Source organism: Anolis carolinensis, chromosome 1 (genome assembly GCF_035594765.1).
Source record: "Anolis carolinensis isolate JA03-04 chromosome 1, rAnoCar3.1.pri, whole genome shotgun sequence".
NCBI classification, from domain to species: Eukaryota; Metazoa; Chordata; class Lepidosauria; order Squamata; family Dactyloidae; genus Anolis; species Anolis carolinensis.
The window spans coordinates 202300122-202372210 of NC_085841.1; the positions used below are offsets into that span (position 1 = coordinate 202300122).

A 72089-nucleotide genomic window follows, 5' to 3' on the forward strand; every position below is an offset into this window, starting at 1 on the left:
TGGCAAATCTCCTTTGAATATATTTTGCCAAAAAAACAAAAAACAAAAACATAGAAGTGGGCTGACAAGTTAATATTGACCTGAAGACACAGGACAACAACAGATTCCCTATTTTCGGGTTTTAATTTTAATACACTATTGACATGCTTTCTATTTCTCTTACAGTAAAAGACAAACTATGTTGTTTAGGTAAAGGTTTCCCCTGACGTTAAGTCCAGTCATGTCTGACTCTTGGGGTTGGTGCTCATCTCCATTTCTAAGCTGAAGAGCCGGCGTTGTCCGTAGACACCACCAAGGTCATGTGGTCGGCATGACTGCATTGAGCACCGTTACCTTCCTGCCGGAGCGGTACCTATTGATCTACTCACATTGGCATGTTTTCGAACTGCTAGGTTGGCAGGAGTTGGAGCTAACAGTGGCCGCTCACGCTGCTCTCGGGGTTTGAACCTGGGACCTTGTGGTCTCCAGCTCAGTGCTTTAACGCACTTTGCCACCGGGGTCCTTGTAGTTGTTTAAGTAACGTGTAATTCAATTGTATGAGCTAATTTCGTGGTGAGAAACAGAAAATAACAGAGACTGTGCACTGCATTACAGAGTTCATAGTGTATCTATGCCTCTCCATATAAATATTGTTTAAAAACAGGAATGTAAACTATGTATGCACAATTGTAATCACCCAGCTGCAGGAAAATTGATTTATAGTTCAAACTAAATTTGTGTGCCAATAAAGTTTAGAACAAGAGGACATGAATGACCTGAAAGACTCTTTCTTTCTTTTTTGAAATGTGTTAGTAAATAAGGCAGAAGAGGGGAGGGAAAAGGATACGTCTATTTAAATGCCATGTTGTAAATATTCAGTGATTTCTGACAAGTAAAATCTGTGAATGGTATGGTAATTGGGGTGAGGAAGGTGATGGGGTAACAATGCATTCCTTTTGGGGTTGTTTAGTAATATCGAATCCCAGTGCAACAATGCCAAAACAATGTGATTCTGAATGTTATTAGCTATGCATTTTGAATCTGATAATGAAATGCATAATATCCCCTCATTCCTTTCCCAGTATGAGTTCTTTTAGAACATAGTATATTTGACACGTATGCATTATCTTGGGTATCACTCTTACTCACTTCTTTGCCAGACTCTGCACTGCATTCTTAATTAGGTTCTCCACTTGCAACTCACACATGCCTTTTAGGTGATCCAGATGACCTTTAAGGAGCCAGCAACAGATGGCTGGAAGTCTTTCTTCTTTACAGCATTAGGCTGTTTTGTCTGTTAAACAAGTACGTAATTACTCCCAGCCTTATCTTATTTCAGCACCGTGTCACTAAATGACTTAAAACGGCTGAAAGTGAAGTAATCCTTTGCCAATCCGATAAGCTTTAGCTTAACTTTTTGGTAGTTGACTTGTACCTGATGATAATTTCCTGTTCCATTATTTTCCTTTCCCTTCCCCCACCCCTCTTTTGCAAGCAAAATAGGAAAATCCTTCAAAACTTTTCCAGAGGGCACACCCTGATTTATCTTGTCGCTTACCACTTTATTACATAACTCTGCCTCTTCGCATGTCAAATTATCTTGATTTGAAAGTGCTGTAATATGTCCTTCTTCTCCGCTCTTGAAGGACACATCTATATTGCCCCCAGTGGTGCAATGGGTTAAACCCTTGTGCTGGCAGGCCTGCTGATTTGAAGGTTGGGTTGCTGACCTAAAGGTTCTCAATTCGAATCTTAGGAGAGCACAGATGAGATCCTTCTGTAATCTCCAGCTCCCCATGCAGGGGCATGAAAGAAGCTTCCCACAAGGATGGTAAAACATCAAAAACATCCGGGCAGATGACCAATTCTCTTACACTAGAAGCGACTTGCAGTTTCTCAAGTCGCGTCTGACACAAAAAAGACCTGAACGGCATTATATGATCAGTGTAAACTCATATAATGCCACTTGAACTGCATTGAACTGGTCTATATGAGTCTACACAGCCATATAATCCAATTGGCATTATAATGACAGTGTAGATGGGGCATAAGAGGGTCTCAGTTCTGAAGGACGGTTTAGTGCAGCCTAATGCAAAAGACCAGAGTGAGAATGTAAGTAGAGGAAATTATTTACCGTATATACTCGAGTAAAAGCCGACCTGAATATAAGCCGAGACACCGAATTTTACCACAAAAAACTGGGAAAACATTGACTCTAGTATAAGCCGAGGGTGGTAAATTTCAGAAATAAAAATAGATACCAATAAAATTACATTAATTGAGGCATCAGTAGCTTAAATGTTTATATAAAGCTCAAATTTAAGATAAAACTGTCCAACTCTGATCAAATCATTATTCTCATCTTCTTCAATGTAAATGTGCTTACCTATCCTTTTAATAATAATAGAGTAAAATGATACATGTAATAATAATAATAATAATAATAATAATAATAATAATAATAATAAATGCTGGAAAATAATACATGTAATAATAAATAGAGTACAATAATAAATGCAATAATAATAATAAGATCAGAGTGAAATAATAAATGTATTAATAATAATAAAAATAGACTAAAATAAATGTAACAGTAGTAACAATAATAGAGAAAAATAATAAATGTAATAATACCAATAATAATAGAGAAAAATAATAAATGTACCATATATTCTCGAGTATAAGCTGACCCAAATATATGCCAACCAGGACCCTCACCCGAGTATAAGCTGAGGGGGGCTTTTTCAGTCTTAAAAAGAGGGCTGAAAAACTAGGCTTATACTCGAGTATATACAGTATTATATCCAAATCAGCACGTTTGATTTATTTGCTCTGGTTGCTGTGTTTGTGTCCAGAAAACAGTGAGAGATTAAGAGTCACATCTTAGCAAAAAAAGAGGACCTCTCTCTTGTGGAATGAGGAGCTTTTTTCCATGTCCTAGTTAATCTACTCATTGCTCTGCTAGCTTTGGTGCCTTTCTTTAAAAACATTGGGGGGAGCTGTTTTCCTTTTGCACAGTCTAGAATTTCTACAATCTCCACTAAAAGATGACTTTAGTGCTGGGCATCCAGTTATATGTATATGGTTAGATGTTTCTCCAACATTTCCTTTCTAATCTCCATCAGCCAGGTTTGGTTTTTTTTGGGGGGGGGGGGGTAGGAGAAGTACTGGCTAAAACGTATGTTTGGGAGAGGTATTGGATATGATGTATGATTTCATTACGCTACATCTTCCTGCTCCAAGAACTGTTGACATTAAAGCTATATGTGCCTTGCTTCATACTCAGCCTGGAAACTCTAGCATAAAGCAGCCTTCCCCTCCCTTAGCTCCTTCAAGGTCAAGCCAGTCACTACAAGGATACCATCCATTCATTTTGCCCTTGGTCGGCCTCTCTTCCTTTTCCCTTCCATTTTCCCCAGCATCATTCTCTTCTCCAAGCTTTCCTGTCTTCTTATGATGTGGACAAAGTATTTCATCTTTGCCTCTAATATCCTTCCCTCCAGTGAGCAGCCGGGCATTATTTCCTGGAGGATGGACAGGTTGGATCTTCTCACGGTCCAAGGTACTCTCAGAATTTTCCTCCAGCACCAGAGTTCAAAAGTGTCTATCTTCCTTTGCTCTGCCTTCCTTATGGTCCAACTCTCTCATCCATAGGTTACTACAGGGAATACCATTGCTTTAACTATGCAAACTTTTATTGCCAGTGTGATATCTCTACTCTTTTTGTTTTATCGAGATTGATCATTGCTCTCCTCCCAAGAAGTAAACATCTTTTGATTTCCTGGCTGCAGTCTGCATATGCAATAATCTTACCCCCTAGAAATATAAAGTCTGTCACTGCCTCCACATTTTCTCCATCTATTTGCCAGTTATCAATAAGTCTGTTTGCCATAATCTTGGTTTTTTTATGTTTAACTGAAACCCAGCTTTTGCACTCTCTTCAGAAGTTATTCTGTGCAAAATTCACATGTTATTTTGTGCAGAAAGCAATATTTTCTGCATAGGAAACAACATTTTTTATATGCAGAAAATAATATTCCAAACCAAACATATTAATTCATGCACAGAAAATATTGTTTTCTCCATAGGAAAAATATGCTGTAATTGGGTATTAGTCCTGAACAAAATTTGCCCAAGTTTCATTTGATTTTTCAAAAAAAGAAAAGTACAAAAAAGTGAATATATTTTTTCTCATTTTATACCACTTGGGTGAATGGCAAACTACCACATTAGCTGCTTTGCTGCACATATGTTTAAAAATGAAAATTATTGAATGGATTGGTGACATAATTGATACATAACTCTCTTTTTGTGATTGCTATGTGCACAACAGGAAAAGAGGCTAGTTTTATGCAGATAATTTTTTCACAAACTGCAGGAATTTTGAATTGAAGAATTCCCAATCTATCACAGGTGGTAAACATTTTTCAGTGGTTGCTGATTGCTTGAAAACGTGTCTAAAGACTCAGTGTGTCTTTTTTAAATTTTACAGACATTTTTAATTTTAAAAATAATGTTGTGGCCTTAAAACACAATTAGTCCCCTGAAAGAATATTCTTGTATGTGTGTAAACAACCAAATGGAGCATAAGCATTTACTCCACAATGAGCTCATGGCAGAGAAACAATTGGCTTAGGATGCATTTCAAATTTCCTCCAAGGTTTTACTATTCAAAATGTTTTTTTCCAGCAGAAGGAATATAGGAAGCAACATATGGTATGAATATAACACTCTGGGTGCCCTACGAACATAGGTAATCACTGCTTTATAGGTGATATAAACACAATTCCCTAGTTCATTTGCTTCATTCTTTTTGCATCTGCCAGATTTCGCTTGGACAGGTTGCTTGCCACATAATTTGATTGCAACTTGCCAGTCTCAAAGCAATATTCATAAACAGTGCTCTCGCTAGTGCCCTATGTAGGTGAACTTTTCACTGAATGAAGGAGTTGATGTGGTTTCCGAATGAGACATTCTAGCCCGTGTCCTTTGAATAACCTTCATACAATTGACCATATAAAGCAGTTTGAAGCCAACTCAAGACCACTGTGGCCACAGAACACACACTGACAATGTGTGTTGTAGTATGCATCTAAGTCCCCTTCTACACTGCCAGATAATCCAGGTTATCAAAGAAGAAAATCCATATCTGATTTGAACTGTCTTATTTTAGTCTACACGGCCATATATTCCAGTTCAAAACAGATAATGCATATGTTATAAAGCTGTGTGGAAGGGGCCTAATGGTGTATAATGCACTAAAAAAATCTTAGGCTTCATCTACACTGCCAAACAAAATCCAGATTATTTGCTTTGAACTGGATTATATGGCAGTGTAGACTCATACAATCCAGTTCAAAACAGATAATGTAGATTATCTGTTTTGATAATCTGGATTAAATGGCAGTATTGAAGGGGGCCTTCATAAAGTCTGAGTTCAGCCAGAAAATGTGATGCAGCAGATGGTAGCATATCCCAGATCCAGGGTGAAATCAGATTCACAAAACACAGAGCACATTGTAGAAACCCGACCCTGCTGAAGTACAGTAAAGAATCTTGAAAAATGTGTTGTCGAAGGCTTTCATGGCCAGGATCACAGGGTTGTTGTATGTCTTTCGGGCTGTGTGGCCATGTTCCAGAAGTATTCTCTCCTGACGTTTCACACACATTTATGGCAGGCATCCTCAGAGGTTGTCAGGTATGGAAAAACTAGGCAAGGAAAGTAAATATATATCTGTGGAGAGTCCAGGGTGTGACAAGAGTCCTTGGTCAGTTGGAAGCCAGCGCTAATGTTTCAGTTAATCACCCTACTTAGCATTGGAAAGGTTTGTCTCTTGCCTGGGGGCATCCTTTGTTCAGAGTCATTAGCCATCCTTGGGGCTCCTCTGCCCTCAGAGTGTTGCTTCCCATCTACTGTTCTGATTTTTGAGTTTTTTAATACTGGTGGCCTGATTTTGTCCATTTTCATGGTTTCCTCCTTTCTGTTGCAGTTGTCCATTGAAAGCAATTGAAATCCACAAGCATGTGGGCAACTTCAACAGAAAGTCAGCTGCATCCAAATCAAGAGGAGAACTGAGCCTCTTTCTTTGCATTGTGCAAATTAAATAACAGTAACTAGAAATTAATTCATAGTGTGCAAATCATCTATTATAACAATTTGAATTGTTATAAAATCTAATGCAATGTGATTTCTTTGCAAAGTTGCAGAAAACAATACTTTTAAAATTTTGTCAGATACAGTGGGTCCTCAGAATCCCATGGGATTTGGTTCCAGGGCCCCCATGGATACCACAATCTGTGGATTCTAGCATTTTGTTATAGGGGTTTCTCCTGATTTTTTTTAAACCTGTGGTAGGTTGAATCTATGGAGGCAGAACCCATGGATACCAAAGTCCAGCTGTATGTTAGTTTCAAAACACTACATTTGCTTTTTTCTGATGAAGAACTGAACAACTGTATAGTGTCAGAATATGTGTCAAAGTGGACAATGAATTATCATACAGGGAGATGAGTAGCATAGGTAAAGGTAAAGGTTTTCCCTGACGTTAAGTCCAGTCATGTCTGACTCTGGGGGTTGGTGCTCATCTCCATTTCTAAGCCGAAGAGCCGGCATTGTCCGTAGACACCTCCAAGGTCATGGGCCAGCATGACTGCATGGAGCGCCGTTACCTTCCTGCCGGAGCGGTATCTATTAATCTACTCACATTGGCATGTTTTTGAACTCCTAGGTTGGCAGGAGCTGGAGCTAACAGCGGGCGCTCAATCCGCTCCTGGGATTTGAACCTGGGACCTTTCAGTCTGCAAGTTCAGCAGCTCAGCGCTTTAACGCACTTCACCACCGGGGCTCCTTGAGTAGCATACATGATTGGAAAAAAAACTTTCTTGTATTTGTTTGTATAATGCTTTATTTAGGTTTGTGAAATGTTAGCATTTGGTTTTGCGAGATTGTACTATGTCTTTTTATTTTTATTTTTTTGGCTAAATGTTCAGATGAAGTTTTAAATTACTGAAATGTGAGAAATTTGATGGATGAAGAAAAACTGACAGTGGGAAATGAGGGTGCTGTCTTATTTGGAAGATAGTACGCTCATTTGTTTTTCCCTGTCTCTACACCAAAGGAGACTCTCTCTGCTTAGTTCACAAGCCACCTCTAGGCAAACATTCTTTCTTAAAATTCTTTCTTGAAATTGTGGGAACATAACCCATGGTATGCTGCTTCATCCAACACAGAGACCTGCCAGTGGCATTTATTAATGGGTTGCTTGTTGACTTGACCTAAGCTCCTCTTTCATGAACCTGATATGTCCTTCTTGAAAGATGATTTTTGCACACCTAGCAACAGAGAACGGATTCCAATGCAAAAGGCTCAAAGAAAACTCAACAGAAAAGATCATTTTCCACTGTTGAAGGGAAAAGGAGGGAAAGGAGCAGATGGCAAAGTGCTAACAGCACAGGAAGACATCAGGAACCACAGGAAAAGTATATTTCAGAAAGCTATAAGGGGGATCAAGGGACATTATAGACAGTACCAAGTGTGAGGCAATCATCTGCACAACCATAAAATAACCTTCACCTTTTTTCTGGCAGTGTCTGAAACTGCAGTAAACAAGCTCACAACGGGAAAGACACACATGGTGCAGCATTACAGATGAACTCATAAAAGAGGCTGGCAACTGTGCACTTAGTGTCTTTCATAAAATCTGTCAACAGGCAAATGGGGAACGAGGGACTGGCCAAAGTACCTGTACAAATCAATCTACATCATGCTAGAAAATGTAAAAAGCGAAGGGAGATTTTCAGATGATGGCCTACCAACCGTTGTATAATACAACTATTCACAGAACCACATGAGGTGATATCCAGAGGAGACTAAAGATGTTATGAATTAGAAATTAGCTGCAGGGTAAGACCATTGAGCATAACTTGATCTTTGTAACTCTGACATTACAACCAACAAAATCATTGCTTTATATAATGCTGGATAGCAAAAGATGTTGCCCACTAATTTTAATTTCTTAGGTGACATTTCTATCAAGTCACTGTCTCATAAAGATGCTAGGTCAACCTCCCTCTTCTACTGAGATAATGCAAACATCTTAATGAGTAACACACAATATCCAGTCAACTGTCTTAGGTTCCAGTTCACTATCATCAAATTACTTAGACTAGCTGTGCCCGGCCACGCGTTGCTGTTAGGCTTGCTCAAATAATTAGTTTTCCCCGTTTACCGTTATTGATTCGTTATTTTCGTTTGTTTTGAAGCAATATCGAACCTTGGTTGTCCACACGCCTGGATATCGCGGTTTCGAACCGCGATTGGCCGTTTTCCGTTATGGCGCCTTTTTTTTCGTTTTTTAAAAATGCTTTGGCAAATCATCCAAACTTGTTTAAGTCCACTGGGGCAATATAGCGTGTTGTTTGCACCTTGTAGCCAATCAGAGAGCACGTTTAACCAGGGGGAGGGGCTGGTAGGACGTCCTGAATGAAAACAGCGTGCACACGCCTCGTGGCTCAGTCGCACTGGGAATTTTGGAGAGGGTGGAAGGGAGATTTTGGTGCAGGCACTGGCAGGCAGGAAAGATTGCTGCGTCACAGCATGGCTGTGTGAAGACCGGGAGAAAAGGTGGGGTGGCTGGCTGAGTTTGGGTGGTGTGTGTTAGTTGGGTCTTTCTTTTTCTTTTGTTTTTGCAAAGGGCTGTCCTGTGGGTGTTTTTTTCCTGGCGCAGCAATTTTTCTGCTGCGCCATTTTTCTTCTTGCTGGCGGGGTGGGCTTTCTCCTTTCTTTTTTCCACGCAAAAGTGTTTTTGGAAACAAGGGATCCGAGCCAGGGACGCTTCCTGATAATCCTAAGCCAAGTTTGGGAAAGAGTTGCATATCCCATACTTCCCTGTACAAAATACAACTCCTTTTGGGGAAAGAAGAGGGGGTGCCTTTGTCCCTTCACTGCTCTCAAACACAAGCGGGGCTGCTTGTGTCTCAGCCAGGGACGCTTTCTGATAATCCTAAGCCAAGTTTGGGAAAGAGTTGCATATCCCATACTTCCCTGTACAAAATACAACTCCTTTTGGGGAAAGAAGGGGGTGCCTTTGTCCCTTCACCGCTCTCAAACACAAGCGGGGCTGCTTGTGTCTCAGCCGGGGACGCTTCCTGATAATCCTAAGCCAGGTTTGGGAAAGAGTTGCATATCCCATACTTCCCTGTACAAAATACAACTCCTTTTGGGGAAAGAAGGGGGGGTGCCTTTGTCCCTTCACCGCTCTCAAACACAAGCGGGGCTGCTTGTGTCTCAGCCGGGGACGCTTCCTGATAATCCTAAGCCAAGTTTGGGAAAGAGTTGCATATCCCATACTTCCCTGTACAAAATACAACTCCTTTTGGGGAAAGAAGGGGGTGCCTTTGTCCCTTCACCGCTCTCAAACACAAGCGGGGCTGCTTGTGTCTCAGCCGGGGACGCTTCCTGATAATCCTAAGCCAAGTTTGGGAAAGAGTTGCATATCCCATACTTCCCTGTACAAAATACAACTCCTTTTGGGGAAAGAAGGGGGGTGCCTTTGTCCCTTCACCGCTCTCAAACACAAGCGGGGCTGCTTGTGTCTCAGCCGGGGACGCTTCCTGATAATCCTAAGCCAAGTTTGGGAAAGAGTTGCATATCCCATACTTCCCTGTACAAAATACAACTCCTTTTGGGGAAAGAAGGGGGTGCCTTTGTCCCTTCACCGCTCTCAAACACAAGCGGGGCCTCTTGTGTCTCAGCCGGGGACGCTTCCTGATAATCCTAAGCCAGGTTTGGGAAAGAGTTGCATATCCCATACTTCCCTGTACGAAATACAAATCCTTTTGGGGAAAGAAGGGGGTGCCTTTGTCCCTTCACCGCTCTCAAACACAAGCGGGGCTGCTTGTGTCTCAGCCGGGGACGCTTCCTGATAATCCTAAGCCAAGTTTGGGAAAGAGTTGCATATCCCATACTTCCCTGTACAAAATACAACTCCTTTTGGGGAAAGAAGGGGGTGCCTTTGTCCCTTCACCCCTCTCAAACACAAGCGGGGCTGCTTGTGTCTCAGCCGGGGACGCTTCCTGATAATCCTAAGCCAGGTTTGGGAAAGAGTTGCATATCCCATACTTCCCTGTACGAAATACAACTACTTTTGGGGAAAGAAGGGGGTGCCTTTGTCCCTTCACCGCTCTCAAACACAAGCGGGGCTGCTTGTGTCTCAGCCGGGGACGCTTCCTGATAATCCTAAGCCAAGTTTGGGAAAGAGTTGCATATCCCATACTTCCCTGTAGAACTGGAAAGTACAGGTATCCCCTTGAAAACAAATAAAACTAACTAAATGTTATAGACTGCGCTTTTGCGACAGTTAATTGGCCAGAATATAACACGTTGCCAATCAAGATTCAACAAATATTTCCCACCAGTAACACAACACCTTACCATCATCCCTTCTGTTACCTGAAAACACTCCCCTTGTCATGAAGCGCTCAGCTGTACGCGGGTCTGGGGGAGCAAGTCCTGCTAGTGGTCAAGCCACAGCCAGGACACTGTGGGGGGCCAAAAAAGTTAAGGTGGGTCCCATCCGTCTGGAACGCCGAACTATGGGAGTGGGTGGACTTGATGAAGAAGCTGGCTGTTCGAATGCAGAAAGTTCACAGGCATCCACCCGGAGCCGGTTGTCGTATGGAGCTGAGACAACTGGACGATCAATGGAACATACAGGTGTTGCCGTCATGGAACTACAGGTGGTGGATGAGGATATAGATAACCCCACCCCTCCACCCGCTACTGACAGTGAGGAGGAGGTAGAGGAGGTACTACCATCAAAACGTAGACTTTCTCATGCTGCTGAAAGGGTGCCCACGACTCCCATCTCTGAGGGCGTCGCCACAGTGGCTGTGGGGAGGCCAAGGTCATTTATTTGGGACCATTTCCATGTCCACTCTCAGAGTGCTACTTTGGCAGTTTGTAGACACTGTGGGGCAAATATCAGCAGAGGCAGAGACACGAGATATCTTGCGACCTCGGGGTTGAGCTCTCACATGAAGCGACACCATCCCTCCATTTCGCTAGGAGGGGGAACTGCAAGCCCTTCCAGTGGCAGCCTTAGCACGCAAAGTTCTCCTGGTGAAGATGGTGGAAGGCGGACACAGTCCACCTTGGAGGATTGGGCCATTCCATTACCCAGAAAGAAAACGGGGGAAACATTACTCACACCCCAGCAGATAACCCAAACTGTGGGAGAGATGATTGCCCTAGATCACCATCCCTTCCGCCTGGTAGAACAAGAAGGCTTCGTACGCCTTATGAAACGACTGTGCCCCCGCTACAAAATCCCCTCCCGTCACACCTTTTCCAGAAAAGTAATCCCCGGCTTGTAAGGAACGCATTATCCAGATGTTGCGTACCGCCATGGGAGGACACATCCATTTTACCTCTGATATTTGGTCAAGCTTGGGAGGAGGCCACTCCTACCTCTCTCTCACGGCACATTGGTGGGAGAAGGAAGGCACTATGGATACATCCCATCGTTGGGCACTCCTCGCATTGGAGGTAGTTGATCGTGATCACAAGGCAGAGACCATCTGCAACTATCTGGAAAACATGATGGGGGAATGGATGCAGTGTAGGCCGGAAGAAATGAGGAGGGGCTTTATGGTGACGGACGCTGGTAAAAATATGATCAAAGCGGTTGAAAGTGCCGGGTTTCAGAATGTGTCCTGCATGGCCCACTTGCTTCACAATACCGTCAAGGAAGGTTTAAAGAGCCAGGAAGAGCAGTCGGCCAGCAACACAAACATCTCCCTGCTGATCAAGCGCTGTAGAAAGATCGCGGGCTACTTCCACCGGAGCATCAAGGCAGCCCGGCAGCTGAGAGACAGGCAGAGCCTTGAAGGCCTCCCGCAGCACAAGCTGCTCCAGGACGTCTCGACTCGGTGGAATTCAACCTTAAAAATGCTTGAACGCATGGTCGAGCAGCAGAAGGCGGTACACGGCATCTCCCTCACTTTGGTTGCGCCTGTTAGCAAGCTTGTTCCAACTAAGCAAGAGTGGGACACCATCTCCCAGCTAGTAGACGTACTAAAGCCATTCAAACATGCCACTGAGACCCTTTCGGAATCAAAAGCCCTTCTGAGCCAGGCAGTGCCCATGGTCTTGAGGCTAAGGAGGCACCTAGAAAGGCTTGGGGCCGGTCGAACACTGGACTCCCTGGCTGGACCGCTGACACCGCCAGTCCAGGAGGTGGTGAGGAGGTTGTCCTTTGCTGTACGGAAACACCTAGAGCCACTTCTTTCCAGCAAGGTCCATATGCTGGCGGCCTTGTGTGATCCACAGCTAAAGTACAACGTCTGCCCAAAAGACTTTACCGTGTGGAAGGCCCAACTTGTTGACCTTGTGAGGGAGGTCTTTGCTGCCAGGGTGGAGGAAACGGGCACAGCGGCCCCTCTTCCAGAAATGCCTGTCACCCCCAGCACTAGCGCTAGTGGCGAGACTGAAAGTCCCGGGGAGCCGGTAGGGGGTTGCCGTAGGGGTACGGATCTCCAGCCGCGAACAGGAAACGTTTTCTTTGCAGAGACGGTGGCCATACTTGCCTGCTCTGAAGAATCCTCTTTGCTGGCTTCTGCTCAAAAGGTAGACTCGGCCGAATGCTCGGTCAACAGATACTTTGAGGAGCCTCCTGAGATAATTTCTTGTGATCCATTGTCCTATTGGGCTTCACGTGAACACATGTGGCCGGATCTGTCGCACGTAGCCCGCCAGTTCCTCAGCTGTCCTCCCACCAGCGTCCAGAGCGAAAGGGTCTTCAGCCTAGCGGGAGATGTGGTCACGCCCCACCGCAGCTTGCTGGACCCTCAAACAGTTGAGAAACTTGTTTTCCTGAAGGCCAACCTTCCTGTGTTGAATTTCCCAGATTTGGATTTTGAGACCGACTGCTCCTAGAGCAACAGTTCTCCTCCTTTAAGCAACTCTGCTTCAGAGTAAGTTTGGCCAATTTTTTGGGCGGCCAGGCGGGGGGGTGGCCCCTTTGGACTCTGTCCAACAACTCTCTCCTCTATCCTACAATGCTTTCCTCTCTCTTTTCCCTTCCTTTCTCCTCTTTTTCATCACTCAACGTTGCCCACTGTCGTTTTTGGGTTCATCCATCTCAAGGGGCCGTTTCCCGAATCATTGAATCATGGAATCATAGAAAAGTAGAGTTGGAATAGAACTCATGGGCCATCGAGTTCTCCCCCAAGACAGACGCAGGAAGTTTCATTCAAAGCATCCCCGACAGATGGCCATCGAGCCTATGCTTAAAAGCTTCAAAAGAAGGGGCCTCCAACACAGTCCGGGGGAGACAGTTCCACTGCCGAACAGCCATCGTGGAGAGAAGTATCTTTCATTTGTCCCTGTTGAACTTAATATACTTTTGGCCCATCTCTGTATTCGGAAGTTACAAAACGTTTTCTCTCCTGTAATACTGACTCTGTAGAGGTAGAAGGATATTCTGTGGAAAATTAGTCCATAAAAGCCAAGGTAGGAAATGCTTCCTCTTTGTGTTCTGTTCGGATTTCATTCAATTCCCTTTTTTTGGGGGGGGGGGGGGGGCAAAAAATATTTCCATCATGAGCCATGACTGTTAGGTCTTCTCCAGATCCTCGCAGTTCCTGTACAGAAAGAGCACTGTTATATTTGATGTGGATACTTCAGATAATCATTTTAGGTGTAGGAATACGCCAGACTCTCACTTTACAGAGGTATCTGTCCATCTGAACCTTTTAGGATGTCTTTATCCGCTGGGATTACTACACCTCGACCTTGGCCAGAACTTCTCTAAATTTTCATCTTTCACTGTCCCATCGGCTTGAGCGGGTGTGGTCGCCGCAGTGGCCATGGGACGGCCGCCTTTGGGTCCCCTAGCCCTCTGCCCGCTTACGCGGAGGGTGCCTTTATAACTCGGAGGGGGGAATCATCAAAGACAGTGGGACACCTCCGCCTTTGCCAGCATTTCTCCAAATGGTTGTCTAGTGTCCCTTCTCCTTTATATGCCGTGGTCTACGCTGTGGTCGTTAAACGGCCGCTTTTGGGTCCCCTCCCCCTTTGACCTGGCACGCAGAGGGTGCCGTTCCCCCTTCAGGACGTGTGCCTTGCGGCTGCTTTCGATGTGTGGGCGCAGGTTACGCCGAGTGGGAATTGCCTTTTGCTGGCTTGTTGGTAAAACGATAGAAGAGGTACACGCCCTTCCCCTTGGGTGGTGGGGTGTTGGTGTGGGTAGAGGCTAAAGTCGCAAAAACAAAAAACTTTGTGGGAGGGCCGGGCCGAACTCTCAGGGATGCATGCCGGCCAACTGTGGCCGGCTCAGGGTGGGGTCTTTGCTGCCCTTTGTTTTTTTTTCTTACTTTTCTTTTCTTTTTGCTGCCTCTCGGACTACGTGACGCCAGACTCTAATTGTACAGAGGTATATGCCGTTCCCCCTTCAGGGCGTGTGCCTTTGCGGCTGCTTTCGATGTGTGGGCGCAGGTTACGCCGAGTGGGAACTGTCTTTTGCTGGCCTGTTGGTAAAACGATAGAAGAGGGTGGAACGATCAAAGACAGTGGGACAGTCTCCCATCACCCTGAAAGGCTGTGATTGACGCTGTTGCTGCGGAACGGCCGCCTTTGGTTCCCCTTGCCCACTGGCCACGCACGCGGACGGTGCCGATTGCCCGTCAGGGCGTGTGCCTTTGCGGCTGCTTTCGAGGTGTTGGCGGAACGTTTCGCCGAGTGGGAACTGTTTTTTGCTGGCCTGTTGGTAAAACAATAGAAGAGGGTGGAACGATCAAAGACAGTGGGACAGTCTCCCATCACCCTGAAAGGCTGTGATTGACGCTGTTGCTGCGGAACGGCCGCCTTTGGTTCCCCTTGCCCTCTGGCCGCGCACGCGCACGGTGCCGTTTGCCCATCAGGGCGTGTGCCTTTGCGGCTGCTTTCGAGGAGTGGGTGCAAGTTCCGTCTCGTGGGAACTGTTTCTTGCTGGTCTGTTGGTAATAACGAGGGTGGAGTGATCACAGACTGTGGGACAGTGTCCCATTCACCTTGAAAGGCAGTGTACTCAACGTTGTGGCGGCAGAACGGCCGCCTTTGGTTCCCTTCGCCCTCTGGCCGCGCACGCGGACGGTGACGTTTGCCCGTCAGGGCGTGTGCCTTTGCGGCTGCTTTCGAGGAGTGGGCGCAAGTTCTGTCTCGTGGGAACTGTTTCTTGCTGGTCTGTTGGTAATAACGAGGGTGGAGTGATCACAGACTGTGGGACAGTGTCCCATTCACCTTGAAAGGCAGTGTACTCAACGTTGTGGCCGCAGAACGGCCGCCTTTGGTTCCCCTTGCCCTCTGGCCGCGCACGCGGAATCACTGAAAGAAGTGGGACACCTTGGCCTTTACCACTTCTCAAAATTGTCTTCTTTTACTGTACCATTGCCTTGAGCGGGTGTAGTCGACAGCATGTGATGATAATCTTACGCAGAGTAAGAAGTAGAGAATCAATCCACTCAGAAACTCTTTTGCTATTAAAAACAATTACTTAATTATGTCTTCATGTTTCCTTTGGAATCAACATTTGTGCTTTGTTTCTACTTTGAATTCATTTCTACTCCATTACACACAATATCTTTCATAATTGTGCTTCCTCAAGTTTACTTTAACTGTATACCAACAGAAGTCCCTCTATCCAGCTCATCTGCAGGAGAACTTTAATAACCCCTGAAAAACACACTAGTCTTCCCTGAAGTGCAACTCCATGGAAACATGAACCTAACATCACAGCCTTAAAACCTTCCTCTTCCAAAAAGCCTTAGAGGTCTGTGTGGTCGTTTGTAGCCTATTTAAGAATTGGTTGCCAGGCCAATAGTATTTCGCACTGTATTGTTTTTTAACTGTCAAACTACCTCCTCTTCAGTCCTCGGACTAGAGCCGTGTTTTTACACCACTGTTTTTTAAGCTGGTAATGCTGTTTGCTGACTGTGACTTCAGTTTTATCTTATGTCTTATTGACCCAACATGAACACAGAAGAGTCTCACTGATCAAAGCTGAACGGGCCTACCTGAGCTGAAATAAGCAAATTTCTTGGATTGGACTTGTTGAAGAAAAGCATATAACACATCATATGAGGTTATGATTTTCCTAATAAAGCACCATAAATTCATGTTATACAACCAAGGAGACATAAGAAGTCGTTCTATATGCTGAAATGATATGTTGCTATTGCTTACTTTATGAATTTGGCTGCAAAATATCACAATATAATGGAATCATTGACTACAGAAATGGCTAGATTTTTCCAGAGGCTTGACGGTTTGTTGTTATGGAGTGTATCTTTGTGTCATGGGTTGTGGGGGGTGGGCGTGGGGCCGGCCAACAGTGGCTGGCCGCCCTGGTCTAAGGGGAGTGGTCCCACATTTCAAAAGCAGACGTTAAGAAAGCATGCCCTTCCCCCTGTGGGTTCAGCGGTGTGGGCGTGGGGCCGGCCAACGGTGGCCGGCCCCCCGGGTCTGAGGGGCTTGGGCCCACATTTCGAAAGCAGACGTTAAGAAAGCATGCCCTTCCCCCTGTGGGTTCAGCAGTGTGGGCGTGGGGCCGGCCAACGGTGGCCGGCCCCCCGGGTCTGAGGGGCTTGGGCCCACATTTCGAAAGCAGACGTTAAGAAAGCATGCCCTTCCCCCTGTGGGTTCAGCGGTGTGGGCGTGGGGCCGGCCAACGGTGGCCGGCCCCCCGGGTCTGAGGGGCTTGGGCCCACATTTCGAAAGCAGACGTTAAGAAAGCATGCCCTTCCCCGTGGGTTGTGATGTGTGGGCGTGGGGCCGGCCAACGGTGGCCGGCCCCCCTGGTCTGAGGGGCTTGGGCCCACATTTCGAAAGCAGACGTTAAGAAAGCATGCCCTTCCCCGTGGGTTGTGATGTGTGGGCGTGGGGCCGGCCAACGGTGGCCGGCCCCCCTGGTCTGAGGGGCTTGGGCCCACATTTCGAAAGCAGACGTTAAGAAAGCATGCCCTTCCCCCTGTGGGTTCAGCGGTGTGGGCGTGGGGCCGGCCAACGGTGGCCGGCCCCCCGGGTCTGAGGGGCTTGGGCCCACATTTCGAAAGCAGACGTTAAGAAAGCATGCCCTTCCCCCTGTGGGTTCAGCGGTGTGGGCGTGGGGCCGGCCAACGGTGGCCGGCCCCCCGGGTCTGAGGGGCTTGGGCCCACATTTCGAAAGCAGACGTTAAGAAAGCATGCCCTTCCCCGTGGGTTGTGGTGTGTGGGCGTGGGGCCGGCCAACGGTGGCCGGCCCCCCTGGTCTGAGGGGCTTGGGCCCACATTTCGAAAGCAGACGTTAAGAAAGCATGCCCTTCCCCCTGTGGGTTCAGCGGTGTGGGCGTGGGGCCGGCCAACGGTGGCCGGCCCCCCGGGTCTGAGGGGCTTGGGCCCACATTTCGAAAGCAGACGTTAAGAAAGCATGCCCTTCCCCCTGTGGGTTCAGCGGTGTGGGCGTGGGGCCGGCCAACGGTGGCCGGCCCCCCGGGTCTGAGGGGCTTGGGCCCACATTTCCTGGTTTTTTTCTTCTCTCTCTGTCTCTGGGAAGCGTGCCGGCCAACGGTGGCCGGCCTAGTATTTTAAAGTGTGGGCCTTTTTGGCCGTGGCTTCTTCTGTCTTTTCTTTGGTCTTTGCTGCCTCTCGGCCTACGTGGCCGAGTTTCCCCCGATGCACCGCCTCTCTCTTCTCTCGCCGGCTGTCGTTCTTTAGCCCTTTATGCGATTTTGCACAGAAGCCTCCTTTGGGGCGGTGTCCTCTGGTTTTTTTTCTCTCTCTCTCTCTCAGGGATGCGTGCCGGCAAACAGTGGCCGGCCCGGCTTAATGTATGGGCCTTGTCGCCTGTGGCTTTTTTCTTTCTTTTCTTTTCTTTTCTTTTCTTTTCTTTTTGCTGCCTCTCGGCCTACGTGGTCGAGTTTCCCACGATGCACCGCCTCTCTCTTCTCTCGCGGCTGTCGTTCTTTACCCCTTTGTGCAATCTTGCACAGAAGCCTTCTTTGGGGCGGCGGCCCCTCTTTCTTCCTGTCTGGGAAGCGTGCCGGCCAACGGTGGCCGGCCTAGTATTTTAAAGTGTGGGCCTTTTTGGCCGTGGCTTCTTCTGTCTTTTCTTTGGTCTTTGCTGCCTCTCGGCCTACGTGGCCGAGTTTCCCCCGATGCACCGCCTCTCTCTTCTCTCGCGGCTGTCGTTCTTTACCCCTTTATGCGAGTTTGCACCGAAGCCTCCTTTGGGGCGGCGGCCCCTCTTTCTTCCTGTCTGGGAAGCGTGCCGGCCAACGGTGGCCGGCCTAGTATTTTAAAGTGTGGGCCTTTTTGGCCGTGGCTTCTTCTGTCTTTTCTTTGGTCTTTGCTGCCTCTCGGCCTACGTGGCCGAGTTTCCCCCGATGCACCGCATCTCTCTTCTCTCGCCGGCTGTCGTTCTTTACCCCTTTATGCGAGTTTGCACCGAAGCCTCCTTTGGGGCGGCGGCCCCTCTTTCTTCCTCACAGGGAAGCGTGCCGGCCAACGGTGGCCGGCCTAGTATTTTAAAGTGTGGGCCTTTTCGGCCGTGGCTTCTTCTGTCTTTTCTTTGGTCTTTGCTGCCTCTCGGCCTACGTGGCCGAGTTTCCCCCGATGCACCGCCTCTCTCTTCTCTCGCGGCTGTCGTTCTTTACCCCTTTATGCGAGTTTGCACCGAAGCCTCCTTTGGGGCGGCGGCCCCTCTTTCTTCCTGTCTGGGAAGCGTGCCGGCCAACGGTGGCCGGCCTAGTAATTTGAAGTGTGGGCCTTTTCGGCCGTGGCTTCTTCTGTCTTTTCTTTGGTCTTTGCTGCCTCTCGGCCTACGTGGCCGAGTTTCCCCCGATGCACCGCATCTCTCTTCTCTCGCCGGCTGTCGTTCTTTACCCCTTTATGCGAGTTTGCACCGAAGCCTCCTTTGGGGCGGCGGCCCCTCTTTCTTCCTGTCTGGGAAGCGTGCCGGCCAACGGTGGCCGGCCTAGTATTTTAAAGTGTGGGCCTTTTCGGCCGTGGCTTCTTCTGTCTTTTCTTTGGTCTTTGCTGCCTCTCGGCCTACGTGGCCGAGTTTCCCCCGATGCACCGCCTCTCTCTTCTCTCGCCGGCTGTCGTTCTTTACCCCTTTATGCGAGTTTGCACCGAAGCCTCCTTTGGGGCGGTGTCCTCTGTTTTTTTCTCTCTCCCGGGGATGCGTGCCGGCAAACTGTGGCCGGCCCGGCTTAAAGTATGGGCCTTGTCGCCTGTGGCTTTTTATTTCTTTTCTTTTGTTTTTGCTGCCTCTCGGCCTACGTGGTCGACGTGTTTCCCACTACTCACCGCTTCCCTTTCCTCTTCTCTCGCGGCTGTCGTTCTTTAGCCCTTTGAGCGAGTTTGCACCGAAGCCTCCTTTGGGGCGGCGGCCCCTCTTACTTCCTGTCTGGGAAGCGTGCCGGCCAACAGTGGCCGGCCTAGTATTTAAAAGTATGGGCTTTGTCGGCCTACGTGGTCGACGTGTTTCCCCCGATGCACCGCATCTCTCTTCTCTCGCGGCTGTCGTTCTTTAGCCCTTTATGCGATTTTGCACAGAAGCCTCCTTTGGGGCGGTGTCCTCTGGTTTTTTCTCTCTCTCTCTCTCTCAGGGATGCGTGCCGGCAAACAGTGGCCGGCCCGGCTTAATGTATGGGCCTTGTCGCCTGTGGCTTTTTTCTTTCTTTTCTTTTCTTTTCTTTTCTTTTTGCTGCCTCTCGGCCTACGTGGTCGAGTTTCCCACGATGCACCGCATCTCTCTTCTCTCGCCGGCTGTCGTTCTTTACCCCTTTGTGCAATTTTGCACAGAAGCCTCCTTTGGGGCGGCGGCCCCTCTTTCTTCCTCACAGGGAAGCGTGCCGGCCAACGGTGGCAGTATTTTAAAGTGTGGGCCTTTTTGGCCTACGTGGTGGACATGTTTCCCACTATGCACCGCTTCCCTTTCCTCTTCTTTCACGGCTGTCGTTCTTTACCCCTTTATGCGATTTTGCACAGAAGCCTCCTTTGGGGCGGCGGCCCCTCTTTCTTCCTCACAGGGAAGCGTGCCGGCCAACGGTGGCAGTATTTTAAAGTGTGGGCCTTTTTGGCCTACGTGGTGGACATGTTTCCCACTATGCACCGCTTCCCTTTCCTCTTCTTTCACGGCTGTCGTTCTTTACCCCTTTATGCGATTTTGCACAGAAGCCTCCTTTGGGGCGGCGGCCCCTCTTTCTTCCTCACAGGGAAGCGTGCCGGCCAACGGTGGCCGGCCTAGTATTTCAGTGTGTGGGCCTTGCCGGATGTGGCTTTTTCTTTCTTTTCTTTTCTTTTCATGAAATCAGCGGGGAGGATGGGCGTGTTGTGTTTCCACAGAACACCACTCAAAGAAACAGTTACAGGTATCCAATACTGTTCTAAATTGCTCGACAACAAAATGATAGAATCATAGAAACATGGCACCAAACATCATAGAATCATAAAGCTAGAAGAGACCATCCAGTCCAACGCCATTCTGCCATGCAAAAACAATATACAGTAGAGTCTCACTTATCCAACACTCGCTTATCCAATGTTCTGGATTATCCAACGCATTTTTGTAGTCAATGTTTTCAATACATCATGATATTTGGGGGTTAATTTGTAAATACAGTAACACACACACATATGCAGGGACTACACCAATTTAACAAAGTTTCAGCCACAAAAACAAAGTTTCTGAAGTAGAACAATGACTTTCACAGTAAAGACAACCCAATTTAACAGGAAATAAGACTTTCAAACCAGGAACAGATTTCTGCAATTATTAAAAAATGGTTTATTATAAAAGCTATGAAAATTTGCCAAAAATCAGAGGATAAGGGAAACGTTCCACATTTTGGTGAGCTATCAGTGTTAAATGTGTTCTACCACTGTACCAAGTTTGAAGATCACTCAAAAAATGAGGGCGTGAGAGCCCCCTAAGTCCCCCCCCCTTCGGGCTGTTTTTGGGCCACCGCGCATGCGCGTCCGCCATTAACGAATTAATTTCGAAAATAACGAATGTTCATTAATTTCGAAAAATTTTGGGGGCCAAATTCGTTATTAGCAACAAAAACGAAAAACTGCCCCCTCTAGTTTTGAAACGAGTTTAGAATCAAATTTTTCATGGATCGATCAAGCCTAGTTGCTGTGGCAAAGTATGGTGGCATGGGAAATAAAGTATTGAGGAATTGGTGATAGTTAAGGTAAAGGGTAAAGGTTTTCTCCTGACATTAAGTCCAGTTGTGTCCGACTGCACACTGAAGTGGATTATATGGCAGTGTGGAGTCAAGATAATCCAGTTCAAAGCAGATAATCTAAGATTATAAATGGGTTCTATAGCTGTGTGGAAGGGCCTTGAGTCTACACTGCCATATAATCCAGTTCAAATCTGATAATCTGTATTTTATAGGCAGTGTGGAAGAGGCCTAAGTGAGGCTTAACTCTGCCTGTCCCCTGGGCTGAGTGGGTTGCTAGGAGGCCAAGTGAGCAGAGCTTAGCCTTTTAACTGGCAGCAATTGGATAAAAACAATTATTCCTCTCCCTCTAATTAGGACTTTATTTTTCTTTTCTTTTTGTTGTATGAACGTAGAGGCATGGATGAGGGGTTGTGCTGCCAAGTTTAGTGTTTCTGGGATGTGTAGATTTGTTGTTTTGTCCTAGGCCGAAATTTCATTACCCTTTTATATATATAGACTAGCTGTGCCCGGCCACGCCTTGCTGTGGCTTAGTCTGGTGATGTTGGTCAGTCTACATTAGGTTGTATTTATGCTGTGACCTCCACCCTTCTTTATACTCACATTAGTAGTAGTATTTGAAGTCTGTTACCTTCTTCAATTTTTGTGTTGATTGATAATTGCTTGAGATCCCTGTTGTCTTTGGTTTGTTGTTAATCGTGATGTCTGATTCTGCTGAGTGCGGTTTACATCTTATTGTGGTACAATAGTCTTTTTTTGTTTTGACTGTGTAGGTGTTTATTATTGTTGTTGTTGTAGTGGTCATGAAGGCTGGATAAGTTAGATGCTACTGTATTGTATTTTGGAGGCCCAGTGTAGCACTGAGTGGCCTCTCAGCCTCAGTGCCTGGCTGCTTCTTGCCTGTGATGGTGTAGATTCTTATTGTTGTTGTTGTCATTGTTATTATTGTAATTGTTTTTTTGGAGGCCAAGTGTGAATGTAGGGATTGGGGAGGTGGATGAGCACTGAATGGCCTTGTAGACTCAGTGCATGGCTGATTCTTGCCTGTGTAGGTGTTTATTATTAATGGGTGAGTGGATGGATAGATGAGTGGATGGATAGATAGAGTGGGTGCTCTCCTTGTTTCCTTTATTCCTATGCTGTTCCCTTTCTCTGCTCCGATCCTGAGCTCACTGATAAGAACACACTGGTCAGAAAGGAGGGTAAATATAACCGGATCAATGGTCTTTCTCTCCCTTTTGCTCTTGGCCTTCCGGGCAGAGAGGGAGGGCTCTTGTACTTGGCGTTTCTTCGCTTCCCTTCCCTCCCTCCCTCCCTCCTTCCTTCGTTCTATCCGTCCCAGCCTTTCCTGCCTGTGGAGCCATGGAACTGGGTCAATGGGTTGGATGGCGGGGAAAGGGAGAAGGAAGAGGCCTCTAATTGAAATGCATGGACTCCATGCCATGGGGTACTGGAATTTGTAGTTTGCATCCAGTCCAACCCCTTTCTTTCTTTTTGTCATGGAGGAAGAACCCACTCAAACCTCTCAGACAGATGGCCATCCGGTTTAGTTGTGTTGTTATAGTCACAATGCGTTGTTGTGAGTTTTTTGGGTCCAGATTGTGGTTTTGTGGTGTGGTTGTGTTGTTACAACCGAGAGGCAAGGCTTTTGCGTTGTTTTGTCAAATTTTGTATTTCTGGGGCGTTTAGTTGTGTTGTTATAGTCACGATGCGTTGTGAGTTTTGTGGGTCCAGATTGTGGTTTTGTGATTTGGTTGTGTTGTTACAACCGGGAGGCAAGGCTTTTGCATTGTGTTGTCAAGTTTTGTATTTCTGGGGCGTTTAGTTGTGGTGTTATAGTCACAATGCATTGTTGTGAGTTTTGTGGGTCTGGATTGTGTTTTGTGGTGTGATTGTGTTGTTACAACCGGGAGGCAAGGTTTTTGCGTTGTTTTGCCAAGTTTCGTATTTCTGGGGCGTTTAATTGTGTTGTTATAGTCACGATGCGTTGTGAGTTTTGTGGATCCGGATTGTGGTTTTGTGGTGTGGTTGTGTTGTTACACCCGGGAGGCAAGGCTTTTGCATTGTGTTGTCAAGTTTTGTATTTCTGGGGCATTTAGTTGTGTGCCAAGTTTCGTATATCTGGGGCGTTTAGTTGTGTTGTTATAGTCACAATGCTTTATTGTGAGTTTTGTGCATCCGGATTGTGGTTTTGTGGTGTGGTTGTGTTGTTACAACCAGGAGGCAAGGCTTTTGCGTTGTGTTGTCAAGTTTTGTATTTCTGGGGCATTTAGTTGTGTGCCAAGTTTCGTATTTCTGGGGCGTTTAGTTGTGTTGTTATAGTCACGATGCATTGTTGTGAGTTTTATGGGTCCGTATTGTGGTTTTGTGGTGTGGTTGTGTTGTTACAACCGGGAGGCAAGGCTTTTGCATTGTGTTGTCAAGTTTTGTATTTCTGGGGCGTTTAGTTGTGTGCCAAGTTTCGTATTTCTGGGGCGTTTAGTTGTGGTGTTATAGTCACAATGCATTGTTGTGAGTTTTGTGGGTCTGGATTGTGTTTTGTGGTGTGATTGTGTTGTTACAACCGGGAGGCAAGGTTTTTGCGTTGTTTTGCCAAGTTTCGTATTTCTGGGGCGTTTAATTGTGTTGTTATAGTCACGATGCGTTGTTGTGAGTTTTGTGGATCCGGATTGTGGTTTTGTGGTGTGGTTGTGTTGTTACACCCGGGAGGCAAGGCTTTTGCATTGTGTTGTCAAGTTTTGTATTTCTGGGGCATTTAGTTGTGTGCCAAGTTTTGTATTTCTGGGGCGTTTAGTTGTGTTGTTATAGTCACAATGCTTTATTGTGAGTTTTGTGCATCCGGATTGTGGTTTTGTGGTGTGGTTGTGTTGTTGCAACCAGGAGGCAAGGCTTTTGCGTTGTGTTGTCAAGTTTTGTATTTCTGGGGCATTTAGTTGTGTGCCAAGTTTCGTATTTCTGGGGCGTTTAGTTGTGTTGTTATAGTCACGATGCATTGTTGTGAGTTTTATGGGTCCGTATTGTGGTTTTGTGGTGTGGTTGTGTTGTTACAATGGGGAGGGAAGGCTTTTGCATTGTGTCGCCAAGTTTCGTATTTCTGGGGTGTTTAGTTGTGTTGTTATCGCATGATGCGTTGTTGTGAGTTTTGTGGGTCTGGATTGTGGTTTTGTGGTGTGATTGTGTTGTTACACCCGGGAGGCAAGGCTTTTGCGTTGTGTTGCCAAGTTTTGTATTTCTAGGGCGTTTAGTTGTGTTGTTATAGTCATGATGTGTTGTTGTGAGTTTTGTGGGTCCGGATTGTGGTTTTGTGGTGTGGTTGTGTTGTTGTAACCGGGAGGCAAGGCTTTTGCATTGTGTTGCCAAGTTTCATATTTCTGGGGTGTTTAGTTTTGTTGTTATAGTCATTGCGCCCGCAACTTTATCCTTTTATATATATAGATGTGTGTTGATGTTGCAAAGAGGAGGAAGAGAAAGGAGAAGAAGAGGAAAAGGAAAAAGTAGTTGAAGTTGTTATTATTTGCCTTTGCCTTTGCCTTCCTCTGAGGCTGAGAGAGTGTGATTTGTCTAATGTCACATAGTGGGTTTATATATACACTAGCTGTGCCCGGCCACGTGTTGCTGTGGCTTAGTCTGGTGGTGTTGGTCCATCTACATTAGGTTGTATTTATGCTGTGACCTCCACCCTTCTTTATACTCACATTAGTAGTAGTATTTGAAGTCTGTTACCTTCTTCAATTTTTGTGTTGATTGATAATTGCTTGAGATCCCTGTTGTCTTTGGTTTGTTGTTAGTTGTAATGTCTGATTCTGCTGAGTGCGGTTTATATTTTTATTGTGGTACAATAGTCTTTTTTTGTTTTGCCTGTGTAGGTGTTTATTATTATTGTTGTTGTAGTGGTCATGAAGGTTGGATAAGTTAGATGCTACTGTATTGTTTTTTGGAGGCCCAGTGTAGCACTGACTGGCCTCTCAGCCTCAGTGCCTGGCTGTTTCTTGCCTGTGATGGTGTTGATTCTTATTGTTGTTGTTGTTGTCATTGTTATTATTGTTATTGTTTTTTTGGAGGCCAAGTGTGAATGTAGGGATTGAGGAGGTGGATGAGCTGTCAGATTTTGTATTTGTTATAGTCACAATGCGTTGTTGTGAGTTTTGTGGGTCCGGATTGTGGTTTTGTGGTGTGGTTGTGTTGTTACAACTGAGAGGCAAGGCTTTTGTGTTGTGTTGCCAAGTTTTGTATTTCTGGGGCGTTTAGTTGTGTACCAAGTTTTGTATTTCTGGGGCGCTTAGTTGTGTTGTTATAGTCACGATGCACTGTTGTGAGTTTTGTGGGTCCGGATTGTGGTTTTGTGGTGTGGTTTTTTGTTACAATCAGGAGAGAATGCTTTTGTGTTGTGTTGCCAAGTTTTGTATTTCTGGGGCGTTTAGTTGTGTTGTTATAGTCATGATGCGTTGTTGTGAGTTTTGTGGGTCTGGATTGCGGTTTTGTGGTGTGGTTGTGTTGTTACAATTAGGAGAGAATGCTTTTGTGTTGTGTTGCCAAGTTTTGTATTTCTGGGGCGTTTAGTTGTGTTGTTATAGTCATGATGCGTTGTTGTGAGTTTTGTGGGTCCAGTGTGGTTTTGTGGTGTGGTTGTGTTGTTACAACCGGGAGAAAAGGCTTTTGTGTTGTGTTGTCAAGTTTTGTATTTCTGGGGCGTTTAGTTGTGTTGTTATAGTCACGTTGCATTGTTGTGAGTTTTGTGGGTCCGGATTGTGGTTTTGTGGTGTGGTTGTGTTGTTACACCCGGGAGGCAAGGCTTTTGCATTGTGTTGTCAAGTTTTATATTTCTGGGGCGTTTAGTTGTGTGCCAAGTTTCGTATTTCTGGGGCGTTTAGTTGTGTTGTTATAGTCACGATGCGTTGTTGTGAGTTTTATGGGTCCGGATTGTGGTTTTGTGGTGTGGTTGTGTTGTTACAACCAGGAGGAAAGGCTTTTGCATTGTGTTGCCAAGTTTCGTATTTCTGGGGCGTTTAGTTGTGTTGTTATAGTCACGATGCGTTGTTGTGAGTTTTGTGGGTCCTGTGTGGTTTTGTGGTGTGGTTGTGTTGTTCCAACTGGGAGGCAAGGCTTTTGCATTGTATTGCCAAGTTTTGTATTTCTGGGGCGTTTAGTTGTGTTGTTATCGCATGATGCGTTGTTGTGTGTTTTGTGGGTCTGGATTGTGGTTTTGTGGTGTGGTTGTGTTGTTGTAACCTGGAGGCAAGCCTTTTGCATTGTGTTGCTAAATTTCGTATTTCTGGTATGTTTAGTTTTGTTGTTATAGTCACTGCGCAAACAACTTTATCATTTTATATATATAGACTAGCTGTGCCCGGCCACGCGTTGCTGTGGCTTAGTCTGGTGGTGTTGGTCAGTCTACATTAGGTTGTATTGATGCTGTGACCTCCACCCTTCTTTATACTCACATTAGTAGTAGTATTTGAAGTCTGTTACCTTCTTCAATTTTTGTGTTGATTGATAATTGCTTGAGATCCCTGTTGTCTTTGGTTTGTTGTTAATTGTAATGTCTGATTCTGCTGAGTGCGGTTTATATTTTTATTGTGGTACAATAGTCCTTTTTTTGTTTTGCCTGTGTAGGTGTTTATTATTATTGTTGTTGTAGTGATTATGAAGGCTGGATAAGTTAGATGCTACTGAATTGTTTTTTGGAGGCCCAGTTTAGCACTGACTGGCCTCTCAGCCTCAGTGCCTGGCTGTTTCTTGCCTGTGATGGTGTTGATTCTTGTTGTTGTTGTTGTTGTTGTTGTCATTGTTATTATTGTAATTGTTTTTTTGGAGGCTAAGTGTGAATGTAGGGATTGGGGAGGTGGATGAGTTGTGTTGTCAAATGTTGTATTTGTTATAGTCACAATGCGTTGTTGTGAGTTTTGTGGGTCTGGATTGTGGTTTTGTGGTGTGGTTGTGTTGTTACAACTGAGAGGCAAGGCTTTTGTGTTGTGTTGCGAAGTTTTGTATTTCTGGGTCGTTTAGTTGTGTTGTTATAGTCACGATGCATTGTTGTGAGTTTTGTGGGTCTGGATTGTGGTTTTGTGGTGTGGTTGTGTTGTTACAACTGAGAGGCAAGGCTTTTGTGTTGTGTTGCGAAGTTTTGTATTTACGGGGCGTTTAGTTGTGTTGTTATAGTCACGATGCATTGTTGTGAGTTTTGTGGGTCCGGATTGTGGTTTTGTGGTATGGTTGTGTTGTTACAACCGGGAGGCAAGGTTTTTGCGTTGTGTTGCCAAGTTTTGTATTTCTGGGGCGTTTAGTTGTGTTGTTATAGTCATGATGCATTGTTGTGAGTTTTATGGGTCTGGATTGTGGTTTTGTGGTGTGGTTGTGTTGTTACAACTGAGAGGCAAGGCTTTTGTGTTGTGTTGCGAAGTTTTATATTTCTGGGGCGTTTAGTTGTGTGCCAAGTTTCGTATTTCTGGGGCGTTTAGTTGTGTTGTTATAGTCACGATGCGTTGTTGTGAGTTTTATGGGTCTGGATTGTGGTTTTGTGGTGTGGTTGTGTTGTTACAACCTGGAGGGAAGGCTTTTGCGTTGTGTTGCCAAGTTTTGTATTTACGGGGCGTTTAGTTGTGTTGTTATAGTCACGATGTGTTGTTGTGAGTTTTGTGGGTCCTGTGTGGTTTTGTGGTGTGGTTGTGTTGTTACAACTGGGAAGCAAGGCTTTTGCATTGTGTTGCCAAGTTTTGTATTTCTGGGGCGTTTAGTTGTGTTGTTATTGCATGATGCGTTGTTGTGAGTTTTGTGGGTCCGGATTGTGGTTTTGTGGTGTGGTTGTGTTGTTGTAACCTGGAGGCAAGCCTTTTGCATTGTGTTGCCAAATTTTGTATTTCTGGGATGTTTAGTTTTGTTGTTATAGTCACTGCGCAAACAACTTTATCATTTTATATATATAGATGGCAAATGTGAATATGAAGTTTCTTCCCCTCCCCAGACAGCTAGAACTTGTTCTGTCCCTGAGAGAAGCCTTTTTCAAGGGAAGGTGAGAGCCAGCCTCCTCCTCCACTCCCAGATCCAAGAATGGTCAGGAACCAGCTGCTCTGGTTGACCAGAACCTTCAGAGGTATAGGAAGCTGCACACCAAAGTGCTACAGGGAATAATTCTTTGAAAAAAATGAACCCTATCAAAAACTCTAATTTTCATACCAATAGCTAAGTTTCCAGAATCACACATTGGGTCGAGGATGTTGGTGTAAAATTTTTATTTTGTACCCAAAATGTGTACATCATATACATGGATATTTTTCTGCTAATGCCCCTCCTTCCCAAAACACCCTGTTTATTATTATTATTATTATTATTATTATTATTATTATTATTATTATTGACATGACATTGTATGACACGAAATCCAGCATATCTATCTTGTTTGCTGTGTCATACAATTTCATTGTGTCTATTATTATTATTATTATTATTATTATTATTATTATTATTATTTTATGACACAGCAAACAAGATAGATATGCTGGATTTCGTATCACAAAATCACAAGTCGAACACTCCCCAAGTGTCTAGGACTGTGTGATGTATTTTCGGATGATGCGTGCAGATCCCAGTAGGGTGGCCTTTTGCAGTTGGCAGATCGTGATTTTGTCAATGTCTATTGTTTCCAAATGCCGGCTGAGATCTTTTGGCACGGCACCCAATGCGCCGATCACCACCGGGACCACCTGCACTGGTTTCTGCCATAGTCTTTGAAGTTCAATCTTGAGGTCCTGATATTTTCCTGTTGTTTTTCGTCAATGCGACTGTCACCTGGGATGGCAGCATCAATTATCCAAACCTTTTTCCTTTCCACAACTGTGAGGTCTGGTGTATTGTCTTCCAAAACTTTGTCAGTCTGGATTCAGAAGTCCCACAGTATCTTTGCGTGCTCATTTTCCAATACTTTTGCAGGTTTGTGATCCCACCAGTTCTTTGCTGCTGGAAGGTGGTACTTGAGGCATAAGTTCCAATGAATCATTTGGGCCAAATAGTTGTGCCTCTGTTTGTAGTCTGTTTGTGCAATTTTCTTACAACAGCTGATGATCAATGGTTTCGTCGGTTTCCTTGCAGAATCTGCATTTTGGATCATCAGCTGATTTTTCGATCTTGGCCTTAATTGCATTTGTTCTAATGGCTTGCTCCTGGGCTGCAAAGATCAGGCCTCCTGTCTCCTTCTTCAGGGTCCCATTTGTGAGCCATAGACAGGTCTTCTTATAATAATAATAATAATAATAATTATTATTATTATTATTATTATTATTATTATTATTATTATTATTATTATTTTATTTCATGACACAGCAAACAAGATAGATATGCAGGATTTCGATTATTATTATTATTATTATTATTATTATTATTATTGTATATAATAAGTTCCTCTCCTCCAATACTCTGGGGTGTGTAAACACCAGCTAAATATTCATTTTATCCCACAGTGAGGAGATAATTATGAATATTATTTGTACTCATAAATGAGGATGCAATAGGCAAAGATTTCATCTCCACTCAGGACTGAGTCCCACTGAAAAGAACTGCAGATGACTTAACATGAGTAATTTAAATATGATTGATTTAAGTGAGATTTAGTTGCAACTAACATCTGCTCGATGGTTTCTATAAAGTGTGGGTGTCTTCTACTTGTCTTGAAAAATAACTAGAAACACTGGCCCATCACTCAATCAGATGACATGTTGAGAGGAACAGAACTAACATTGTGAGCACACTTCCAAGATATATACTGCTATTGGTACCTGTTTCAGTTGCCAAGAAAGAACTTACGATTTTATCTGTAAGGCAATTGTTGGCAAAGCAGCCCCTTGGGGATATTTGGGGAATGAAGCATACTTTTCAGAAAACATACATTTGGAGATGAAAAACAAGTTTCAAATCAAGTTTGTTGCCTCAGTTGCTCTCAACTTGAAACTTACCAAGTTGATCACTTTTTGTCAAGGTAAGTAAGATATGAAGACAATGGCACTTCTCCATTAGAGGCTGAGAGCGCGTCCAGATAGCCCTAAAACATGCACCGAAATGGGTTAAAGTAACCTGCTTCAGTACAGATTCCAGTCCACCCCCACCCCCCCACACAAACCCGGGGTTTTCTGGTGGAGGGAGGAGTGGCTATATGCTACCCCGGGTCAAATCAGAATGGCATGAAGCTATCCTGAAGCCCCTCATTTACTTCCTAAAACTTATTTTTAAAAGGTTCCTTGGCAGTCATAAAGCCTTTCCTTGAATTCTCTTGGTGCAAGAAAATGATGCTTGAGGAGATGGGAGTGGTGAGGAGGAAAATCCTTTCTCTCCCCCCTCCCCATCTCCTCACACATCATTTTCTCACACCAGGAGAATGCAAGGAGAAATTTCATGGCTGCTAGGGACCTTTTTTGTAAAATTTAGGGGGTAAATCAGGGGCTGGGGCGCACCCTCCTACACCTTTGGGCTCCAGGAAACTGACCCTGGAAGTCAGTTCCCACAGGGAGGCTCAGATCTAATGAGGTATTTAATTAATTTGGAATAAACCAAGGAAACCTGAATTAATTTGTTTTTTACCAGAGGAGACATTTGAATACCTCTGGTAAAAGCCAAGACAGGTCCCGCATTTTGGGCCTTTCTGGATGGACCCTGAGAGTGTTTCTTGGTGATTGCAAAAGGGATTGTGGTTAAGCATATTAAGTTGGGGATCAATGATAAAAATCTAATGAGTCTGAAAACAGATTGGTGTGGAAATGATATGGTTAATAAGAAAAATAATTTTGACTCCAACAGTAATGTTTATTTATTTATTTATTTACAGAATTTATATTCCGCCCTTCTCACCCCGAAGGGGACTCAGGGCGGATCACAATACACATATAGGCAAACATTCAATGCCTTTTAAACATAGAACAAAGACAAGACAAACATAGGTTCCGAGCGGGCCTCGAACTCATGACCTCCTAGTCAGAGTGATTCATTGCAGTGATTCATTGCAGCTGCTCTCCAGCCTGCGCCACAGCCCGAGCCTGAAAATGTTCAGAAAATAAATTGCTGCTGAAGAAAAATAAATAAATTACAGTAAGCTGGTTGCTTATTGCTCAGACTGTTTGCACTCATTTTAGGGATGTACGTCTTTATGTTATCTCATTCTTATGCATGGCAATGAAAAACTTGACTAGTCTAGATTACTAGAGTTTTTTACATTGAGCAGAAATTTTGTTGCACCAAAAACAATATCTTTTAGGTAAATACATCATTTTTTGCAGAAACATATTTGAGTTCCAAAGCATTTTTTGTGTGCAAATGAATGAAAAAAAAATCATAAAAAAGCCAAACTCTCAGAGATTTTGGGGCATGCCAACACACCTTTTCTTGTAAACCATGAGAAAAAATGAACGTTTTAACAATGCTGGGTGGGATGGATTGGTCATATTTTTCCAACAGAACTGTTTCTCTCAATGAATTTGGGAGAATGAAATTTCAGTTCTTTCAAACCCTATTGCTGTCACGCCCTGGCAGCGGAGCACTAAGAACCAACACAGGCCAATAACAATCTAATATCTTTATTAAGGAAATATTGTAGTAGGATAAAAACAAGTAGAAAGTGTAGTCCAGCAATAGACCTTTCAGGGAAGGTCAAATATAGCCCAGAAATATATTGTTCAGTATATAATATTAGAGTTCAAAGTTGTAATCCCAGAACCGAAACACACTCCACTTCAAAGCAGTTAGAGTGGGGAAAGCATCCAGAAGTTTTACTGAAGTTTAACGTAAGTCCAAGGCAGGGAGCTGGAGACAAGACTGGATACTTGACACAAGATGCAAGGCTGGGAAACACGATGAGACAGGTCATGAAACACAGCAAGGCAAGACACCAAGAAACTGGAGATTGCAGACTCAAACGCAGTCCACACTTGGCTGGAACCGAAGTTAATCCTTAAGCTGATCTGTTGACTCCACAACAGATTCACCAGTGCGGTGAACTTTTAAAGAACTTTAATCTTCCTGCAGAGCAGGTGTCCAGAGCTTCCTTTCCCAAGGGAAAAAGAAGCGAAACATCTTCATCCAGATGCGTTCCTCCCTGAAAGTTCCCAGGAGAAACTAGCTAATTAACACTCTGTCTGGCTGCTAATCTCGCGCTTCTCCTCGTTTGTTCTCTTTGGAAGCGGCTCGCCTGGTAAAACTCCCTTCTTGCAAAGGGGGAGAAGCGCTGGGAAGAACTTGTTCAAGGTCTGTTTTAATGAGTTCTTGGCAAGAATTGTCCACAACAGGCATCTGGAATGGCTCCGTCTCTTCCTGAGACGGCAAAAAACCCATGTTTTCATCATCATGATCCATGATGGCACTGGGGTCAGAACTTCGAGGCCCATGGGGCATCACAATTGCAGCCTTTCTATCTGTGGATTAAGAAATCCACAGATAGAGTACAGGGACTGCTGGCCCTTGAGGCAGTCTAGTATTTCCCTTGTCTGTGATCCTCAATTTATCCATAGATCATAAAAAGTCCATAATTTTGACTCCCAAACTTACTCTCAACTTATGCATGCAGATAACCTATACATTATGTATATATAATAATTCTTCTTCACTGGTTTCAGTTACCAAGATCACTCTCTCTTTATTACCAAAGATACATTCACCCTAAAAAAACTCTCTATGTTTCCCCTAAAAATTCCCCTAATATCTCCCCGAAAAAGAAAAACTCACAGCCATTTTGAAGCACCATGTAGAACATCTTAAATACACAACTTTTATTCTCTGTCATTTTTTTTTTTTTGCTATGAGGAACTATAGTGATCTAGGCAAAACACAATGCAATGCCTGCTGTTGACTATTTCTGGGGGGAATATCCATCATGCCATCTGGCTAATGTGCTTCTCTGTTGCCTGCCATTTAGTGAGTAAGGAAGGTTATCAAGTCCTCATTGACTCTTATTTTCCTTTGTCTATAAGGAGTCCCTGGGCCTGCACAAATATAAATGTAATTTGCTTCTGACACACCAATTCAAGCAGTGGAAGAGAGAAAATAAAAATATATGAAATGAGTTGAAGACTTTCCAAATTTCTTTTATCTTTTTAATATAATAATAATAATAATAATAATAATAATAATAATAATAATAATAATAAACTTTATTTGTATCCCACCCTATCTCCCCATGGGTACTCAATTCCTTAAATCTCATGGGGAAGGATGTTAATAGCTGTGTGTGTGTGTGTGTGTGTGTGTGTGTGTGTGTGTGTGTGTTTGATCATTTTCTCTTATAGGAAATAATAGGGTGTTGGGTTTTAAAATAATGTACTCCTTTATTAGATATGATTATGATGGTGTTGTTTATTTTTATTGCATGTGATGTTTTACTACTTTTTACATGTTGTTCGCCGCTTTGAGTCTCGACTCGGGAGAAAAGTGGGATAGAAAATAGTAATCATCATCATCATCATTATCATCATCATCATCATCATCATCATCATCATCATCTCATGTAGTCGCCATTCAAATCTATGCACTTACCATAGCGATGAAGGAGCTTTGCAACTCCTTTCCCACTGAATTCTGCCACTTGCTTCCTCAACCGCTTGTTTCCAACAATGGGGGCGTGGCTGGCAACACAGCGTTTTGGCGTTCGCTGTGGGAAGGGGTGACCGGCTGGTTGAGGACAAGCAGCAGAATTTAGTGGGGAAGGAGTTGCAAAGCTCCTTCATCACTATGGTAAGTGCCTAGATTTGAATGGCAACTACGTGAGATGTGGTATTTGGGTGTGGCTTTCAATTGCATATGGTAAATGTTTTCTCCTATACTTTGTTCATTTTTAATTCCAAAACGTAATGTACTTTCTGGATAGTCCTCGTACATTAGGGGTGTGCACTGTGCCATTTTTCAAAGTGGGAATTGGGAAATCCGGCAGATCCGGCAACAGGACCTCTGGAAACAGGACCTTTGGAAATGGAAAAGGTGATGAGGCTTGAATTGACTTGGCCAAAATGGACCATGTGGCAGCTGAAATCGGCTGCATTCAGGAGAGCCGTGACAACAGCCATGTGCGGGGGTGGTTTTCCTTCTTAGCCTTGCCTGAGCCAATCAGAGCAAGAAAGCAGATCACGTGTCTTTTCTCCAAGCTGGTCTATATATACCAGGGTGAGCTCCTTCATTTTCCTGTGGCATCTGGCATTTGAGGGAGAGAGATCTTGAGCTGGCTAGTTTCATGTTCTACCTCAGTGCCATTGCTGCTTAGGATTGCTTTTGGACTATTCCAATCTGTTAGTGCTTTTTTTTACAATTTCACTCTGGATGCGAGAGTAGATGTGTGTTTTGGGGACTGTGAAAGGGCATTTTGGGGGTATTTGTTCAAATCTTTTTTTACCTTTGGGGGATTAGGGAAGGGAAGGGATATTCTGACTCCCTTGAGTCCACACAGGGAGAATTCAATCCCTCCCCAGCCCTATCTTCTTGCTTCTGTACTCTGTCCTGCACCTCCCCCCCCAAAAAAAATATTTTTAAAATATTTTATTTCTAGAAACTTTAAGAATTTCCTTAAAAAATCAGTGGATGACCCAAATGTTATGAAACTTGGAGGAGTGATAAATGGGTCCTCCAAGTGTGGCCATCTTGTTCTGATATCCCTAAAAATTGAGGTTCCCCCATTGGCATCAATGAGCTAGATCTTCCCGGAGTGAAATCAGAACATCCGGCAGCCTGATCGAGAAACAATATTTCCTGAATTTGAGAAGTTCCTGAAAAACTGAATGGGGGTAGCCAAAAATTGGGCACTGAAAATGGCACGGGGTTTTCCCCGAATTGCACACCCCTAGTGTACATGCACCCTAACATGCTACTTCTACTACAGAAATCATCCCAACCTGTCAAGAACCAGTTTGAGAATGTGATGTAGCGCATTCAGAATAAACAATCTATGTTGCAAAGATGATTAAGACCAGAAAGAATGTTCCCTACCTTCACTATCAATGAGCATGTATATACAGGGTGTTTGAAAAAAAAAAACTCCCTAGTTTTAATGGGTTTTATCTTAAAACTAGGGAGTTCTTTTACAAACACCCTGTATTTTATAGATTGCCACTCAAATAAAAAAGATAAAGTTTTTCCCCAGCAGGTGAAAGGCTTCACAAAAAACTGTCTTTACTATACATTTTTTGCAGTTTGCATTTAAATATGATTTTTTACTTTGCTCGTGGGGTGTTGTTTTGCCTTTCTGCTTTTCGCTTGATGGACTCCTTATTTTCTCCCAGTGATTATTATTTAATTCTTTCATTCATGTTAAATGTTCAATAGGGAGGAGTGAAAGTTGTCTGTGAGAGAGAATTTGTATGGCAAAAGAGACAAGAGGTGTATCTCTTTCTTTTTCTCCACATCAAGCTGCAGCATCCTGGAGACAAATAATCTTTTTGCTTACCAAATACACTTGCATAATTACAAAACAGCTCTGCAGCCACTTGTGCATCTATTCTGTTCTTCTGAGGGAACAGTGTCTTTGTGAATTATCTTCCTTTCTTTTATATGTGTGCTCTTACGCTTTATTACTACTCCTCATATGGCTTCATTATAAAGCAGAGTCTCAAAGCCCATCATAGTAAGCCTCTTTAACAATGCAGTCCTACTCAGCAGTCAGTCCCATTAGTTTTCGTGAGAATTACTCCTTCCTAGTAAGTATACTTGAGACTGCTGCCTTTGTTTCTTCTTTGTTCTTTTCTGAATATGATCTAGCAGAGTATAAGGTGGGAGGGTTTGAATGCACTCCCTGCCTATACTCCCAAACCATCAATGAATGAGAGTTCGGCTTTGTTTAAAACAGTTTGGAGGACCTGCGTCTATTCAGATATTATAGTCAAGTTTCTGTCAAGATTGGCTAATAATTCCTAGGTTATTAAAATATATTTCAACAAAATCAAAAGATTTCCCCCAAAACTCTGATTTTAAAGTTTCTGCATGCAATATTTTGCATGAATATTACCATGCTGAGCTGCTGAACTTGCTAACTGAAAAGTCAGCAGCTCAAATCTGGGGAGCGGGGTGAGCTCCCACCCCAGCTTCTGCCAACCTAGCAGTCTGCGTAAGATCTACCCTAATTTTGAAAGGTTAAAATCCCCGATGGTGCAGTGGGTTAAATCGCTGAGCTGCTGAACTTGCTGACTGAAAAGTCAGCTGTTTGAATCTGGGTAGCGGGTGAGCTCCTGCTGTTAGCCCCAACTTCTGCCAACCTAGCAGTTCAACAACATGCAAATGTGAGTAGATCAATAGGTACCACTCCGGTGGGAAGGTAATGGCGCTCCATGCAGTCATGCCGGCCACATGGACAACACCGGCTCTTCGGGTTAGAAATGGGGATGAGCACCAACCCCCAGAGTCGGTTATGACTGGACTTAACATCAGGGGAAATCTTTACCTTTACCTATAGAATGATTTAGATGATCATATGTTTTAGATGATCATGAGGAGAGGTAGGTAAGAAATACTAATAATAATAATAATAATAATAATAATAATAATAATAATAATAATTAATTCTAAGCAAGAAAGTGACTGACAACAAAAGGGTATATCTCCAAGACTTCAGAGATTTTTACAATAAAGTTGCAAAAAATCTATGTCTCAATTAGCCACAAGTTAAAAACAAGGCATAAACCTAACACAGTCCATTTGAAAACATTGTCTATGCTTCTGAAAGGCTAGAGGGGGCTTTTTGGCTGGATGTTCTTGGGTGGTAGAGCCTGGGTGGGTGCTTTGATCTAGTATGCTACCAGCATTCCCTGTTTCTCCAGGCTGGTCTATACTGTCCAAGACCCCATGCTGATTGCAAATGGACCATAGCTGGCCCTATGATGTGCAACCGCTTCTAGTGAGTATTGCAAGTTTTTTTCTGGTTTTAACTGATTTTGCCTCACTTTTGCCAAAGTCAGGTGATGCTTTGGAGTTTGCTGGGAATTTTGGATTATCCCACAGCTTCGAAGCGGTGTTGGCTGGAATCATTTAGGGCTTTATAAGCTAAAGCTAGCACTTTGAATTGTGCTCAGTAGCAAACTGGCAGCCAGTGGAGCTGACGTAACAGGGGAGTTGAATGTTCCCTGTACCCTGCTCCAGTGAGAAATCTGGCTTCCGGCTCATTGGACTACTTGAAGCTTCTGAACAGTCTTCAAAGGCAACCCCTCAGCACTTATGGTAGATTACCATAATACTTGATACTAATACACACCCCAATTTTGTGTTTTAGCCAAAAAGATGTGTACTAGACTCAAGAAAATATGGTATTACATAAGAGCAGATTTACACTAAGCTAAATTGCCTGATGGCACAGTATGTTAAAGCGCTGAGCTGCTGAACTTGCAGACCAAAAGGTGCCAGGTTCAATTCCCGGGAGTGGAATGAGCGCCTGCTGTTAGCCCCAGCTCCTGCCAACCTAGCAGTTCAAAAACATGCAAATGTGAGTAGAACAATAGGTGGGAAGGTATCAGCACTCCATGCAGTCATGCCGGCCACATGACCTTGGAGGTGTCTACGGACAACATCGGCTCTTCGGCTTAGAAATGGAGATGAGCACCAACCCCCAGAGTCGGTCACGACTGGACTTAACATCAGGGGAAAAACTTTACCTAAATTGCTTGATGTAAATGAGCCCTCTTTGCTCTCCTTTATTCTCTCTCTGGGCCCTTCCAGACAAGTCCTATATGCCATGAACTGATCCCAGGTTTTTTTGCTTTAAACTGAATTATATGAGTGCACTGCCAGATAATTTGGGTTAAACAGAAAACCGAGGATCAGATCCTGCGATATAGGGCCTGTCTGGAAGGACCCTCTGTCTCTTGGCACACCTGGGGTCCTTATAACTGACCCCCTCCAAAGCATCTTGAAACTTCCTCCAGCTGGTCATTGGTCAATAATTTCTGACTCCCTTATAATGCTGACCCCCCCCCCCCCCAAATGAAATTTTGACTCAATACCATAACTTTTTGTTTACTAGAGGGGAGTATATACTGTAAAGCTGTGCTGGCTCAATAATGGTAGGACCTTCCTTATCACACCTTTTTATACAGCAAATGTTTGAAAGACAGAGAACTTTTCTGAAGGACAATTAATGCAGTCTGAAACTTCAGCACAGTATATGTTGTGATTTAACATAAGTACTAATTAGGAGTAATCGTCTGATCATCAGGCACCGTGGTGATAAAAAGAGGCAGCACACTGCTTGCAACTATTTGCATGAGATGATGAGGTTCCCCCACCCGCAAGATCTTTTCCCCCTTCTCTTTTAGTTTCATCAAGGCTGCATATTCAAAGAACTCTGACATAAACATTAGATGAAACAAAAATTATATTTGTATCTGAAAGGCTGTTTAGCTGTGCATACTGTCAAGGGGGAGAAAAATCAAAGTTTCTCCCAATGTGGTAGGTTTACAACACATAAAAGTTCCAAAAAATGTTACACGAGACTTTTCTCCCCTCATTCAAAAAAAAGAGGAGAAATAATTTGAACTGAGTTACATTTTTGGGGAGAAATGACAAACCTCTTTATCTCTTGCAGTGAAAATAGTTAAAAATATTTAAACATTGGTTGTATTTTTTGCATAAACTTTCTTGAGGCCCTTCCACACAGCCCTATATCCCAGAATATCAAGGCAGAAAATCCCACATTATTTGGGTGTAGACTCAGACAATGAAACGTAAAAAGGATAGTATGGTATGTAATGTGTGAGTACTATGTTAGTAATATAATATTTCTTCTATATAAACAACCATTAAGAAAGCAGTAGATTCTGCTTTTTTTCATTTATTTGATTGGATAAGATTGTAACCAATCTAGAGACTACAACAGTTTTATGTTAACACTTATGTGAAGGGTTGTCTTGTTGTACATATATATGTTAAGTTAACTGTACATATACAGTTGTTTATTTACCTCGATTCAACGCTGCGACAACTATTTTGATTGTTATTAAGTCAACAATAAGACTTTGTCTGGTTTTGATTTTTATTTGACAGAACTGACACTGAAACTATAAAGAGGAATAGTTTTTCCAGAATACCTGTGTAAGTGTTGCTGAGTGTATTCCATTTATGTTAAGAATCATACTAATGTAGTCAAAGTAAATACAGGTAGTGGATACTTAAAGTAAAATATTCATTGTAATATATACTATCAGTAAATGTAAGAGATTCTAGAGGGCTATGATCTACCACTGTTTCTAATCAAATCTATAGACATCTGCGTTTTTGAGCAGACTCAGACAACCAGTTCAAAGCAGATATTGTGGTATTTTCTGCCTTAATATTCTGGAATACAGGACTTTGTGGAAGGACCCTTGAATTTCAGTCAAGTTCCTAAAATGCATAAAATACTTCATTAGGACTCTTTCACACTACACAGTTGTGATTCCATTTTAACTACCATGGGAATATTCAACTACCATTCTGCTGGCAATTGAGTGGGAGAGAGGCATCCAGTAAGACACAGCACCTTCATGTCTTATGTAATACTGTATTTTCTCAAGTCTAATGCACATCTTTTTTTGGCTAAAACACATGGCCAAAATTGAGGTGCACATTAGTATCAAGGCAGAAGTTGTTGCCCAATGGAGTAATTTTCTTCCAACTCCTACATCTGAAATATAATACATGTACTATGGAGGCTACCCATTTCAAACATTGACTAGCACTGTCTTTGCTTAGATTCCAAGATCAAATAAGACTTTCCTGTCCTTCTTTAAAACCTGCAAAGTTCTAGGGCTTGTAGTTCAGTGAGCTCAGGACTTCTCTTGCTGAGAATGGGAAACTCCCTCCCTAAACTAAAAGCCCTAGAATCCTGCAGGCACAAACTCTGAATCAGTGGTTCTCAACCTGTGGGTCCCCAGATGTTTTGGCCTTCAACTCCCAGCTGGTAAAGTGGCTGAGATTCTGGTAGTTGTAAGCCAAAACACCTGGGGACCCACAGGTTGAGAACCACTGCTCTAAATACTTTTGGGGGGGGGGGATTGCCTTTGGAGTATTTCATTCCCATAATTCTTTCCACTATGTCAGGGGAGTTTTCCATGAGATTTGCTTGTGGTTCCCTTTTTCAGCTCTAAGGAAATTTGGGGGCTTAAATCTGGTTTTCATTTTAATTTTTGGAAGATTCAGTGTGCTAACACTTTGGTTTTTAAAAAAGCAGCTCTAAGTAGGCAGCAACTGTAATGCACATATTTTTTGGCCAAATTTCTAAGAGTGTACTTTTTGCAGCTGCACATTACATTTGCCAACATATGCGTTTGTTTTTTTTTTGGTTTCAGGGTTTTTAAAATTGAGGTGAGCATTACATTTTATGATGGTGCACTCGATTTGAGTAAATATGGGTACAGTAGAGTCTCACTTATCCAAGCCTCGCTTATTCAAGCTTCTGGATAGTCCAAGCCATTTTTGTAGTCAATGTTTGAAATATATCGTGATATTTTGGTGCTAAATTCGTAAATACAGTAATTACACCATAACATTACTGCGTATTGAACTACTTTTTCTGTCAAATTTGTTGTATAACATGATGTTTTGGCACTTAATTTGTAAAATCATAACCTAATTTGATATTTAATAGACTTTTCCTTAATCTCTCCTTATTATCCAACCTATTTGCTTATCCAAGGTTCTGCTGGCCCGTTTAGCTTGGATAAGTGAGACTCTACTGTATTTATATAATAATTATTTATTCAAATCTAGTGCACTATCATCAAATGCAACGTGCACCTCAATTTTCAAAATTGAGTACATATGGGTATTTATATTATAATTGGAGCCCATGATGGCGCATTAAACCGCTGGTTAAACCGCTGGGCTGCTGAACTTGCTGATCAAAAGGTTGGTGGTTTGAATTTGGGGAGCAGAGTGAGCTCCCACTGTTAGCTCCAGCTTCTGCCAACCTAGCAGTCTGAAAATACGCAAATGTGAGTAGATCAATAGATACCGCTCCAGTGGGAAGGTAACGGCACTCCATGCAGTCATGCTGGCCATATGACCTTGGAGGTGTCTATGGGCAATGCTGGCTCCTCGGCTTAGAAATGGAGATTAGCACCACCCCCCAGAGTCGGACACGACTAGACTTAATGTCAGGGGAAAACCTTTATCTTTTCCTATATAATAATTATTGAAAAAATTAAAAAGTTGCAAGTCACTCTGATTGCCTTTTTAACTGAGGAGTGGGGTAGAAATTTAAATATATATATTCTACAGAATCCTGGGAATGCCAATTGAGGGAGGGGCCTTTAGAATCCTCAGCTATAGAATTCTCCTCTGGTGCCTCTGAATAAACTACAAACCTTAGAATTCCATAGGAAACAGTCATAGCAACAAGAGTGAGATCATAATGCTTAATTGTTCTGTGTGAAATAGCCTTTGTTTGGCATGCCATTGAACAGTGCAACCCTCTTATCCACAAATATGATATTCATGGTTTCACGTATCCACACTACTATCTAGGTCCTGCAGTGTGATTCTATTGTATGCTTCCAAACCAAGTATAGTTAAAAGTTAGGTTTCACTATTATCCATAGTTTCAGGTATCCACAGGAAAGGGTGATTTGGAATGAATCCCATAAACATAAGGGAGTTGTACTGTGCTTATGCTTGGGTGGTTAAGTAGCCGAGCACTGAAATCTCTGAGCTGAGAGGGAAATAAAATCTGAAAAGGGAAATACGTGACCATTGCCTTACCAGTAGTTGAAAGATAACCTGGGAATTGTTGTATTAACGGGACAATCAACAACAATACAGCTGAGTTGTTTGATCAAAAACATTGGGCCCAACTCAGACTTCAGTAATAGAGCCAAACCTCTTGATGACATTGTGTTCTACTGTTTTGCCTGGGAAGCTGTCTTTGAAGTTATTTTGTTCAGGCACTGCTAGGCCAAAGGCTTAAAAAGAGCCAACATAACATTAACAGAAGAAAAATGTATGCCCTTGCCTTTGAGATCTCATTGACACAAATATGGATTTCTTTCCATTCCAAGTGAAAAACATTGTACATGGCTTTAATCAGATTAACATTTACAGCTGTTTCACTTTTAAAAAAAATAATTTTTCCGTATTTATGGTTTGGACATTTGTGGATCTTTGTGGATTTGATTCAAATATTTTGACTCGTCGTCGTCTCACTCGTTCAGTCGTTTTTGACTCTTCGTGACCTCATGGACCAGTTCACGCCAGAGCTCCCTGTCGGCCGTCACCGTCCCCAATTCCTTCAAGATCAACCCAGTCACTTCAAGGATACCGTCCATCCATCTTGCCCTTGGTCGGCCTCTCTTCCTTTTTCCTTCCATTTTCCCCAGTATTGTGATCTTTTCCAAGCTTTCCTGTCTCCTCATGATGTGGCCAAAATACTTCAGCTTTGCCTCTAATATCCTTCCCTCCAGTGAGCATCCGGGCATTATTTCCTGGAAGATGGACTGGTTGGATCTTCTTGCGGTCCAAGGCACTCTCAGGACTTTCCTCCAGCACCAGAGTTCAAAAGAGTCTATCTTCCTTCGCTCAGCCTTCCTTATAGTCCAGCTCTCACATCCATAGGTTACTATGGGGAATACCATTGCTTTGACTATGCGGACCTTCATTGCCAGTATGATGTCTCTGCTCTTCACTATTTTGTCAAGGTTGGCCATTGCTCTCCTCCTTAGAAGTAAACGTCTTCTGATTTCCTGGCTACAGTCTGCATCTGCAGTGAACTTCGCCCCTAGAAAAATAAAGTCTGTCACTGCCTCCACGTTTTCTCCCTCTATTTGCCAGTTGTCAATCGGTTTGGTTGCTATGATCTTGGTTTTCTTGATGTTTAACTGCAACCCGGCTTTTGCACTTTCTTCTTTCACCTTGGTGATAAGGCTCCTCAGCTCTTCCTTACTTTCAGCCATCAGAGTGGTATCATCTGCATACCTAAGGTTGTTAATGTTTCTTCCAGAAATTTTAACTCCAGCCTTGGATTCGTCAAGCCCTGCACGTTGCATGATGTGTTCTGCGTACAGGTTGAATAGGTAGTGTCAAGAGTCAGACGCCAATTAGCGAACAAAAATAGAGTTTATTCAGCAGATAAGCCAAAAAATAATGTTAACACAGAAAAAACCTTGAAACACTTCACTATCAGTGCTTCAAGAGCAGTTCAAACAAAAATATAATTCAGCAACACAAGCAGGTAAAAACAAAGCTAAACAAACTTAGTGCAAACTGCACTTTCTGAGTCCAAGCCCTGCCAGCCGGCTCTGTAGTTTTCAAAGGAACAGTTCCCAAAAGAAAACACCAAATTGGTCAGGAAACAAACAAACTAACTAAGAATGCAGTAGACTGCTTCCACAATGTGGATAAAGCCGAAGGCTCCAAAAGGATGGTGAAAAGACGTCGTCCGGGATTCCAAGGTCAGGTCAGGAGATAACAGCGGTGTCCAAAGAGCAAGCCAGGAGTCAAAAGCCGATAGTAGTCATCAATCACAGGGCGAAGGCAGTAGCAAGGTCAAATTCCGATCCAAGGTCTGAAGAGGGTGCAGTCATCCAAAACAGGTCCACGATAAGACACACCGAGAGCCAAGCTAGGTGATAACAGCAGATTCAAATCATAGTCCAAGTCCAGTCTTCATGGAAACACAGAGATCCCAATGGCGCCTCAGCAACACCTTGCCACACGCAAAGTGCAGTGGCCAAACATTCCCATTTTATTCCCCTTCCTCCTGGGTGACCAAACACTCACACCCAAACACCAGGTGTCCCAAATCTACTCAGAGTCTGAGCTCCACACAGCTAGAGCTCGTGGATCTGGAATACCTAGCAATTCGTCGGAGTCCCAATCATCCTGCCCACACTTAGCCCCGTGAACACTTAAAGAACCATCCTCCCTTCTCCAAGCATCCCAATTGGGATCAGCTCCTGCAGAAACCCCAGGTTCAGAAGTATCCATAGACCCCAAATCCCCAGACATCTCCGGTGGCTGTGCCCATTCAGTGCCCGCTTCCCCAGCCACCACCTGTTCCTCAGCATCCATCTCCCCATCTGAATCTTCCTCAGAAGATCCCCCATATAGCTCTCTAAGTCGCTTCCTGCGCAACTCCTCCAGTGAACCCTCATCACGAGGGTTTTTTCTTCCTCTTCGAATTCCATCCCCATCAACCATAATCCCCGAAGGCGCAGTCACAACAGGTAGGGCGATAGTATACAGCCCTGCCGTACTCCTTTCCCAATCTTGAACCAGTCTGTTATTCCGTGATCTGTTCTTACTGTGGCTACTTGGTCATTATACAGATTTCTCAGGAGACAGACAAGGTGACTTGATATTTTGACTAGGAATCCTTATGTCTTCCAGTATGACTCTATGGTCAGTTATGCTGAAGGAGATAGAGGTTTCTATTGGGCATGCATACCCAATATGCCCAAATTTGAATATTGGAGGGGTTTAGAGGCTATTGACCTTGACATTTTAGAGTTGTAGGTACTGGGATTTATAGTTCACCTGCAATCAAAGAGGATTTTCAACCCCACCAATGATGGACCTGGCCCTAACTTGGCACACAGAACCCCATGACCAACAAAAATACTGGAGGGCTTTGGGGGGAATTTACCTTGTTTTGGAGGAGTTGTAGTTCACCTACATTCAGAGAGCACTGTGAACTCGAACAATGATGGATCTGAACCAAACTTGGCACACATACCTCATACACCCAAATTTGAATACTGAAGGGGTTTGGAAGGGATTTACCTGATTTTTGGGAATTGTAGTTAATCTACATCAAGAGAAACTGTGACCTCCACTGACGATAGACCTGGATCAAACTGAGAACTGGGAAGCCCTGGCCCTTGAGCAATCTAATTGAGGTCAGCTGTGACCAGCAGTGCTGCAGTGTTCAAAGAGGCACGAATGGAGGGCTTAAGGGAGAAATGTGCCAAGAGGAAGGAGCGTCAAGCCAACCCTGACCGGGACCGCCTTCCACCTGGAAACCGATGTCCTCACTGCGGGAGAACATGCAGATCAAGAATAGGTCTCTTCAGCCATCTACGGACACCCCCCCAAGACCCTATAACTGGAGGACCATCATCCTCGGCCTACGAGGGATCGCCTAAGTAAGTAAGTAAGTAAGTAAGGATCTAACTTGGCACACAGAACCCCCATGACTAACTGAACCTACTGGAGGGGTTTGAGGGGACTGACTCACCATGGTGCAGTTGCCACTAGTTCCCAACATGACTGATTTTAAGTACTGATGGCATTTGAGGGGCTTAACCTAGCATGATGTGAGTTGTAGTTCACCCACAACCTTATGCATTTTCTTAATGGGTTCATTCCTAAAATTTAAAAAATGACTTTTTCAAATAACCCAGGTATTGCCGGGTACGCAAACTAGTATATTATAAAAGACAGGAAGCATGTAAGTTGGCTCCTAACATGCTGGATCTTAACAGAAACAATTATTATAAGATTTGGAAAGGCAGATATGATTTGTATACTGTAATGGGCCATCCATTTCCCACTCTGCTTCACTCTATCTCCCTACTGGTTACCTCAAAGCCCCCCTAAGCATACTAATGAGTCTCTCAGCCTAAGGGTAAATTCCATTCGGTGCCAACATTCACATTGCTTCATGATTCCAGCCCAGAAATGTTGTCATTTTTCATCTTTATGTAGCATATCTGACACTTAGAGCAATGTCCTCCTCTCAAATACAATACAGTTGCCTTTGACCATTAGACAGCATCCAGGATAATATAACTCTGCAACATAATAGCAGTTCTACTGTACCATAGCCCAGGAGTTCTGAATAACCTTGAACTAATCTTGAATTCTTCATTGGGAAAGGGAAAGGCAAAAAGTTTTTAAAATACTTGAATGTTTTTAATTTTTGTACAGAGCTCATTCTGCTACCCGGTCATAGAATCATAGAATCGTAGAGTTGGAAGAAACCTCACAGGCCATCCAGTCCAACCCACTGCAAGAAGCAGGAAATCACATTCAAAGCACCCCCGACAGATGGCCATCCAGCCTCTGCTTAAAAGCGTCCAAAGAAGGGGCCTCCACCACAGTCCGAAGCCTATCATGTCTCCTCTCAGCCTTCTCTTCTGCAGGCTAAACATACCCAGCTCTTTAAGCCGCTCCTCATAGGGCTTGTTCTCCAGACCCTTGATCAATTTAGTCGCCCTCCTCTGGATGTTTTCCCGCTTGTCCAACATCTCCCTTCAACTGTGGTGCCCAGAATTGGACACAGTATTCCAGGTGTGGTCTGACCAAGGCAGAATAGAGGGGTAGCATCAGAGCCGGCCCTAGGTATTTTTCAAGTGTAGGCAAACAGAATTTTGCCCCCCCCCCCCCCGCCAAACCAATCACTGAAAAATAAAAGCGTCGGATAAGCGAAAATGTTTGATAATAAGGAGGGATTAAGGAAAAGCCTATTAAACATCAAATTACATTAAGATTTTACAAATTAAGCACGAAAACATCATGTTTTACAACAAATCAACAGAAAAAGCAATTCATTACCTTGCGGAGGCAGGCCGCAGGAGACAGGAGTTGCCTCGATGGCGCCCCCAACAAGATGGTGCCACAGGCAACTGCCTAGTTAGCCTGGTGGTTGAATCGCCTCTGGGTAGCATAACTTCCCTGGATCTAGACACTATACCCCTATTTATGCAGGCCAAAATCCCATTGGCTTTTTTTGCTGCCACATCACATTGTAGGCTCATATTTAACTTGTAGTCCACAAGGACTCCAAGGTCTTTTTCACACATACTGCTGTCGTCCCCCATTCTGTATCTTTGCATTCCATTTTTTCTGCCAAAGTGAAGTAGCAGTTTCAGTCCAGGTTTTCTTCTTGTGACATGTGGCACTGTAGGAAAACTTTTTGGACCTTTGAGATTTATAAGGCAGTAGCAGAATCATAGAGTTGAAAGAAATTGCAAGGGCCATCCAATCTAGCTCCCTGGCATACAAGGATACATAGAACACACAATATAAGCAATAAGGGACTTTAAAGTGGATGAGAGTGAGGACGATGAATATGTTAATTTATTGTTGACAGCATTTATAGGTGGGCTTTCAGAGTGATATCTGAAAGGGACTCAAAAAGATCTCGTCGTGGGTGTCTACCACAGACCTCCGAACCAGGATGAAGAACTTGATGAAGCCTTTTGTCAGCAGCTGACCAAACAGGCACAAAGAAGAGATATAGTAGTCATGGGCGACTTCAACTATCCTGATATCTGCTGGAAAACAAACTCGGCCAAGAGCACAAAGTCCAACAAATTCCTCACTTGCCTTGCAGACAATTTTATGGTCCAGAAGATAGAAGAGGCAACAAAGGGATCAGCAACTCTTGATCTAATCTTAACAAATGTGGAAGACCTGATCAATACAGTAGAAGTCATCGGATCCTTAGGGGCAAGTGACCATGTGCTCCTGCAGTTTGCCATACAAAGAAACAAATGCGATCATTGCTAATAGTCAACACGGATTTACCAAAAACAAGTCATGCCAGACTAATCTGATCTCTTTTTTTGATAGAGTTACGAGTTGGGTCGATACAGGGAATGCCGTGGATGTAGCTTACCTAGATTTCAGTAAGGCCTTCGATAAAGTCCCTCACGACCTTCTGGCAAACAAACTAGTAAAATATGGGCTAGACAAAACTACGGTTAGATGGATCTGTAATTGGCTAAGCGAACGAACCCAGTGCTCACCAATGCGTCGTCTTCATCTTGGAAAGAAGTCACGAGTGGAGTGCCGCAGGGTTCCATCCTGGGCCCGGTTCTGTTTAACATCTTTATTAACGACTTAGACGAAGGGTTAGAAGGCACGATCATCATGTTTGCAGATGACACCAAACTGGGGGGGGGGGGGGGATAGCCAACATTCCAGAAGACAGGAGTAGAATTCAAAACTATCTTGACAGACTAGAGAGATGGGCTGAAACTAACAAAATGAGGCTGGATGGCCATCTGTCGGGGGTGCTTTGAATGCGATTTCCTGCTTCTTGGCAGGGGGTTGGACTGGATGGCCCATGAGGTCTCTTCCAACTCTACTATTCTATGATTCTATGATTCTAGGATAGTGGGACTTGTTAGTCATATCTAACTTAAATCTCATTGATTCCAATGTGATTTCACTCTTCATACAAGGACAAAGAGTGAAAAAGAGGGAATGAAGAGCAAAAATGATATAATACATTCATTTTCATAGGGTTTTTTTATGAATTGCAGAATACAGCTATAGACTATCAATTCAGACTAACACAAGGGACACTCCAGTTACTGCAACCATCGGCATAATCAATCCTTTCTCTGTGTATCATGGGATCAAGCAGAATATGATTATATTACATCAACTTCTTCATCCCCAAAATGCTTAAATTGAGGCTTTTGGTGAGGGACTGATTGGACCTAGTTTGTGAAAAGTAAGAGGAAAGAGTTTAAGTCCTGAGTAAAATCAACCCTGGAGCCAATCCAGAGTCCAGTGTGCCTGAACTACTATAAAACCATTGAGTGTTCACTTGAGGGTTTGAAAGAGAACCCAAGAAAAACAGGTTGTAGGCTCAGTATCCCTTATCTGAAATTCTTAGAACCCAAAGTGATTTGGATATTGGATTTATTGTAGAATATTTGCATTGGCATATAATAAGATATCTTGAAAATGGGACCCAAGCATAAGCATGAAATTCATGTATGTTTCTTATATGTCTTATACACACAGTTTGAAAGAACTTTTATGCAAAATATGTGTATACTAGCTGTACTCGGCCATGTGTTGCTGTGACCCAGTCTGGTACAATGAAAAAACTCAGGAAAGAATCATAGAATCATAGAATCATAGAATAGTAAAGTTGGAAGAGACCTCATGGGCCATCCAGTTCAACTCCCTGCCAAGTAGCAGGAAATTTCATTCAAAGCACTCCCGACAGATGGCCATCCAGCCTCCAAAGAAGGAGCCTCCACCACAGTCCGGGGCAGAGAGTTCCACTGCCGAACAGCCCTCACAGTGAGGAAGTTCTTCCTGATGTTCAGGTGGAATCTCCTTTCCTGTAGTTTGAAGCCATTGTTCTGCGTCCTAGTCTCCAGGGCAGCAGAAAACAAGCTTGCTCCCTCCTCCCTATGACTTCCCTTCACATATTTGTACATGGCTATCATGTCTCCTATCATGTCCAGGGTGGGAGTTCTTTCTCCCACCCTGGACCTTCCACAGATAAAAAAAGAGAAGCCTCCCACAGGATGGTAAAACATGCAGGTGTCCAGTTCATGTCAGTTCTCTCACACTGGAAGCAGCAAGGCTATTCAATGCTGATCAAGTTGGCCAACTGCTATATTTCTTGCAGTAAATAAAGAACACCACTCAGAGAACATTGTAAATTAGTTAAACTTGCCTCCCCACTTTTTATAAGTGGTACCTTATTTCCTACTTGATAGATGCAACTATCTTTCGGGTTGCTAGGTCAGCAACAAGCAGGGGCTATATATTTTTTTATTTTTAATTGACGGGTTCTCACCCCGCCACGGGCTGGCCTCGAACTCATGACCTCATGGTCAGAGTGATTTATTGCAGCAGCTGTTTACCAGCCTGAGCCACAGCCCATTCAGCTCTGGAAAACCTAATGATCTTGTTCTGTAAACTGTGAAGAGGAATTTCTTCATCTGTCATCTGTCAGCTGACAGGTTCGAATCCCACCCAGGGAGAGGGCGGATGAGCTCCCTCTATCAGCTCCAGCTCCATGCGGGGACATGAGAGAAGCCTCCCACAAGGATGGTAAAACATCAAAACATCTGGGCGTCCCCTGGGCCACGTCCTTGCAGACAGCCAATTCTCTCACTCCAGAAGCAACTCCGATTGCTCCTGACACGAAAAAAATAAATCTGTAAGATACACACAGTAGGTGGCTGAAAGACTCCCTCCACACTTCATAAAGGAGCTCAGCATGTAGATGGAAAGAGGCCAACCTTTCCAAACCTCTTCTTAATCCTATAAACAGGCTTTATGATAATTTTTAATAAAATCCTGAATACTATCTTGAATAACAACTCTATTATTAACTATGTTTGTTTGCCAGGGAAGTCAGTGTAAGAAATAGCCCAAAACCCTGAGATACAGCTAACTGAATTCTTAGGTGCTCATTGTTTTGCTTATTTATGTAAAACCGTCTTTCATAAATAAGGCCCTTAATTCTGGAAAATCAGGAAGTACAAGATATAAAATGTATCCCCTTAAGGTGCCAACAAGTCAACTACATTAGCTCCTAAAAATGGCTGTCTCAAAAAAAAACTGGAGGGGGAGAATGTTATTAGAAAGAGTCAAATTTATGAATCCAATTTATTCAAATGTGCAACATGAAAAAACCTATACATGACATTTATTGCTCAGGTAATTATTCATTTTTATTGAACGGCAATGTAATTATTTGAACAAAGTTGTATGTTTAGTAATGTATGCACCAAATGTTACAGTTGCCCCTGGCTACAGTAACTTCTGCAACCTCATCATTTTTCTGCTCCTCACAGATCTATGTATACTCTGCCCTCATTAAATTTTTTCTTTTAAAATGAGTATTGGTGCCAAATGGCAGTTTGACTTCTCAACAGCTGTACTTTGAACATCTTCATGCCCCACAAATCCAACCGCAATTATTTCCAACACACATTGTATTAGGTTGTGTATCCTGGCAGCTTTCACCAGGGAATCTGAAGGCTTGGAGGAAGAATCCAAATTACACTGCATACCACTGTATCACATCTAGCTGTGTTTAGTGTTCTAGGAAAAATTTACCATGAATTTGCAATCCAAAATAATTTTGATATTTATATTAAAATGAAAGAATTTCCTCATTTTAAAACCAAAAGGAATGTGTATTAATTCACTATCATGATGTATTCCAAAATATTCTCAAATGGAGATAAAATATTGTAGTATTTTCTCACCTTTTTCCCTAATTGGTTTTATCATGTAAGTTGATTGTAGTAATTCAGGCTGTTTTTATGTGTATTGTCCCAATGATTTTTAAAACTTACTTTGAATATACAGTAGAGTCTCACTTATCCAAGTTAAACGGGCCGTCAGAAGCTTGGATAAGCGAATATATTGGATAATAAAGAGGGATTAAGGAAAAGCCTATTAAACATCAAATTAGGTTATGATTTTACATATTAAGCACCAAAACATCATGTTTACAACAAATTTGACAGAAAAAGCAGTAATATGTTGTAATTACTGTATTTATGAATTTAGCACCAAAATATCACGATATATGGAAAACATTGATTATCCAATGGCTTGGATAATCCAGAGGCTTGGATAAGCAAGGCTTGGATAAGTGAGAGTCTACTTTATTTTAGAGATGTCTTTTCAAATTGGTATTTAAATATATAAAAGAATTATAGCATCAGAATGTATAATGCATAACTTGAATGCAAGTCCTATTGAATCCAGTGGGACACAATGCCAAGTATTTGTACACAGGATTGCCCCCACAGATATTATCTGAAACGGGGACCCCAAAAAAGTTGAGTTTTATGCAAAAGACCTCTAGTTACCTTGCTCAGCTAGAAGAAGGAAAACATTTACTGTCGGGTGGCATTGCCAACTTCTCCTTCACTCCCAAGTTACCAGAATTTCCACTTCAGCCTCACCGCTGGACTTAGAACTGAGATCAGATTATTTTTAATCAAGGAGTCTACCCATTTCCAGCCCTGTTTTTTCCCTGAAAAAATCACTTCCTATGTTAATGAGTTCCCACGGGTAGAAACGAATGATGCGGATACAGAAGGCAGACTCAATAATATGTCCAATAAGGGGCTTTATTAGGCTTCCCACCACACATTATATACCAATAAGACTGTGGATCTAATTTGTACCTATCAGAACTGTGTCTATTATTTCCAGACATCCATAAAATGTCAATGTCTGCAAACTTGAGTAATGCCTGATTTGGGGAAAATTTCCCTGCCATCATTCCTTGATCTTTGATCAAGGGCTGTGGCACAGGCTGGAAAGCAAACCAGCTGCAACAAATCAACAAATCACTCTGACCAAGAGGTCATGAGTTCGAGGCCAGCCCGGTGCCTGCCTCTTGTCTCTGTCTCTGTTCTGTGTCATGGCATTGAATGTTTGCCTTTATGTGTGCAATGTGATCCACCCTGAGTCCCCTTTGGGGTGAGAAGGGCGGAATATAAATGCTGTAAATAAATAAATTAAATAAAATTGATCTTGGTCCTTGATCTTTGACTCTGCCCTCCACCCTTTGTGTCTTCATGGGAATCAATCAGAACTTGCCACGCTGGGTTGAACCCAGAGATTTTGAACAACATAGATTGACTATCCAGGTAATTGTTCATTTCTTATACGCTTCTCAACATTTGGGTTGCTGTGAGTTTTCTGGGCTGTATGGCCATGTTCCAGAAGCATTCTCTCCTGACGTTTCACCTACATCTATGGCAGGCATCCTCAGAGGTTGTGAGGTCTGCAACAAAACATTTTCCCAACATTTTGTTACTTGAGAATTTGTTTTGAAGACAAAGCAAAATACTAGGAGTATGATTTGGATTCAAAGCAGCCTTTAGTATCTGAACCAACTAGGCACCTCTGAATAATTTTTACCACTTTACTTCACTTTAGATCTTCAAATTCTATACTAACAAACACCTGGAGGCAACAGAGACCTGACAATTCCTCTAACTGAACGTTGAATATTAGTGCAATAATTTTAGTTTGGCCTTGTTGGTTTCTTCCAAATTCAGGTTGAACTTTGCATGGACTGAAATATATTGAGACTTCTAATTTAGGTGGTACAAGAAATAACTAGTGCCTGGGCTCCATTCTCTCTATCAATGAGGGGAAAGAGTATGGAGCAGTGGTACTCAACCCGGGGTCCCCAGATGTTTTTGGCCTGCAACTCCCAGAGATCCCAGCCAGTTTACCAGCTGTTACAATTTCTGGGAGTTGAAGACCAAAAACATCTGGGGACTCCAGGTTGAGAACTGGTATGGAGAGTCTATCTTTTTTTACAAAGCTACTATTCCAGTCTTGAGATGCAGTCTATAGGCCACAGGTCACTTTCTTTTATTTTTATTCCTTCTCAAAGTCTGCTAAGGGTTCTTTACCACAGTCACTAGAGAAAAAGTGGCATTTTTCCTTTAACAGCAGATCCTATAAAAGACAAAATGCCTGTAAAACAAGACATATACTCCCATTTCCAAATTAGACATGTCATAAGTGTGTACGTATTGTATGTTTTACATGTTTTGATATGGTCAAAAGTGACTAATCAATAAAGAATTGTTGTTGTTGTTGATAGGATGCAAATTAGGCATGTGAAAAAATGCCTTTCTTGTTTCCGAGGATGCTTGAGTTGGATAATTTTACTATCCTCCTCATTAATGCCAGGCAAGGCAAGATTTTGTTGTGAATCTCAACTTATGCAAAACATGTCTCATGTTTTGTTGGAAATCCCATAGGAAACTCCTACAGCCAACACTAGGACCTTCCTCTGCAGGTGATTGCTAACTGTATGTTGAAAGGGGAAGGATATGATTGTTGGAATAAAGATATTGTATTAAATTGGAAACTTTCCAGCTCAAGTATTGTGAAAGGGTTGTTTGCTGAGACCTCATTACCATCAGGTTAATTCCCAGCTTTTTGTGAATACAGCCAGCTGGCCCTAATGGGGAAAATCACAGGAGAACAGTACTTTCCAAGATGGGAAAGTATGACTCGGAATAAAATGAAGAACTGAATCCCTGATGATATGACTTACCGTACAATTAAATAATGGATGTTCAATTGTTCCACATTTGCAAAAAGCATTATCACATCCCCTCTGGAAAATAACTCATCACATTACATTAGCATTTTATCCCGTGGATTGTTTTATTTAAACTGGTGACACAAAAGAACACATTATTGCTAGCACTTTATTGTTTTCCACCTATGACTTTATTCATGAGTGATTTATGTGCCATGTATATTTCCAGGACAATTTAAATTACATGAACAGCAATGTTTTTAAAAAGAAAAGCCTCTTTAGTGTAAATTATAGTTAATTGCTATTCAGATGTTTAGCCCACAATGGGAAATTGACTGCAATTCAGCAAAAAGCAAGATGCAAACTGAAATGGAAAAGGTGGGGGATTATGAATTCTTGCCACTATATCCAAAAAGAGGAGGAGGAAGCAGAATGAAATTAAGATCACAAAGAAATTTTGGAGAGCTCAAGAGCATGAGACAGATGTGAGCAACAAGTGTGCACTCACAAGTCATGGAACAACCTTATTGTATAGGTAAAGGTAAAGGTTTGCCCTGACGTTAAGTCCAGTCATGTCTGACTCTGGGGGTTGGTGCTCATCTCTATTTCTAAGCTGCCGTTGTCCGTAGACACCTCCAAGGTCATGTGGCCGGCATGACTGCATGGAGCGCAGTTACCTTCCCACCAGAGCAGTACCTATTGATCTACTCACATTGGCATGTTTTCGAACTGCTAGGTTGGCAGGAGCTGGAGCTAACAGCGGCCGCAGTCAATGAAAAAAGCAAATTTTACATTATGTGGTGGTGCTTTAATATGTGGTATCCAAACATCACACTTGAATAAAGTTAACATTTGGATTTAATTTTACATTGGGATTGCTTTCCTCGATTTGTGATGTAAACTAAGGTCCCTTCCCCATCCATATAATCCAGATCAAGGCAGAAAATCCCACGATATCTGCTTTGAACTGGGTTATCCGATTCCACACTGTCATATATTCCAGTTCAAAGCAGAAAATGTGGGGTTTTATTCAGCTGTATGGAAGGGGCCTAAGACAGATGTAAATCGGAAAAGCCAGTTCTGTAGAAAATCAGTGGAGACCAGGGCAATGTGCTCTGACAGAGCTGAAATAGCCTCAAAGATCAGACTTTCCAGATGGAGACAGGTATCAGGAGAGAGAGGAAGAGGTAGTGCATCTCCTGTTGTATCTTCTGCCAAAGATGCAGAGGGTACACTGGGAGGAAGGCAAGACATCTCTTGTATGGATGCACTAAAACACAACAACATTCAAGCTTGTTTTCTATTACCCCAGAGACCAAGAGTTCATCTACACATACACTGAGATCAAAGATGGATCCAGAGCATTTCTGTTTTGTACCAGGTCTGGATTCCAGGAAGCTGTTCAGACACTTTGCCTCCTCCATTTTCCTGGTCACACAGGCATCTCTGCTGATGTCAGCAAAAGTGCCCAAGGATCATCAGGAGCTCTCCAGATAAGTGCCACAGTTAAAGGAATACTATGATCCCAATCCATCCTCTTTACTACTACTGAGTGCAAGGGATAGCAGTGCTGGGCTATGTGGACAGTGGTCAACTTCAAAATAGAGCCAGTGCAGCTGTCCACACTAAATGCAGCAAAACTCTGAATCATTCCTTAATTTCTCTTAACATGGAGTCAGAGGCGGTCCAACAATGAGGTGAATTAGGCAGTCGCCTGTGGCGCAAAACATACGGGGGGCGCAGTTGAGATTGCTTTTTCTGTTGATTTGTTGTAAAACATGATGTTTTTGGTGCTTAGTTTGTAAAATCTTAATGTAATTTGATGTTTAATAGGCTTTCCCTTAATCCCTCCTTATTATCCAACATTTTCGCTTATCCAACGCTTTTATTTTTCAGTGATTGGTTTGGGGGGGGGGGCACCAAAATTCACCTATACCTGAAAAATACCTAGGGCCGGCTCTGCGTGGAGTAAAACTGGGCTAACTGGTTTAATTCCACACTACTGCTTGGGAGTTTATGTACATTTTCAGGATGTCCACAAACAAGTTCTGGTCAACACAAGGGTGTAAAATGGGTGTAGACAAGTACTAGAAATGAAGCAATGACTTCAGATTACAGGAGAACAGATTCCATCTGAACATTAGGAAGAATTTCCTGATGGCAAGAACTGTTTGACAGAGAAATATGCTGCCTGGGAAAGTAGAAAAGTCTCCTTTGGAAGTTGTTAAACAAAGTCCATCTGTTGGGAATACTTTGTGTGTTCTTGTATGGTAGAATGGTATTGAACAGGATGGCCTTTGTGGTTTTTTTCAACTCTGTGAACCTGTGATTCCTTATATTAGTGGTTCTTAACCTGTGAGTCCCCAGATGTTTTGGCCTTCAACTCCAAAAAATCCTAACAGCTGGTAAACAGGCTGGGATTTCTGGGAGTTGTAGACCAAAACACCTGGGGACCCACAGGTTGAGAACCACTGCCTTACATAAAACAAGCACTGATTTCTCTGTCCGCACTCAGTTTTCAATGGTGCCACATGGCTTTTTGGTATTTTTACTGCAGTCTGTTTTGGCATTGTAACTGTTGCTGACTTTCTGTCTCTAACAAGGATGCCTGCTACCAGCCACACCAAAACTTTAAGATTCTAGTTTTTATACACATTCTTCTGGGCATGAAAACAAGATGTTTCCTAGCAGCAAGACTAAGATTGAGTTGTCTCTCTTTCCCCACACTCCCAATGTCAAAGAGGTTCAGTCCAGTCAACCTCATCTAACATCACCTTCCTCACTCTCTTGCTTCTCCCGCCCTCTTAATTACACAGGTTCACTGGAAGGGCTGCCAGGTTCGAATCCCTCCCGGGGAGAGCGCGGATGAGCTCCTTCTTTCAGCTCCAGCTCCATGCGGGGACATGAGAGAAGCCTCCCACAAGGATGGTAAAACATCAAAACATCCGGGCATCCCCTGGGCAACGTCCTTGCAGACGGCCAATTCTCTCACTTCAGAAGCAACTCCGGTTGCTCCAGACACAAAAAAACAAAACAAAAAAAAACTGGAAGGGCTATGTATTGTGTATGAGACCTTTGAGGAAAGACTATACTTTTAAAATTATGTATATAGGGGCAATGTAAATTGAGACTTTTTTGTAGCATCTTGCTTTTCATACACAACTCGGATTTGAGCGGCAAAAAGCTGATTTGTGAACTTAGGATGATATTGCTGATTTGCAAAATGCTGATTTGAAATTTCCATAACAGATGCTCAAAAACAGCAAGAAACTTCATAGTTTAGTATCAGAACATACACCCTGCATACCAAAGAATCTTGGTTCAAATTTTGTCATTCCAATTTAAAAGGGCAAGATAGCAGATGCCGTGAAAGACCCTTTAGCTTAAGAACCTGAAAGTAAAGAATGAAGAATAAATTTGCATTAATTTTATTCATTTTTTAAAACAAACAATAACTGATTCATGATCTGGGAAATTATTAGCAATAGTGCATGTGAGATGAGTTCCAGTCATTGGGAGGAAACAGAAAGAAACACATTCCCTACTATGAGTCCACACTGCCGTATATTCCAGATCAAAACAGAGAATGTGGGATTTTATTCAGCTGTGTGGAAGAGGGCTAAGAGAAAATTATGCTAATTTTCTTAAAACATGGTAAGAACCACATAAGATCGAGTCAGGGGTGCAGTGGTTTTAGTTTTAAATATGTTTTTAATCCATTCATTTTTAATTAATACTATTGATATTTAATTGTATTTTAATATTTGCATGTTTTTGGATTTTAAACTGTTTTTGAATACCTTTAGTGTAAGCTGCTTTGAGTCTCCTTTACTGAGAGAAAAAATGTGGTATAAATAAATGTAACAACAACAACAACAATTCCCAGCACCCCTATTGCTCATTGTTTAAACATAATAAAAACAGGTCTGTGGTACTGTGGGCTGAATTAAGCTTTGAAGGGATCTAAAAGAACACCATAGATAGAGAAAGCTTTGGAAAGATATTTCTTCTGGAGGAATAAAATTGATTTCCACCCTGTTTGAAAAGATAGCTGCAGGTTAAGCATTCAGCTGTAAAGTACTGTGTTTTGGTAAGCTCAATGTTATCAGCTTCATCATTTAAAACATTTGCTTTCCTTTTGATACATGTAGAAGATACGCAACAGAAAGTGATCATTTTGACAAAGAAGCATTTATGACAAAAGCTCTGCTCTTACCTGCTGTGAAAGTGTGGAGATAAATCATCAGCATGCCCTTTCTTGTGTTGCTGACAGCACACTGAATTAAAAAGTGTGTCTGCAGAAAGAAGTATTTTTATGCTGCAGAGCTGCATAACAAACACCTGGCTGATTCCATCTGGGTGACTAGGAAACTGAACTACATTTTAAAAAAAAACAAATCCCTACATTTTAAAAAAGAAAGAAATTGAACTGGTACTGTATACCTTGTGTCACTAGTTTTTGCCTGCAGATTCTGAGTCAAGCACAAAAGTTAGGCAATATCACTTTTCAAGGGCAGATTCATTCACCTGGGTGCTTTTGGAAATAATCTTCAGTTCTATTACATATTTGCATATCCCATTCCACTGATATGGGTTCTGCTCTCAAGACCAGCTCAGTGTGAACGTTAGTCTTCTGGAACATTTTCAGGGCTCTTAATCCACTTGGTTGATGCAGCATAAAGAATCAGGAAACTGAACCATATGTACATAAATTTAATGTGAACCCAAATATGTGAGTAGCTGTTTCAACCGAAGTGTGAACCAGTGTTGTAAGTCTTCATGAAGCAATGATGAAATGCAAGACTATGGAGTAATGAACTCAATGGAGAAGCTTTCTTTATCCACCTTAGTGACTGGAAAATCTTCATTTCCCAAGCTTACAATACTAGGATATCAGCCACCCATTGATCTTCATAAATAATAAACTTTAATAAACTTTATTTTTATATCCCGCCCCATCTCCCCGAAGGGACTCGGGGCGGCTCACAACAGGGACAAGCCCAAAACAACAACACAACATATTTGACAAAAACTTAAAACATTCCAACAATACACAAAATAAAATAATGGACAATACATTAAAATCCAAGCAGATAAAATCAGAGTAATTAAAAGCAAACCAGTGGGGACAGGTTTCATAAAGTGCTGTATAATGGAAATAAGTAACAGTGATAAAGTGCCATATGCTTTTAAAATAGAAAGAAGCATTCTAATGACAGCTCTATTGGGCCTGTTCATTTAAACGCACTCTGGAAGACATGTTTTCAATTCATGCACAAGATGGTCATCCAAAAACTTCAATTGTATGTATGGATCTTTCATGTCTAAGTGAAGTTGCACATGAACCTAAAAACTCAAAAGTGACTCGTCATTTCTAAGTCATTGCATTTTAGAGTACAAGCTTGCAAGGCCATTAATGCTAATCAAGGTGATTAATTACAACATTCACACTGGCATCCAACAGACAAGAGTTCTTTCTCCCACCTGGGACCTTCCATAGATATATAAACCTCCCTTGCTTAGTTTTCCAATTTTTTTTTTTTATGTCAGGAGCAACCGGAGTTGCTTCTGGAGTGAGAGAATTGGCCATCTGCAAGGACGTTGCCCAGGGCATGCCCGGATGTTTTGATGTTTTACCATCCTTGTGGGAGGCTTCTCTTATGTCCCCGCATGGAGCTGGAGCTGATAGAGGGAGCTCATCCGCGCTCTCCCCAGGAGGCATTCGAACCTGGCAGCCTTCAGGTCAGCAACCCAACCTTCAAGTCGCAAGGCTTTTATCCCCTAGGCCACCGGAGGCTCCAATATACCTCATAACCTCTGAGGATGCCTGCCATAGATGTGGGTGAAATGTCTGGAGAGAATGCTTCTGGAACATAGCCATACAGCCTAGAAAATGCACAACAACCCAACACCAGAACAGTTAACAAAGTGCCATCCAGTAGTATAGTTGATGCATTTACAAGAAATATCTCTGGGACTGGATCTACACTACCATGTAATGCTATTTGAAACTGCATTATATAGTCAGTATAGACCAGGCATGGACAAACTTCAACCCTACAAGTGTTTTGGACTTCAATTCCCACAATTCCTAATAGCCAGTAATGTGGCTGAGATTTCTGGCAGTTGATCAAAAACATCTGGAGGGACAAAGTTTGTCGACACGTGGTATAGAGTCATATAATGCAGTTTAATTGCATTGGACTGCTTTTATGGGTCTATACTTACTATATAAGACTGTTTGAAACCACATTCTGTGGCATTAATGATCAATCCTATGTCTAGATCTATACTGTCATATGGTCATTATGTGATCAAAGCAGTTCAGAGGAGTGAGCCCCCTCCCCTCAGTCCAAATTGCATTGTTCACATAATGACGACAAAACAGGAAGGGTTTTTTTTTTGTGTGTCAGGAGCAACCGGAGTTGCTTCTGGAGTGAGAGAATTGGCCGTCTGCAAGGACGTTGCCCAGGGGATGCCCAGATGTTTTGATGTTTTACAATCCTTGTGGGAAGCTTCTCTCATGTCCCCGCATGGAGCTGGAGCTGATAGAAGGAGCTCATCCATGCTTTCCCTGGGATTCGAACCTGGCAGCTTTCAGGTCAGCAACCCAACCTTCAAGTCATGAGGCTTTGATCCCCTAGACCATAGGAGGCTCCAAAAAAAAAAAAAAAAAAAAACAGGAGGTAAAGAGAATGTAACTCTGCTAAGTGGAGATTATATTTGTTTTTGAAGGGAATTGGAGTGTTGAGAGGTAGGAAGAGACTGCTATCCCACCTCTCTGGGCTGCCTCAGATCGGGGAGCATGTGATGGCTGTGAGGACACAATCCTGGATCCCACAATAACATCCAGAATGGCTGTCAGCATGCCCTGAAACGAGACAAGATCCAAATCCTGGAGCAGGATTAGGAGCTTCCCTGGTGTAGCCACATTAAATAGCTTATCTCACGTAAAATCACATTAACTTGTATGTGTTGTGCAAATGCACGCAGACTAATATGACTGACTCTACACTGCATTATTTGGCAGTGTAGATGCAGCCTAAATTCCAAACTAATGAGCAAATATCCCATGCGAGCAGATATGGTTTGTAGAATTGTTTGGAAGAAAAATACATAAATGAATGATATTGACAATGCTATGTGAGCAATGAATCAGATGCAATTATGAATGATTTTTCTTACAGCAAAAGTTTCTGTTGCCTTTGTTCATTGAATTCCACCAGTTATGAGACCTAATGATGAGCAAAAGTAAGCAGAAAGCACACAGGCACAAAGACAAGAAAGGCACATCATTCAATAATAGTCTACCATGTTGTCCTTCATCTTTCTGCCTTTGGGGTTTCCTTTTATTTTTAAGGTTTTTTAGTATGGCATGCTATTGCTTTTGGAAATTATATACTAGCCATAATTGTACTTTTAATAAATTCATTTATATAGGGTTTTTTTTGGACATTTTGGCATTTTTAGTAGAGGAGTGGAATATAAAGAAATATATTTTTCCTTGTTCTCCTTTCTAAATAAAGACACTAGTAATGTAAATCCTGACAATAATACTGTGTATATCTCATCTCTGACAAAGTTCTGGAACACAACACACCAGACATCACAGTTGTGGAAAAGAAAAAGGTTTGGATCATTGATGTCGCCATCCCAGGTGACAGTCGCATTGATGAAAAACAACAGGACAAACTCAGCCTCTATCAGGATCTCAAGATTGAACTTCAAAGACTCTGGCAGAAAGCAGTGCAAGTGGTGATGGGCACACTGGGTGCCATGCCAAAAGATCTCAGCCAGCATTTGGAAACAATAGACATTGACAAAATTATGATCTGCCAGCTGCAAAAGGACACCCTACTGGGATCTGCGCGCATCATCCGAAAATACATCAAACAGTCCTAGACACTTGGGAAGTGTTCAACTTGTGATTTTGTGATATGAAATCCAGCATGTCTATCTTGTTTGCTGTGTCATACAATAAAATAATAACAACAATAATAATTTTATTCATATACCCCCCCCCCCTCCATCTCCCCGCGGGGACTCGGGGCGGCTTACAAATCAAAACGAACATACAATAACCTCAAATATTTGATATTTGATTGTGTTCATCACCCCTACTATAAAATATGTCAAATATGGAAGAAGGACTACGTGAAAAGTTCAATAAAACACACCTTGAATAGGAGAAAAAAACCTAGGAAAACAAGTGCTTGAAAAACCATTGATCTTTGCGAGTTATGACATAAGCTCAACCATGTGAGCTGAAACATAGTTATCCATTAGAATTCACATTTCCTGGATTTTCTGAAGACTAAAAGTATCAAATGACATTTTAAAAATCATATTTTAGAAAAAAATGTAATAATAATAGCAGAATATATTGACACTAGGGTAAAGGTCCTACATGCTACATCTAAGGAATTGACTCTCAGAATCCACCTTGAGAGACATGCTCTGGTGTATAACTCTGGGAGGGAAGAGATATACGAACACCACTATTTCACAGTTCTATTTTAAGATGTACAGAAAGATGTGAGTAGTGGGGATGGGGTTCCAGGGTATTTTTGATCATGGTAATAGTGTCATGATTGTGAATATGGAGCATGAATGAATACAGAACAATTACAGATCAGTAACACTAGGTTACTGGGCCCCTTGGTGGCGCAGTGGGTTAAACCTCTAAACTACAGAACTTGCTGATCAAATGGTTAGAGGTTCAAATCTGGGGAGTGGGGTGACCTCCCACTGTTAGCCCCAGCTTCTGCCAACTTAGCAGTTTGAAAACATCCAGATGTGAGTAGATCAATAGGTACTGTTCCGGAGGGAAGGTAATGGCACTCCATGCAGTTATGTTGGCCACATGATCTTGGCAGTCTTTGGACAATGCCAGCTCTTCGACTTAGAAATGGAGATGAGCACCAACTCCCAGAGTCGGACACAACTAGATTTAACATCAGTAGAAACTTTTACCTTTACCTAACATTAGGTTATGGATTTACAATAGCAATGCTAGATGCCAGGCTGAGTGCTTAACTAAGTATTTCAATACAATTTTTCACTGTTATACATTGTGTAATACATTGGAAAACTGATACAAAAATAGGACAAAAGACCATGCTTATACATTAACACACAATACGCAAGTGACACAATTCTCCTGGGAAAGAAAACCAAGAAGGATGTTTGTCAGAACCCTGCTACTAGAGCCTGGATGTGGCTCTGAGTTTCAGGGTCACTGACATTGATAAGACACCTGCGGCTCAGGACTCGGAGAAGAAGCGGCTGCTGGACTTGGCGGGGAATTTGCGCGGGGTTTTGCTGAGCGGGAAGAGACTTTTCAAATGAGGGGGAGGGTATATAAAGGATGGTTGGCCGGAGCCTCCCATTCTTGGCTTTTTTGATGTTCATGTTTCCTACAGTAAAAGTTTCTGGTGATATCACAGAGAGTCTCGTGTGTTCATTCAGGAGCGGCTGTGGTGAGCTGACACTAAGCCAAGAATACGGACACCATCCCGCTGTAGCGGTGAGGTGTAACATGCAAGTGGAGGATGAAGAGCTCTTGGGCGCAGGAGGAGGAAGGTCGGAAAGGGCCACTCCCGAGCCGGACGCTGAGTTCCACCAGCTGGCGGCCCTGGCGTCATCCACCGCTTATGCCCAGCCAAATGGGGTAACCCAGAGGCGTGGAGTGGTGCGGGGAGACAGCACCGGAGGAGAGGAAGGTTCACCTTCCCCAGGCCCACAAAGGATGGTGTTTCTGGAGGAGAGGATGTCGGCGATGGAGACCACCCTGGCAGTGATGTCGAGGGCGATGGAGCGCCTGGCGTTTTTGGCGGAGCCAGAGAGAGGAAGGGAACTTCGGGCTGGCTCAATGTGGGACGTGAGCGTGGGAAGCAGCCAGGGCTTTGCAGACCTCCCAGCACCGAAGGGAAGGGAAATGCGAAAGGAGCCTGGCGCCCGGCCCAAGACCCAAACAAGCCTGACGCGGGTGGAGGAGAGTGACGACGAAGGGGAAAAACCTCCGAGAATCCCAGCTACGCTCCCAGCTGAGACCCTGGTGCCCCTGGCGAATGCCGGGCGTGGCACAGGGCCAAGAGAAGCAGCAGCGGGGCCCACTGGTCCGCAAGGGGGCTTGCAACGGGCGGAGAATTGGGGATTGCCACCACAGGGACCCCTACCGAGACGAGAGGAACTAAGGATCGAGTTTGGGGGAGAGTCCTCTGAACTGGATTTTTTCCTGACCACGGTGAGGGGCTATATGGAGGACAATGCTCACACTTTTAGAACGGAATCCAGCCGGATACGGGCCATTGGTGCAGTGTTGAAGAGGGGAGCGGCCAGCTGGTATGTTCAGCTGCACGCGCGGCGCGACCCATGTCTGGGGTCACTCCGACGCTTTATGGGGGCCCTGGAGACCCGTTTCCGAGATCCACTGGAGCAGATCCGGGCGAGGGAGAAGTTGAAGACCGTCTCCCAGGGGCAGAGGTCGGTATCTGAGTATGCGGAGGAGTTCCAATGCCTCGCCGAAAAGGTGCCGGAATGGTCTGCAGTAACAAAGATAGAACTCTTCAAAGAGGGTCTCAGGCGGGAGATCCTCTCCTGGGCGGTGCATCGTGATGAGCCTGACACACTGCGCGGATGGATTCAGCTGGCGGGGCGCGTCGAGACATCGCTGGCCCAGGCGAGGAGGCACCGAGGAGGGCTACAGCAGCGGCCGCAGATGAAAGAGGGGAGCCGGAAGGAGGGATCAACCCCAGCCGGGAGGAGAACGGAGCCGACAGGGAACGTGAGCGCCAGCAGGAGTGGCTGCTTCGTGTGCGGCCGGTTGGGCCACAGGGCTGCCGAGTGCTGGCAGAGAAAAGGGGAAGGCGGAGGCCCGCCCAAACCAAGAGCCGTGGCAGGAAAACGCGCCGAGGAAGAACCACCTATGAGGCACCACTCGGGGGGGTTGGTAAGTCAGGACAAAGCTATGATAGTGGTCCCCATTCAGCTTGAAAATGGCAGCAAACAAGCAACCTGCAAAGCATTTGTGGATTGTGGATGTTCCAGGAACATCATCTCCCCTGAATTAGCCGAGGGATTGGGATGCGAAAGAACGAACCTAGAATCCCCAATAGCTTTTTCGCAGTTGGACGGATCCACAGCATCGGGATCGTTAGCTAAGTACAGTGCCGAAGATGTAAAGTGTAAGATAGGGAGTTGGGAAGGAAAGGTGTCATTTGTGATATCACAAATAGCCAGCTATAATGTTATACTAGGCATGCCGTGGCTGGGGCAGGCCAACCCGCAAATCAACTGGGAGGATAAGAGCATGATCTTCAGGATGAATTTGGAAGAAGGGAGCCAGGAAGTTGAGAGGGAGCCAGGGAAAAGGGGGGAGGAAGACTCTATCAGAATAGCAGAACTGGCAGATAAATTACCCCCAGAGTATCGGGATTTTGTGGACGTGTTTGATGAGAAGGAAGCAGACAATTTCCCACCGAAGCGGAGAGTTGAAGTGAAAATAGAGCTAGTCCCAGGAGCAGAGCTTCCCAAGGCAAAAATATACCCGATGTCAGCTAGGGAAAAGGAGGAACTGAGAAAATACATTGATAAAAACCTAGCGAGGGGTTTCATAGAGCCTTCAAATTCCCCTCTAGGGGCGCCTGTGTTGTTCAGGCGGAAAAAGGACCAAACGCTGAGGCTCTGCATTGACTACAGGGGCCTAAATGCAATCAGTACTGTAAATAAATACCCCCTACCCTTAGTGAAGGACTTGATCGCCCAGTTATCGGAAGGACAGATATTCACTAAATTGGACTTAATTGAGGCCTACCATAAATTGCAGATCAAACCAGAGGACAGGTGGAAGACGGCCTTCTCCTGCGCATTCGGATTATTCAATTATCGTGTGCTCCCCTTCGGTTTGTGCGGGGGAGGGGCCGCGTTCATGCAATTAATCAATGAAGTATTGCATCCATTGTTGTACAAGGGAGTCTTTATTTTTTTAGATGACATATTGATAATGTCTCGAACTAAGGAGCAACACGTAGAACTAGTCAGGGAAGTCCTACAAAAGTTGAGGGAAGCGAAACTGTATGCGAAGCTTGCCAAGTGCGAGTTCAATAAAGACCAGATAGACTTTCTGGGGTATAGGATTTCCTCCCAGGGAGTGGCGATGGACCCTGCGAAGGTGGAAGACGTGAGGGGGTGGGAAGCCCCCAAAACACGGAAGCAGCTGCAATCCTTCCTAGGGTTCGCAAACTTCTATAGAACATTTATCAAGGACTTTGCGCGCCTCACTTTGCCATTAACGGATTTGTTAAAAACTAAAGGCAGGGGAGAAACAGCCAAAGTGAAGGCCCCAGGGGCCAAACTGACATGGACAATAGAATGCCAGGAAGCTTTCGAAGCCCTTAAAAAGCGTTTTACTGAGGAACCTGTCCTACAGCACCCTGATATGTCTAAGGCCTTTGTACTACATTGCGATGCGTCAGACCGGGCATATGGGGCAGTTCTGCTGCAGAAAGACGAGGGGGGGAACCTGAAGCCATGTGGCTATCTGTCAAAAAAGTTTAGCGATACAGAAAAAAACTGGCCGATTTGGGAGAGAGAAGCCTTAGCGATTCTAAAAGCACTAGAGTGCTGGAGACACTTTCTGGAAGGAAGTGGAACACCGTTTGAGGTGTGGACTGATCATAGAAATTTACAGTATCTAAGATCCCCTCGTAAACTATCAGCGAAGCAAATTAGATGGGCCCAATATTTCAGCCGTTTTGATTTCAGACTCAGATTCTTCCAGGGGAAACATAACATACTCGCTGACGCTCTCTCTCGGATGCCTCAGCACGGGGGAGGAATCCAGGAATCTGAAGGGAGCCTGTTCCTAGATAAGCAGTGGGGCCTGGCAGTACTAACTCGAGCACAAGCGGCCAAAGAAAACAAACGTACTGCCATTTCCACGGGGGGAGGAGAAATATGGGAGGAAGAGTTGAAGCGAGCGTATGGAATGGACAAATGGTTACAAACTAACAAAGAAAAGGGAGAATTGTGTGGGGATTTGGTGTTTGTAAATAAGAAATTGTATATTCCTGAATGTTTAAGACGAGAAATGTTAAGGAAGTGCCACGATAACAAGGGTGCGGGTCATCTAGGCCCCACCAGGACTATTAAACTGTTGGCCAAACAATGCTGGTGGCCCGGAATGAGGAAAGACGCCAGGGGGTACGTCACGCAGTGTGAATTATGTGCAGAGGGAAAAACACCACCGGGGAAGCCCCAGGGGCTATTGCAGAAGGTGGTGGAGCCCATGAGGCCATGGGAATGCGTGGCCATGGATTTTGTAGGCGAACTACCCCCCAGCAGAGGCCACAGATACATTTGGACAATATTGGACCTATTCTCAAAACAGGCACACTTTGTGGCCCTGCCAAAACTCCCCTCAGCTGAAAAACTTGCTGATTTGTATGTGAAGCATGTATATCGCCTACATGGGTGTCCCGACAAAATAATTAGCGACCGGGGAGTCCAATTTACTGCAAAATTTTGGGGAAAATTCTTACAGCTGTTAGGAGCAGAAAGGAACCTGAGCTCGGCTTTTCATCCCGCAACCAACGGGGGAGTCGAACGCACCCAACAAACACTGTGCCAATTCTTGAGGATGTACACCAATTATAGACAGGATGATTGGGCGGACCTTCTACCGTTTGCTGAGATGGCGTTTAACGGGGCCGTACATTCGGCCACAGGTCGTGCCCCATTCGAAATAGTATACGGACAGGAGGTGGCACCTTTCCCCAGGCTACCCGAGTGGAAGGAAGGAGAGGGCCAGACCGACAAGGAATGGCCGGCCAAAATTAAGCAAGGGTGGCAGACCGTGGTGGAGGCATTGCGGGAAACACAAAAGAAGTACAAGCTCTTTGCAGATCGTAGGCGCCGAGAGGGGGACAAATTGGGCGAAGGGGATCTGGTTTGGCTGAGCACAAAAAACCTGAAATTGGGGTTCCCATCTAAAAAATTGGCTCCACGCTATATAGGGCCGTTCAGGGTAGCAAAAAGAATAAACGAAGTGACCTATGAGCTGAGGCTACCCAAGGACCTAGGAAAGGTACACCCGGTATTCCATTGCAGCCTGTTAAAAAAGTATAAAGGGACTCTGGACAGCGGAGAACAATAGTTGTGTTTAATCTTTTCCTTCCAGGACGAAGGGGAGGAGGACGCCATGTCAGAACCCTGCTACTAGAGCCTGGATGTGGCTCTGAGTTTCAGGGTCACTGACATTGATAAGACACCTGCGGCTCAGGACTCGGAGAAGAAGCGGCTGCTGGACTTGGCGGGGAATTTGCGCGGGGTTTTGCTGAGCGGGAAGAGACTTTTCAAATGAGGGGGAGGGTATATAAAGGATGGTTGGCCGGAGCCTCCCATTCTTGGCTTTTTTGATGTTCATGTTTCCTACAGTAAAAGTTTCTGGTGATATCACAGAGAGTCTCGTGTGTTCATTCAGGAGCGGCTGTGGTGAGCTGACACTCTCTTATCACAACTCAGCAATAATCCATCTTGACTTCATAGCCATGACTCTGTTCTCCTCTCACTTGTCTATTATAAAATGTTAATTTTTATAAACCCTGGAGAATCTCCAAATCCAGGTTTGTTCGTCTGATTAATTATTTCACACCAGACATTCAGAGCATGCATCTTCTCTAAACTACCCACTTAACAAGACTACAAATTCACTAATTTAGCTCCCCTCCTGCTCTTTTGTATGGACTCTCATTTCTCAAGGGTGGCAATATATCATGGGAATGAACCTACAGAAGACTCAAAGCAGTTTGATCACTCAAAGGCACTGCAAGCGTTTTTCTTTCAAAAATGACTCTTTTAAAAAATGTGCATAAGTCTCCATAAATAAATTAAAAGTTTCTAATATGCTTTCATTCCTCGCAGCACTTAATATTTAAATGTTTTGGCTTAACTTACAGTGCACAAGGAGCACTTGATATTGTCAAACAGACCTTTTGCAAGCTGCTAAAACTGTATTTACATTTCAGATTCTCATGAATTTCTATGTTGCCTAGGAGCTTAGTTGGGTGAAACATGCCTTTGCAAGTGGGATTGATGTGACCAATTCAAAAGCAGCTAAGGATCACGAGCCGTCTGTCTTTTAAAATAAAAGGCAGCTGCATCAGGGTGATTCCTCAATCTTTTTGACCCAGAAAAAGATGCCCATGACAGAAAGTAAATATGATCAGATGATGTCAGACCACTGGGGACAGAGGGAAATGAGCAATTCAGAGAAAGAATACATAAAAAACTAGAGATATATGAACAAGTTGGACACCATGTAGGCCATACTGTGAATGGGATGGGAAGCACCATAGCATTCTTCGTTCTTTTGAAAAGCCAACAGACCCAGCTAATTCTGGTTGGGGACACAATGGAATGATCCCATACTCCTAAATTCCTTGGAGGAAGGAAGATACACTCCATCATGCCTTGGCCAGGAAACAGATGAAAAGCCCTCCATCCATCCCAACTACCATGGCACTGGTGTCTCTTGTTATAATAGTTTCATGGAGTGTCCATCTGTTTTTGGAACAATTTAAAAAGTCCTATATAACCCAGATTATTTGAAAAATTGTATTCTCACAAATAAATCTGCCCATGTTTTGAGAACCTCTGGGAGACTCCCTTCCCTCTGATCCTCCACCCTCAAAGATATACTTGCTGGGAACCTAGGAAAGGCCCTTAATGGAATGTTATTCCTAGAGAGATAATATCAGAGATAGGGGCCGGGCTGTGGCAAAAGCTGGTTAGCAGCCAGCTGCAATAAATCACTCTGACCAAGAGGTCATGAGTTCGAGGCCAGCCTGTGTGCAGATGAGCACCCGACAATTAAAAATAAAATATAGCCCTTGCCCATTGCTGACCTAAGCAACCCGAAAGATAGTTGCATCTATCAAGTAAGAAATTTAGGTACCACTTATATGTGGGGAGGCTAATTTACGACACCATAAAAATCACCCAGCCGCCGTTGGAATGAGGAAGTGTTGTCGCAGTGGATGATGAAGCAGCTGCTCCCCCTGTGGCCAGAATCAAGCATACCCTCAGGAAGCTGGAAGCTGGAGAAGGTTTAAATTGCCTCTGTGTCTGTCTCTGTCTCTGTTCTATGTTATATGGCATTGAATGTTTGCCTTATATGTGTACAATGTGATCCGCCCTGAGTCCCCTTCGGGACTGTAAATACTGTAAATAAATAAATAAATTCTTCTCTAAGCAAATGGCCATTTTTGTTCCTTTGTTTATTTCCTTCCGTAGACCATGGAAGATTCACTGCCCATAGGGGACAGATCTCTGATAATGTATGTGCTTTCAAGTTGCATGTCTATGGTGACCCCATGAGTTTCAAAAAGTTATCTTAGGCAAGGAATACTCAGAAGTGTTTTTGCCAGTTTTCTCTGAAATATATTTCTACATTAACAAATCCAGGATAAAACAAAAGTGGAAGGGTTGTTTTTTTTCTTCCCTGGTCACTGATTAGGATGATATATGCTGGCAGAACCACCTAAAGAAATTCTCTCACACAGTCTTATTAGGGAAAGTCAGGTAAGTGTGAGCCCGGGACCCAAGATAAAGGTGGCATTTGCTTGGATTGCTAGTGCCAGGGGTCATCAGAACAGCTCCCATAACCTGCATAGTAGTACAACAAAGAGGCTCTTCTTTTGTAGGAGAACATGTATTCTAAATATATACACAAAACCTTATTTATGTGCATACTTTCAAGTCACTGATGACTTTTAGCAACCTATGTGTTTTATAGGATTTTCTAAGGCAAGAAATATTCAGGGATAGTTTTGACAATTCTTTCCTCTGAAAAATCTGCTTTTAAAGCAGATTTGAGGGACATTTGGGCCTCCAGGTGTTATTTAACTGCAACTGCCATCAACCCAGCCATGTATTGTGGAAGGATGACTGATAGGATATATTTCTTATCTTTGCTCTAAGATTAGTATTACGGTGGAGTCTCACTTATCCAAGCCTTGCTTATCCAAGCTTCTGGATTATCCAAGCCATTTTCGTAGTCAATGTTTTCAATATATCATGACATTTTGGTGCTAAATTTGTAAATACAGTAATTACAACATAATATTACTGCGGATTGAACTACTTTTTCTGTCAAATTTGTTGTATAACATGATGTTTTGGTGCTTAATTTGGAAAATCATAACCTAATTTGATGTTTAATAGGCTTTTCCTTAATCCTTCCTTATTATCCAAGATATTCGCTTATCCAAGCTTCTGCCAGTCCGTTTAGCTTGGATAAGTGAGACTCTACTGTATTTAGATGTTTCTGAACTACAACTTCCAGCAGTCCTACCCAAGTCATGTCGAGAGCTTTAATTCAACATTTAGAGGGTCACATAATTCCCAACGCAATTTACTAAAATGGGTCTTGCAAATTGCTTTTAAGCTTGTTTACCTGGTTTTAAAAGATAATATAAAACGCCTCCCAAACATTTTTGTATTACAAGAAGAAGAAGAAGAAGAAGAAGAAGAGGAGGAGGAGGAGGAGGAGGAAGAAGAAGAAGAAGAAGAAGAAGAGGAAGAGGAAGAGGAAGAGGAAGAATCTTCTTTCAAGGTTGATCTCTTGATTTTATTCAGAGGTTAAAAGACTTTTCTGGGAGTTGCCTACAGTTTCCAGCAGAATTGTTTTTTTCTTTTCTTTTTTAATCTGAAAGATTGGGCTTTGAAGCAGAGTTTTAAATAGAGGCAAGGAAAAGAGGCACATGCATTCTCAATACAATGGGAACCAAGTTTCTCTTTATTTTGAATAGATACACATACCTTTGAATTTACAACAGATAACAGAAGAAAACAACCTAAAAAAATCTGCTTTCTAATCCCACTAACAATCTCTCTCTACAACATATGCAATTATCTAATATTCTCTTTAAGATGGATTATGCATTTGTGTGTATGTTTGATTGAAATTTTCTCAATACAGCTGGTTCTCCACAATTGTATTTAACTGTTGTGGATTTAATTATTCATGGATTTGATCAATATGGCCTCTGTAGGAATTTATAAGGACTCCAGGACAACTCTATGGTCAACTTTCGATGGATTTGCACTAAAAAAAAAAACACCTAGAAATGCCTAAATAAATGTTATTGCAGCTAAAAAAAGATCTACATCAGTGTGTGTGTATAAATTTACCCACATTTGC

General features: G+C 43.4%; 1 long non-coding RNA gene across 1 annotated transcript; it reads right to left on the reverse strand.

Moving 5' to 3' along the window:
• Positions 1-30966: 30966 nt before the first annotated feature.
• Positions 30967-58216, reverse strand: LOC134294089 (uncharacterized). The gene is made up of 2 exons (XR_010001071.1): positions 58104-58216; positions 30967-31202 (listed from the first exon to the last, which is right to left on the reverse strand). It is a non-coding gene; the product is annotated as an uncharacterized LOC134294089 (long non-coding RNA).
• Positions 58217-72089: the final 13873 nt, after the last annotated feature.